The sequence below is a fragment of the Lampris incognitus genome, chromosome 3 (genome assembly GCF_029633865.1).
Source record: "Lampris incognitus isolate fLamInc1 chromosome 3, fLamInc1.hap2, whole genome shotgun sequence".
In the NCBI taxonomy this organism is placed as follows: Eukaryota; Metazoa; Chordata; class Actinopteri; order Lampriformes; family Lampridae; genus Lampris; species Lampris incognitus.
The window spans coordinates 18,254,116-18,326,204 of record NC_079213.1 but is presented as its reverse complement, the minus strand read 5'-3'; the positions used below and the strand labels follow the sequence as shown (position 1 = coordinate 18,326,204).

Genomic DNA, 72,089 nt, shown 5'->3' with positions numbered 1-72,089 from the left:
ACGGCCGATTCACTTCATCTGCATGTCTTTGGACTGTGGGAGGAAACCCACACAGACACGGGGAGGACATGCAAACTCCACACAGAGGACGACCCGGGACGACCCCCAAGGTTGGACAACCCCGGGGTTCGAACCCAGGACCTTGCTGTGAGGCGACCGCGCTAACCACTGCACCACCGTGCCACCCGGAAATACTATAATTGTGATAACCGTACGGGATTTTAAATGATACCATTCTGTATACCACAATATCTGCCTACATATGCAAAAACATCTCATTTGAAAATGCAGCTGAGGTTCACATTTAGTTGTTTGGTAAAAGGAGGTGTCACGTCAAACCCGGAGCTAGTTTTCAAATAACGGCCCTTCAAATATTTACGACCTCACCTTGGTGGGAAATGTTAGGTAACAGATTCTGTTATCATCCGTTTAGATGGCAAAACTGTGGGTCACACTATGAAAATACCTGAATTTCATGGCGGTACAACCCCACTGAAAGACGATAAGCAATAACACTGAATTACTGCCCAGCCCAAAGCAAGGATAATCCTAAACAGGCAAATCTGATGTATAGGCACAGAGTAAAATAGCATTATTTGGATCTACTTTTTGTATCGAAGTGAGGTTTTCTATTCTTGATTTTCCGAACCGGAGCGTGTCAGCGCTGTCGGCTCTTCCACGACTCGAACCCAGGTGCAGTGTGTACACTGCAATAAAAAGACTTTACCAAAGCAAAAGGAAATATCACTTAAACTAGCGTTAGAAATAAAGTTAAACAGACTGAAGTCATGAACCAAAGCCAAATCAAGCCCAGGAACATAATCACAATAAGGTCTCAGAATAAATCAGGTGGTAAAATAGTATTGTGAGCCGCGCCAGATGGCAACCACATGTCCGCCTGCGCTGACCTCAGCGGTCAGACTGAGGTCAAAGAGCAAATCTGTGATCCTCACCCACCTCCCTCTCTCCCTCTCTCAGTCTCTCTCTCTCCCTCTCCGTCTCTCTCTCGTGCTCTCTCTGTCTTGTTTTGTAGCCTCTGCACCCTTTCACCCCTACACCACTTCTTCTCTCGCTCCCTCTTATTCCCCCTTTACTGCCGACTGAGTCACAATTCCTTGCCCTCCTTTTCTCCCCTTCTCTTTTCCCTTTCGCCTTCTCCCACTCTCTTTCTTTGTTTCTCTTTGCTTTGCCCTCTTTCATTTTCTCCCCCACCCCCCATGTCTTTCCTCTATCATCCCTCTCACACTCACTCGCTCGTCTTTCTTTCTTTCTTTCTTCCATTTTTCCCATCAGTGATGAGACCTTTGCTCCCTTTCCCATACAAACCCACTTTTTCGTGATCTCTCCTTCCCTCACCCCCCCCCGTTTGCTTTTTACCTCCAGCACTTGGTCTGCTGAATTGACTCTGCCGCGAGTGTTTGAAATTCCACCTTTACTGTTTAGTTTCAGTGCAAATTTTTTGATGTATTTTATTGGGGGGCATGTTTGAAGCATTTTTGAGCCCATATCAGAGATGACATGTTTTGTGCATATTTTCAAACTCTTTCCCTTTGTAATGCAAATGGTGGTGACTCTGTCAATAAGTGAAAAGGCAGACGTGTGCTGAATGGAAAGCTGATGGCGAGCCTCAAACTTTTCAGTGGAACAGGGTTGGGATTGTTTTGAAGGATTCTAATGTTAACTGCTTGTGATAGGGGGTTGTGTTAGGCCTTCACTGCCTCAGCACACGGTCACACATATGCACACACAAAAAATACACACATACCCACGACTTCACAAACAGACAAGTGCATGTGCATACACACACACACACGCATGCACACATGTACACAAACACACCGCACACAAAATGCTCCAAGGTTTTTGCATTACTCACTTCCATCAGAAAACACAAAGCCACACACACACACAAAAACACACTGTGGACTGTGAAGTTGTTGCATTTCAACTGACCCCCCCCACACACACACTCACATACACATGCACGCACACACACTCCACCCTCCCCCGGCCTGAAGGACCAGCAGCACATCTGTCTGCACCGCGCCTCCTCTTTCAGCCTCCCACTCCTCCCTGCTCCCCTAACCGTGGCCAGGTGTTTGCCCACAGCCACACAACTCTTCATCTCCAGGCCGCCGGACCGACGCTGATGTAATTGCTCTCATCACTGAACCGTGAAAACAGAGAAAGAGAGCAAGAAAGCAAGAAAACAGGAGAAAGAAAGAGAGCGAGCGAGAGAGAGAGAGGGGGGAGAGAGAGTCATGATATAAAGTCAGACATAGTCCATGGGCCAGAGCCCAAAATTTCCTATTTCGGTACACTCAAGGTGGCAAAACTTACTTATAATTTTTGAAAGGATCCATGTCTGTAGATGATATTTTGGTATGATAACCATTCCTGAGTGGCAGCTGTATCACAGTTATCAGCTCATGAAGTTAACCACCCCCTAAAGTAAATTGTATTTTAGACGCTGGTGCATATCCTGGTTTAGCCTCATGGTCAGGACATTTTTCAATGTTCTATAATATTGTCTTTGGTATCATTTTAAAGGGGACCTTCTTAGCTTTCATTCAAGCCCTGTTGTGGATATTTCTCACAAATATAGAGGTCACTTGAGCTCTTCAACCCGTCAATAACACACATCTTTCTGCAATTTTCGCCTAAACTATATACTTTCTTTTAGCCCTGTGGCATCTAGGAATATCAGGGACACAAAACACAAAAACTGGAATACTCACAGGACTGTAAAGATTCAGGAAATGTATAATATACCCATACTATTTCATTGTGTGAGGTGATTGTGAACCTTAAATTAGAAGGGCATTATTACTAAGAAACTAACTAGACCAAAGCCAGTTAGTCCATGGGTCAGACCAGATATCGATATCACCCAAGGTGACACAACTTCACTGGTGCCATTTTATTTGGTACACTAACAGAAGTAAAATAATACATGATAACCTTTCCAAATGAGCAGCTATTTCATTTTTCTTTCAGGAAACCTGTTTCTGTGCCTCTCACGATTGTGTATTTGCCCAGATTTTTACAAATATAGCATTTCAACACCCCTGGTACTGATTAGCCTAGCTTAAACTCTGGGACAGTTCTTAGTTGGCCAACAACCAAGGATAACCAGTACTGTGTACTTCCATTCATTGTGCTAAGCTAGGCTAACGTGCAGCCAGATAGCTTTCTACTAAACACATATAGAGGAAACTGGTATCTATCTTCTTGTCTCACTCTGGAGAAGATTGTAAGCTAATTTCCCATAATGTTAGCATGTTCTTTTAATGTATATGTTAATATGATTAGTTAAAGTGGCTCCGAGGAACTTTCATCTTGTGTTGATTTTAGCGGCCTCATGTGGACAAAATACAGCTGTTGCATAGCAACTAGGTAATGTATCTATTTGTGGCTATGTAAGATAAATAATGGTAATATGACGCTGGTGAAGCAAAGTAAATTTTGTTTTAGTAGTGTTCATACACCTAAGTTACATGTATTTGTTTGTATGTGGCAGGTGAAAACTGACTGAATATGGCCACTGGTGAACAAGCAAGTTTTTACCCAATACCAAAGCGCCCACGGGTGGAGTGCATTATCCACTGTTCTGATGATACAGATAAGCTGGTTTCACTACAAAGTGTCGACTCATGGAGAACTCTGCTCAGGGCAGCTCAGATACGAAATCATGCACCAGTTTTGAAACTGGCAAAAGACATTCCTGAGGGACAGATTCCAGCAATCTACTACCACAGAAAGTGTCGCAGTATCTTCACTATGAAGCAAATTCTTGATGGCCTGCTTGCAAAAGAAAAGAAAAGTTGTGTCTCTGCTGAAGAGAAACAATCTAAGAGAGTAGCTCGACATGCTCCAAGTACATCTAGGACTTATGATGCAGAGTGCATATTTTGTCAGAAAAACAGCAAATATTCCAAGAGACAGAATACGAGAGAAGTACTGGTGCAGTGTCGAGAACTGCGAGCTGATGCAAAGATCAGGAGTGCAGCCACAAAGAAAAGGGACAGCAGAATCCTTGCCATTGTGAGTAGAGACCTTGTAGCAGCTGAAGGGCACTACCACAGGTCATGCTATAGACTTTACACCAAAGAAGAGGTTTCCAAAGGAGAGGTTGCCAGCAATGAAGATGATGATGCTGCAGCCCAGTATGAAGCTGCTGTGAATAAGGCATACAATGAGCTGTTCCTCTTCATCAGGATGGAGCTTTTTGGCAATCCTCAAGTGATGACAATGACTGATCTCTCTTCTAGACTGGTAGCTTCAATGAACTCCCAAGGCATTGCCCAAGTCAAGGAATCAACCAAGAAGCACATAAGGCGAAACCTGGAGAGTGAGTTTGCTGGAGCCTTGCAGATATTCCCTGATGAGAAAGGAAAATTCCTCCTCTATCCCGATAACTTGTCCATGAGGGAACTTGCCAAAGAAAATCAGTCTCTCAAAAGGGAGCTGCAGACCCTGAAAAATGTCAGTGCACAAGATGTTATAGCCAAAGCAGCCATCAAATTGAGAGCAGACATTAAAAGTCAAGATGTTCCTCAAACCTGGCCGCCTGAAGTCAAACCAGAAGCAGAATGTCCTACCATTCCAGAGTCGCTCATTATCTTCCTGTACTCTCTACTCACAGGCTCAAATGATCCTGATCATGCATCCCAGAGAGTGCAGTGCCTTCTGCAGTCATTTGGCCATGACATAGTATATGCAGTGACATGTGGAAATACCAAGCCTTCCAAGCACATTGTTCTGCCATTCAGTGTCAAATCGTTGACAGGAAATGTAGAGTTGATAAACATCCTCAACCGACTTGGTCACAGTGTGTCCTATTCACAGATGGAAGAGATCAACACTGCCCTGTGTCTCCAGAAACTCTCATCATCAGGGAGTGGCATTGCCCTTCCAGCTAACATCCATCCTGGCATATTCACAACTTTAGCCTGGGACAATATCGACCGTCTTGAAGAAACTGTCAGTGGTGAGGGAACATCTCACAGAGTCAATGGGATTGCTGTGCAAGCAAAGCCAGTCAACCCACTTCCTGTCCAACCCATGCCCACTGTTCCCAAAACAAAGAAGAGAAGCATTGATGGACCCCCACCAATGTTACCAACTTACAATGCTGGACAACGGGTAGGGCCACCACAAAGCAAAAAGTCAGATGCCGATACTGCAGCCAATACTAAGCTTGCCAGAGAGAAAAACCTTCTTTGGGTCCTAGCACGCATGTCACAACAAGAAGAACAGTCAGTCAGCAGCTGGACAGGCTTCAACATCCTGACTCGAGGAGAGATGACGGTCATCCCCGACAATATAGGCTATCTGCCTACCATCAATGCTCCAGCGACACAAATGTCTACTGTCAACGAGGTGCTTAACCAGTCACTGAGCATCATGCAGTGCTTAGGCCTGAGGAAGATTGTCTGTGTCTTTGACCAAGCCCTGTATGCGAAGGCTGTCGAGATCACATGGAAACACCATGACAAGTTCCATGATATCATCGTTAGGCTTGGGGTATTCCACACCATCTGCACACTGCTGGCAATAATAGGAAAGCGTTTCCAAGATGCTGGACTCAAAGACCTCTGCATTGAGACTGGCATGATTGCAGAAGGCTCAATTGCTGGTGTTATGGATGGCCGCAAGTACAACAGGGCAGTGCGACTACACAAGCTCCTGTATGAGGCTCTCATGCGACTGACCTTGAATGGTTTCCTGTCCTGGTTGGAAGAAACTCACAGGAATGACATGGTTCACCTGAATGAGACACTGAAGACCATTGACAACCTTGGGAAAGAAGTCTCACAACATGCTTTGAAGGAGGTCCTCGAGAACAGCTCTTGTACACGCATCATGGATCTATTTGAAGTCTACTGTGAGTTCCTTAGAGGTGGAAACGGCAGCCTCTCGAACTTCTGGATGTCCTATTTGGACATGGTTGAAATCTTGTTGGGGCTCATCCGAGCATCCAGAGAGGGAGACTGGATGCTACACTTGGCTAGCATTCGAGCAATGATCCCATGGTGCTTTGCTTATGACAGGATGAATTATGCACGCTACCTCCCCTACTACTACGCCCAGATGTCTGAGCTGCCCATCACACACCCAGATGTGTACACAGAATTCATGGAAGGAGGCTTCTCAGTCCAACTGGGCTCCACCAATCCATTTGGCCGAATCCCTGTTGACAAAGCTATAGAAGAAACGGTGAACAAAGACACCCAAACAGCTGGAGGGACAAAGGGATTCAGCTTGAAGCCAGGAGCTGTGACCAAATATTATCTCACAGCTGAGTATAGAAGCATGTACCTCAGACAGCTGAGAGACCTGACAGGTCAAGGCAGGTGCAAATGGTCTCATCCAGATCTACAGAGTCCAAGGATCAAGAGAGATGAAGCAGATGTCCAGTCTCTCATGGACCTTATGGAGAATAACTGGCTCAATCCTATGTCCCCTGATGAGATTGATTTGGTTAGCCTCTCCACTGGCAACATGGCTCCACCTGATGTGACCATAGATCTCTTGAGAGCTCTTGAGAAAGGAGAAGAGGCCTACCAAGCATTCCAGCAAACAAGGTTAGATGCAGACCCACCACCTGTGAAATTCCACGACAAGATGACCAAGCAAAGTCTGAAAACATTCTCCAATGTCAGCACAAAACAAGCTCATGGAAAGAAAGCACAGGATGTGGTTCTGAAGGCAGATAGAAACCTTTTCAGTCATGATCCTGGTGGCTGAAAGCAGGAAGGTGAATCTGAAGGATGTCCTTGCCTACCCATTGGGCCCACTACCATGGGCACTGGCAAATGCTGATGGGTCCTTACGAAAAACAAACAAGGCTGCACTTGCCAGAGAGCTTGAAAAGAATGTATCTCCTGCAGAAGACATCCCAATCCCATCTACTTCCATCATTGATGGGATGAGCCTGGTCCAAAAAATGAATGGCAACAACAAAACCTTTGCACAGGTGGCAGAGTCAGCCTTGACCCAGGTCCTCCATGAGGGAGCACAGAGTGGGAGGATTGATGTTGTTTTTGATGTCTATCACCAGACTTCGATCAAAGATGCTGAACGACTGAACCGGGGTGGAGACATCACTCTCCAGTACAAGAATCTTGCAGGGGGACACCACGTCCAGCAGTGGAGAAAATTTCTGTGCAGTTCCTCCAACAAGACCAGTCTCATCAAGTTTCTGGTGGAAGAGTGGAAACTCCCATGATACAGAGCTATGCTGCATGGCAAGGTGTTGTACATGACCTGTGAGGAAACCTGCTACAAGTTGACAGAAGATGGGTGTGAGGAAGCAGCAGAACTGCACTCCACACATGAAGAAGCTGACACCCGTCTGCTCCTGCATGCATTGCATGCAGCAAATGCGGGCTCAAAGTCAGTTATCATCACAGCTGAGGACACTGATGTCATGGTGCTTTGTCTTGGCTTCCAGAAGGACATCACCTGTCCCATCTACCAGAAGTGTGGGACTCAGAACCGCACACGGTTTGTCGACATCACCAAACTGGCAAGTTCACTTGGAGACAGCATCTGTGACAGCCTAATTGGCTTACATGCCTTCACAGGCTGCGACACTGTCAGTGCATTCGCTGGTCGAGGGAAGCTGAATGCCCTGAAGATAGTGAGAAAGCACACTTCCTGCCAAGAGACTTTTAGTCAACTGGGACAGACATGGAATGTGAGTGATGAGCTGTTCCAGAAAATTGAGCAGTTCACCTGTCGGATGTATGTTGCTAATAGCAGCACTGCTGAGGTGAACAAACTGCGTTACCAGCTCTTCTGCACCAAAAGGGGAGAGGTTGAGTCCAGCCAGCTGCCACCATGTAGAGACTGTCTCTTTATTCATGTTCAACGAGCCAACTATCAGGCAGCAATATGGAAGTGCTGTCTGCAGGCTAACCCTGTGGTGCCAAGCCCTACTGAGTATGGATGGACAGACGATGAAGGCAAGCTGGCCATTTACTGGATGCGCTCCCCACCTGCACCAGATGTGGTCTTGGAAATGCTAACGTGCAAGTGTGTGCATTCATGCAAAATGCCAAGCTGCATGTGCCTTTCAAATGGACTTCCATGCACAGACATGTGCAGGTTAAAGACCTGCAGTAACCAAAAACAGCAGGATGGTCCAGAACTGGACTTTGAACTTGGGGAGTCAGATGATGAGAGAAACGAGCAGTTTGATGAATGACAGTGTGATGATTCTGATGGTATTACTGTGGTAGTAGTCTATTGACGCACAGGATGTTGATTCTGGACTTGGTTACCCAGAGCTTGATAACAATAATGTAACCATATTCACATATACCCATTACCCTACCCATTACCATTACATATACCCACTAATGATATGGGATTACATGTATCATTGACTAAGTATATGTAAATGTCAATGTTGTTTAAAATATTAAAATAGTTCATTACCTCACTATGGTATTCCTTTTTATCATGTATTTTGATTGTGTATTTAAACAAATGTATAGAGACCAGTTTGTGACCTAACTGGCTTTGGTCTAGTTCTCATTTAAGGCTCACAATCACCTCACACAATGAAATAGTATGGGTATATTATACATTTTCTGAATCTTTACAGTCCTGTGAGTATTCCAGTTTTTGTGTTTTGTGTCCCTGATATTCCTAGATGCCACAGGGCTAAAAGAAAGTATATAGTTTAGACGAAAATTGCAGAAAGATGTGTGTTATTGACGGGTTGAAGAGCTCAAGTGACCTCTATATTTGTGAGAAATATCCACAACAGGGCTTGAATGAAAGCTAAGAAGGTCCCCTTTAAAATGGTACCAAAGACAATATTATAGAACATTGGAAAATGTCCTGACCATGAGGCTAAACCAGGATATGCACCAGCGTCTAAAATGCAATTTAGTTTAGCGGGTGGTTAACTTCATGAGCTGATAACTGTGATACAGCTGCCACTCAGGAATGGTTATCATACCAAAATATCATCTACAGACATGGATCCTTTCAAAAATTATAAGTAAGTTTTGCCACCTTGAGTGTACCGAAATATCGTCTGGCCCATGGACTAACAGTGGCTGGGGTAAGAAACCTTGAATGTCAGAATACGTTAGGGAAGTGTGTGTGTGTGTGTGTGTGTGTGTGTGTGTGTGTGTGTGTGTGTGTGTGTGTGTGTGTGTGTGTGTGTGTGTGTGTGTGTGTGTGTGTGTGTGTGTGTGTGTGTGTGTGTGTGTGTGGGTCCACATTGGATGCTGGATCCATCTGCCTGCCTGTGCCATGCGTTCTCTCCCCAAACAGAGACCAAGTGAGTCCACGGCAGGACCTCGGCGAGCTCTTCGTGATGCAGCGAGAGGACAATGTGAATTGATGCATTCGTCATATGTACGTAATGAAACATATTTAGAAGGCAGTTCACCCATAGGGGGTTGCAACTTCCCCCCAATGTCCCTAATGATATGCAAATGAGTTGTACTATTTTGATCTTTGCCAAGTTCATCAGTGTGTGCTCTGTGGGCTCATTTGGATCAATATGTATATGTTTGTCAAATCTCTGGCTGGGATCGCAAAGCTCTTTGAGATGGGCTTTCAAGTTATGTTCTGCGTCGACGGTTTAGTTATCTTTAGCCGTCACTGTTACCCATAGTGATGATAAAACATGATTACGAGCGGATAGTAGGCCTGTTGTGCGATCCTCGGGGTGGATGCTGCAGAGCTCTGATGAGTTGTGGTAAGTTAGGCAACAAAATCAAAAGCAACATCGTTCCTAATGGCAAAACAAGCTTGCACACAGAAAGGGATGTGTGATTGGATGCACGATGAGTTGTTTCAGGTATTCAACGATCTTCAGAGAAACTCTAATTAAGTGGTTAAAATTAGTTTGCTGAGGTTCATTTGATGTGCAAATGTGCAAAATAGGGGGAGGAAAAACTTCCTACGTGGCGAGTTTCAAAATTGTCCATTTATTCAGTATCAGCATCATATGTATTTGCAGAAACGTTAGTTTAGATGAAACGTCAAAGTCCCGCGCGCCGTCCGCTTTGAACCGCGACACCCATCTTGTTATGGCTGCAGATGCAGCGCAGATTAACGGCCCTGTTCCCCTCTCAGCATCATTACTCATTCATCAAACATTTCCTATTTGTTTCATCCTGCAACAAACAACAAAATTAATTTGATCATCAGAGATCGTAGCACTTAACAGAGAACCCCTAGAGTTTTGAATGAATTGTTAAATTAGATTAATGATTTCCCCCTGCGTGGCTAAACCGCGGCATATTGATGAGACAATCTTCTATCACGTTAGAGAATCAGAGAGGGGAAGAGCATCCCGCTGTTAGCAATCTAATTATCGTAAACACACAAAAAGCAGCTTGATTGTTTTTAATGTCTGCTACTGTAACCCCCCCCCCCACACACACACACACACAGAAACATACACACTCACTGCTATGCAAACCTATTCATTTCTCTGGGCCATGGGAAGAAATCATCACTGCACCCTGCAACATGCAACATACAGCATGCAACGTGTGACATGTAACATGCAGCGTGCAACACGTGACATGCGGCATGCAGCATACCACATGCAACATACACCATACCGCATGCAAACGCAGCATGCGACATGTGCCGTGCAGCACGCGACATGCAGCGTAACAACACACAGCATGCAAAACATGTGATGTGCAGCATGCAAAAAAAGTGCAGCATGAAGCACGCAACATACCACATGCAACGTACATCATACAGCATGCAAATGCAACGTGTGACATGCATCATGCAACATACCACATGCAACGCACAACATACAGCATGCAAACATGCAACATACAGTATGCAACATGGAGCATGCAAACATACAGCATGCAACATACAACATGCGAAATCCACATAGAAGTGGACAGCACTTAACCCAACATCCTCTCGCTCCCAAGGGGTACAGTTGGGACAGCTAAGGCCACCGTGCCCCCTCGAAACAGTTAAACCGATGTAAAGATACTTCATTCATCTTTTTCAGGGGAATTGGTGAAGTTTTTGATTGTAGGACCAATCAATCTATGGTCACTAGGTAGGCATTATGGTACATCGCTAATCTCTCCAATTTATAAGGCCCACTGGTCCCAGTAAGGTTGAGAATGATTTGTTTGATTTCTGTCAGAAATGTTAAAGGACTGCAAGTTATCCTCAGTCCCCCCCTTTTTTAAATACATTTATCGCAATTTAAAATTAATGATTCTATAACTCTAAAATATAGGGTGGTATGGGGGTTAAACATGTTTTGTCAAATGAGGGCTTGAGTATCACGCTAGCCAGTAGGAAGCATCCTAATTTTCTTTTAATTTTGCACCATCCATCATTAAGTAGCGGAAGACGTCACCCGATAAAAAGGGTGCATTTGTCATTTTGCAAAAGAGAAATATTGCTCTTCACTTCCAGTAGCACAAAGTGAATCCGTGCTGATTCAGCAGAAGAAAATATTTATCTTTCTTTTTAACCCCTCAAGTTGATACTTGATATTAATTTGTGTGTTCGCTCTCCAAGTACACCCGTGATTTTAGCCGGCCCCTTTTCTGCGTCTGACTTTAATTAATTAGCGTCACTATTACAAATGGAGGTCCGGTTGATTGGTTTGTTCGCCATTTACTCTCTCCAAACCTCATCCTCTCCAATCGTGACATTTGGAGAATTCTTGATTAGCATAATTAGACAACTTTGATGGGAGATTTGTGAAATCCCCCTTTTCTCTTGCGCCGCCCTGTTTCCATGCGCATCCCCAAAACCTTTGCGTTACCGCCGTGAGTCCGAGGATTAGACGTGACATTTAAAAGGGCGCGCTGAAACACTGAACATATGGGAAATATCCTCGCTTTACATGGGCTGACGTGCAGCTGACGGTGTACTAAAACAGCAATCAGTGCTACGTGGAAAACACACACACACACACACACACACACACACACACACACACACACACACACACACACACACACACACACACACACACACAGGGCTGTATAATAATTCAATATTAGTGTTGCAGCGGTGTTGCATTGGGATGACCTTCTGATGTTGTCAGGTGAAGCACAGTGTTGTTTCATTGAACGGTAATTAAAATCTATTACCAAAGAATTTCTCCAAAAATGGCGTCCGGAGTAATATTTGAAAGGTGGCTCTGGTTTGATATTATACTTTAGACTAACCTCGTTTGGATTCTTAAATATGACAGTTTTGCACATGTAAGTAGAAAGCGTGATGTTTATCAATACCGTGTAAAATCCCCATTGACTCTTGTGATGATAATATTTTCCATATCGGCCAGCACCCCACACACACACGCACGCACGCACGCACGCACACACACACACACACACAATCTTGTGCCTTACTTTGCCAGTGATTTATCATCATGAGCCTGTGTGCTAGTGAGCACACGTGTAGAAGAAAAAAAAAAGAAAGAGAGCAGGAGAGAGAGAGAGAGAGAGAGAGAGAGAGAGAGAGAGAGAGAGAGAGAGAGAGAGAGAGAGAGAGAGAGAGAGAGAGAGAGAGAGAGATGTAAATAGACTATAGCATGCTGTTATTTCTCTATGAAGGAGGCCACGGAGAGCTCTGGTGGTTTATCGATTTTCAGAGCTGCTCGGCTCTCATCGCTCTCCCGGTTGCTGAGCACCGTTCACCGCACACACACACACACACACAAACACACACACACACACACACACACACACACACACACACACACACACACACACACACACACACACACACACACACACACAGCAGCAGCAGCACCTCAGGCTGTGATCCCTGCCAGAGAGACCCCAGCCCTCACAACAGGACCCCTTCCACATCACACGACCCGGATCCATTCATACCCTCTCATGCCTGCGTCTCAATAACTCCCATTGAGGTGGCAGGGAAGGTGGATGGGAAATAATAAGAGGAGACGCCGGCCACAGAGCTCGCAGGCTCGCTCCTGCATCTCTGAAGCCTTTTGTATGAGCGGTGGAAGACGGTGATTGTCCTCTTCTTCCAGGTGAGGGAACAGGGTTGAAATTCTCCAGCGTGTCCTGCAGAGTAAGGGGAGACTATGCTGTTGAGGAGGACACACATAATGATAAATGAAGTGTTAGATTCCAATCAATACGGCATGGTAGTACATCTAGTTGTTTTTTCTGACCAGTCAAGTTTATTTGTATAGCCCAAAATCACGAGGTAGTCCCCAAGGGCTTTACAATCAGTACAATATACAACAATATACAACATACGACCCCCTCTATCCTTGGTCATATAAAGGAATGAGGAGAAATTCCACATGAAAAACCTTATCAGGAAAAAAAATGGGAGAAACCTCAGGGACCGCAACAGAGGAGGGACCCCTCCTTCCAGGACACACGGACATGCGATAGGTGTCAAAATGCACAAAATACCCCCCAAAATAACAAAAATATACTGTATAACAGTGCACACAGAGCGGGGCAATGTAAAATGCACAGAATTTAGCGAATTGAAATGTGTAAATTGAAATGGCCGTCAGTGCTTTTTCTTTCCCCGGCCTTGCAGATGTGGGAAACTCCTATAAGCGCCCTGATTTGGGCTGACCAAATCTGATCGGACGTATGCCGCCATTTCCCTTCTCGACACCCCTCGTGTCTCAGATTTCCTCATCCCCCACCTCGCCACACTACAAATGCTCGCATTTCAACATGGATCACTGTGACGGAGAACTTGACTGCACTCCCCTCGAGGCGGTGTTTGACTCACTCTATCAGCATCTTTGGAGATTTGCAAATAACGTGTCTCAAACACCTAGGTCGTGGAGGCCTTGCCTGTGTGCCAATTGGAGGGTCTGGTTTTCCAACTATGACCTTTCGTCTGTAGGGAGTTAGCTAAGGCATGGCACGTTGCTAGCTCTAATGGGCCCGGTTACGCGGTTCTTCCAAATGTGAAGTATATTGCCGTTTTACGATACTATCGAATAGATCATGCTTGTTCCTTTTGTTTTTGTAGTGACAACCACAACGTTGACAAATGCCGACATTTATTGGTGGTGTTTTGGCAGGACACGTCTCCATTGCTCACCATCCCAAATTACCCCATTCACACACGCAGTCTTTCCCCGAAATGTTCAGGAACACTCCCTGCATGGGGTGATGTGTGAATGGGAGCGGGGATCCATATTTAAGGGATTGTGTACCCCCTCACGATCATGCATCGTTCCAGGGAACATGCCTGTGAGGCGGTGTCGGGGTTGAAAGCTAGAGCATTGCAGGGGAGAGCGGGGTTATGGCCATCTGATGGAAGATGCTCGTGCAGCGAGCGACCCAATCGCCAGACTCCGCCGATGACGTATTTGAATCCGCCATGAATTGACTCACCTCGCGGGTGATCGCATAACAGCTCTTCTTTTCCAAGACTGGCTGGAAACTGGACAGATGCAGTAATAAGGGAGTGCCTCTTAGGCCGTGCAGAGGGTGAAACTGGTATCTGTAAGTGTTGCGTTGCCGCCATCACTTTTAAAAACTTTTTTCTATGGCGTCCGAGTGGCGTGGCGGTCTATTCCGTTGCCTACCAACACAGGGATCGCCGGTTCGAATCCCCGCGTTACCTCCGGCTTGGTCGGGCATCCCTACAGATACAATTGGCCGTGTCTGAGGGTGGGAAGCCGGATGTGGGTATGTGTCCTGGTCGCTGCGCTAGCGCCGCCTCTGGTTGGTCAGGGCGCCTGCTCAAAGTGGAGGGGGAACTGGGGGAAATAGCATGATCCTCCCACGTGCTACGTCCCCCTGGCGAAACTCCTCACTGTCAGGTGAAAAGAAGTGGCTGGTGACTCCACATGTATCGGAGGAGGCATGTGGTAGGCTGCAGCCCTCCCCGGATCGGCAGGGGTGGAGCAGCGACCGGCACGGGCTTCGATTGACCAAATACAATTGGGAGGCAAAAGTGGGGTGAACCCCCCCCCCAAAAAAAACTTGTTTCTATAAAATGGCTTTTAGTTTTGCATTACGCTTTTATTCATTTATTTTTTCATAAGATTTTTATTTCCTTGTCTTTTATCTATGTTTATATTTCTTGAATGCATTCTGGTTTTTTTTCTGTTTTTCTGTTTGTGATGCTTTGTATAAACTTGTTTTTGAAAAGTGCTATGCAAATAAAGTTGATTTATTATTGATTATTTTTAGAAACTTATTTATTATTCATTATATTGTTATCTATTATTATTTACATTATATTTATGGTTAATATTTTATATTATTTATTATATTATAATTATTTAGTGTATATTTGTTTTGATTAGTTTATTTATTTATATTATCTTTATTTATTAGCTGCTGGACGGTCCCTTGCCCCATCTGTTCCGGCATTGCCATGGTGTGTGTGAACAGATTGCATGATGGGAACGTCCTTGAATGTGGCTGCATGTGTGGATGGGGACAGTCACCAGCAGTGCCTGGAAGGTGCTCTCGGTAGTTTACTGGGAACGGTGTGTGAAAAGCACTTATACACGCTACTCGTGATATTCAGGTAGGCGACCACATAAAGGATTTGCCACTCGATGCTGTTTTGGAGGAGCTCAGCCACTTGAGGTCTCCCCACCAGAACAGCAATTGGTGTCTCCAAAACAGGACGACCCCGCCTGCTTCTCTCCGGGGCCGTGCCTATAGTCCCCGGGTCCTATATTCCCCGGGTCCTATGTTCCCCGATCGGGGAACATAGGACCCTTTCGAAAAAAAAGGGTCCCATATTCCCCGTTTTCCCCTAAAAAGGTCCTATAATCCCCGTTGCAATAGACACCGGGGAACATAGAACCCTCTTTCGGAAAAAGGGTCCTATATTCCCCGCTGTTTCCAGGGGAACATAGGACCTTTTTCCAAATAAAGGGTCCTATATTCCCCGCTGTTGCCAATCGAGGAACAAACCGGGGAACTTAGAACCCTTTTTGCAAATTATTTCCTTAACGGGTCCAAAATAATAAAAACGGGTCATGGCTGAGATGTAGGCTACGACAATCTATTCCTCCGCTGATTAAATTAGGCCGTATTACCATTGTTGGCTGTTGTATATCGCAGGCCACCTTGAGTGCGTATCCAAATTCGGCCTATAGAGGAGGCTGTAATTTGCTTTATTGTTATTTCTTACCGATATTTACTGCAGTAGGCCTAGTTAGTTGGCTCTCCGGCTCAGCATGGACAGTCGGCAACCAACGCAAGTTTGTCTTGCAGTAGGCCCGCCTACCAGTATAACCTAGCCATTTCCACCTTCGCTCAAAGTTCAGTTTGCACAGCACTGGACACTTCAGCCACTTTCTTGTTACTTTGCAGTTCGTTTTCCATATTAAATCACTTGGCAGACTTTCTTTCAAAAAGACTTTAATGATGAACTTTTTAGGCAGAGAACTTAGACCAGGACTTGAAATTTAGGACCAGCACAAAGTATCCATCAACGGGGGCCGCCTACCTTACACAATAGGCTAATTGCCTAATAATAATAATATGTGCTTCTAAAAAACTAAAGGCTTGTGGAGGTGCTAAACCAAAAACATGAATCAAAGACGAACATCAAAGGATGTAAGGTAACACTCACCAAATGGTAAGAAAATAACAGAGGCAGTCCTCTATTTCACCATTTTATCGTCTGGCATCAGTCATTAAGGTTTCTGAAGAAGACCACCCGGCCAAGTTAATGACTGATGCCAAACAATGAAATGGTAAAATAGAGAATTGTGTCTTTTTTTTTCATTTGATGAGTGCTACCTTACATCCTTTGATGTTCTTCTTTAATAATAATAATAATAATAATAATAGTAATAATACCAATAATAATAATAAGAAATAATACATAATAATAATAACAGCCTAATAATGATAATAATAATAATAGCCTAATTATAAAAGAGGCCTAATAACAAATAACAATTACAGGCACAATACTATCAATAGTAATGCTGATAATAGGCTATTAATAACAAAATGCTTCTAGTAAAAGCTTGGCTGAAAAAGGGTTGGTCTATGGCAGAAGCCCCCCAGAAAAGGCATGGTCTAAAACAAAAATCTCCAAGGCCTAACTAGCCTAACGTTAAGGCTTTTTTCTTCTTCAAAAAATCAAAATGAGTAGTCCTAGTCCATTAGGCTACTCAACAAAGAGGGGCTAAAACCCTGGATTTGACATTGCCGACGCTGCAGGACCCTTTGCGCATTATAGATCCTTCTTATTGGGACTGTTGGCTCCCTCGCAACTTCTGCAATCACCCCCTGTCGGAATTCTGCACGGTGCACCATTTCTCCGTCAGGGGGATGCACGTGTTCCCCAACATCGTGCACAATAATGTTAGCATCCACGTCCTCCACTTCAAATCTATTTGTGATCAGTGGCACTCTACAGTTCCACCTCCAGCACCTCCATCTAATGGTGTCTTGATTGGTGCGGTGCTTCTGATATCTGAAGTTCTCATGTACCAACACTTTGCCCCCTCGATCACCATCCATAACTATCGCCATTGTTTGTCTTCTTGTAGGCTAGTAAGCACATGACAGTGAGTCCACGAGTTATCACCGATAACAACCGATTGTTGCAAATTGTTGCAAGTTGGCGGGCGGTTTAGACATTGGTGAATTTTGATCATGTGGTTTAGAACGCCAGGAAACTTGCGTGCAGATGACCACACATCCACGACAAGTCTTAAATATTTCCAAACTCGAAATCATGTGTGCATTTGGCTATTTATAAATTATTTTTCGAGCAATATGTGTTTTGTGATTCAGCTTTAGCGTTGTTGATTAGCCTTTCATTCATATTTTGTCAAAAAGGCGTATTCATTAGCCTAGGCCCATGTCCCGTTATTTCTGTAGCATACAGCATCTTAGAATCTTAAGAGACCAGGCAGATATTGTTATTATTTTATTGTTATTACCATGCCTTATTAGCCTACTTTATAATTATAAATATTTCAATTACCCGATTTTTAGCATTTCTAATATAAGGCTATATTGTTATTATTATCCTTATTATTATTATTATCATCATCATCATCATTATTATTACGCTATTATTATTATCATTATTATTGTTCTGATCCGTTATTCCCACCTATATGCTTATTTAGGTGTCATTGATTATAAATGATCAGGCACACCGTTATTACACAATGCCTAACGTGGCTTGCTTTATTCCACCGTATTGCAAGACTGCCCGAACAATATTCCTCGCGCTTCTCCCACGTCAACAGGTGACGTCACATACATACGGGTGCCCTTACATGCAGAACCGGTACATGACAATTATTGTTATTATTATGTTATTATTATTATCATTACAATTATGATGCTTAAAGGGCCTTACTGAGCAGATGGTTTCTATCTAATATCTGTCAGATGCTTTTCCCAATAAGCTGGTGTGGTTATAATGGGAACGACGGCTTTCTAGGGAACATAGAAGAAGTGGGTCGGAATTGGCCTCTTGTCGGTATCAGCCAGCTTTTGCAGGAGTCTATCCCTGGTACAATGCACTAGACCTCTGGGAGATGGACTGCTGAGGACGGAACACAACACCTATCCTCAGCTCCCAGCACTTCTCGCAAAATGTGCTACTCATACGCTGAGTTGGCGGCACCCGGGATCGAACTCACGACCTTGCGATCCATAGACGAGAGCTCTACCGACTGAGCTATGCCCGGGTACAGTTGCTCAAGGAACATAGGCTTACTATATTACATTCAGACACAGACGAGCCAGCTCACCTACTCGGCGAGGCGCATTTTCCTCGGTAAGTGACACATTTCGCGCATAAATATCAGAGAACTACCGCGGTGGGTTATGCGCCCAAATGTAAGCTATAGCCTAATAAATTGAAATTGGTGTAGTGTCTAAAGTTTCCACATACTTTAGCCAACCTGGACTTTGTGAATTCGTTTTTGTGATATAAAAATAGAAATCGTATGATTCATTGTCTTCTTAATAATCTGCCCTAAATAATGCATTATTGAAAATGCACTTTTTGCGCCAAACAGCGTCAAACCTGCTGACCGGGGAACATAGGACCTTTCTTTATAAAAAGGGTCCTATGTTCCCCGGGTGCCCTAGGGGAACATAGGACCCTTTTTTATAAAGAAAGGTCCTATGTTCCCCTGCACATACAAAACGGGGAACATAGGACCCTTTTGGGGAAAAGTGGGGAATATAGGGCCCTCTGTATACAAAAAGGTCCGATAGGGCCCTCTGTATACAAAAAGGTCCGATATTCCCCGGTCTCATACAAAGCGGGGAACATAGGACCCGGGGACTATAGGACCCGGGGAACATAGGGAGGACCCCCTTCTCTCCACTATCCAAGTCTGGAAACGGGTTCAACCAGACTGCGAGCCAACGCTTCTCCTAACCGCTGCTTCTGAACAGGTGGACGTAGTTTGGCTTAAGAGTCCCCCTGACATTAAGCGCGGTTACCCAGCATGCACCGAAACATGCTAACAGGAAATGAAAGGCAAAGGCGTCTCACACGTCGCCCCTTCACCCACCCGGGGCACCAGGCGAACCCTGGACACACAAATGGCACGTTTACACCCTTGTTGTGCTGCCCGCCATTACACAGCCTGTCTAAACCAGACCTTCCACTTGGCAATGTCATGGCCGCTGCCGCCGCCGCTGCTCACCTTTAGCTTGGGTTTGTCTTTAATTATCGTCAGGGAGGAACACACAGACCAGCTCATCAACTGGATAAATATTTGACCGCTGTTCCATAAATTGGCATGGGGGGGGGGGTATTTTAACGACGCATCCTGCCCGCGCCAGACATCATGCGCCGAGAGATGCACACTGGATCGGCACTCCGCAGGTGAGCGCAGCTCGTCTCGGCATGAGGTAAATTAAAACTCCCGTTTCCGCCGGAGAAATGGCGGATTTCCGACACTTCCCGAATTTGCCTTATTTAATTATAACCTATGTCAAAGCCTAAGCTGAGAAGCTTAGACGGGGCATCCAATTAATCAAGAAATAGGTATGTTTGTGGACTGCGTATGAGCATGCGTGTGTGTGTGTGTGTGTGTGTGTGTGTGTGTGTGTGTGTGAGAGAGAGAGAGAGAGAGTACATTTGTGTACATAAAAGTGTGTGTATGTGAGCATGTTTTTATATCTGTATTTGAGTGTGTGTACATTATGTCACCCCTGGGGGTGGGGGTGGGGTGGGGTGGGGGCAGTAACAGGAGTCAGGGGTATGCGAGGTGAGAAAGCCCAAAGCAAGACACACAAGCTATGTGGCGTCACGCCTTAACAAATAGGGGTCCTGCTGTGATTTTTGGCGAGTGGCGCATTATCCAAGCTTATGGTTTTATGCTAATCACAAGCCTGCGCCGGATCCCAGAGATCCAAACTGTCTGGACTGTCTGACTGGCGTCTCATTTCGGACGACGAAGGACGGCGAGGAGGGAAACTTTTGAGCGCGAAAACCTGATGGGGTTTGGGCCTGATAGTCAACAAAACTTTTTTTTTTTGCCATTTATAATTGTTATATTCCTGCATTTAGAGGAAGTCGCACTGGATGGAAGTTAACTCAGTCCTTAAAAAGCCAACCACACACGGGGGTCGCCAGCGTTACCCCCGTCTGGGTCGGGCGTCCCTACAGACACAACTGGCCGTGTCTGCGGGTGGGAGGCCGGATGTGGCTATGTGCCCTGGTCGCTGCACTAGCGCCTCCTCTGGTCGGTCGGGGCGAATGTTCGGGGGAACTGGGGGACGGGGGGATAGCGTGATTCTCCCACGCGCTACGTCCCCCTGGCGAAACTCCTCACTGTCAGATGAAAAGAAGCGGCTGGCGACTCCACATGTATCGGAGGAGGCATGTGGTAGTCTGCAGCCCTCCCCGGATCGGCAGAGGAGGTGGAGCAGCGACCGGGACGGCTCGGAAAATAGGATAATTGGCCAAGTAAAATTTGGGGAGATCTAAAAAAAAAAGAAAGCCAACCTCAAATTAGAGGAGCAACTCACACAGAATCCTCTAATTGTTAAACCACCACCCCTGAGTCCCACAGCTCTACTGCCTGGGCTGTACCTCCAGTGTCTCCTCACACCAACTGCTTGCCTGGAGGCTTATATAATGCACATCATCACTATTCATCAAACCGTCACATCAACCCGTCTGCATTGCAGACTTTTTAAAAATTGCATTAAGAGAAAACACAGTTGCATAAGCTCATGTTGATGAGGATCCCACAATATGGAGCCGGCACGCCGACCCCAGAGGGTCACGGGAGTGGGACGTAGTCACATGCTTCTGCAGTCCAGTGTCTCCAACTGTGTTTTTGTTTCCACATGTTGCATCTGTGAGGGCGGAGGATTTGACGCGAGAGATGGGTAAGGGGGCCGGCTGGAGGCTTGCATGCGTGGGCATTTCCATTCACTCCTAACATCAAGCGGTGCCTGTATTTCGAGCTAGGCTCCGAACCAGATTTCACTTGGTTTCTTGGAGTTCTGGTGATGCGGCGAACCAACAGGACAGCACAGACCTGGACGGTGGAACAAACACCCTCTGTCTCAGTGGCCTTGGCAGAGTGTCAATGGGGGTTAAATGAATCACACGTGGGTGTCAACTTTGATCTCATGTTCCTCTTTTAGGAGCTGGGGATAACCGTTTCGAAGCTGTTCTCAAGCTGCGCTACAGGCGGCCCGCTTCACATGTGGATTTTGAATCGCCTGGCCTAAGTTATCTTGAAAACCCGCCGAGTGGACTCCTTTGTTTTTAAAGTCACTATTAGTCATCAATCACCTGCCATCCCCCCCTTCTCCCCCCCCTCCCCAATATCTAAGGGATACATATTTATGAACTCTCTGGAGCAGCTAAAGGGAACATTTGCTACTGATTACGAGCACTCTTCCCTCGCTCCAAACTTGGCGTCCAGATGTGTACGTAGCTCCATACATATAGAGAGCCATTTCTCAACCGCCGCCGCCCTCGTCCCTTGAGGGAGCGGGTGTTTGTTTGCATTCAAAGCGCTAATCAATTACACGAACAGCTCCCATTGTGATCACAAAGACTAGAGCGAGCTGGTTTTAATGACTCTATCAATTCATGCCCTATTTATGTCATTTCAGGCAGACAGAAACGGCCTCAAACTGGCAAAAACAGAGTCATTCTCCCCTGACAGTTGGACCAATAAAAGGTTGAATGTTTTATGTTTTGATCAGAGAGACTCAAAACGACCTTCACTTCAAAAAAAAAGAGAAAGAAAGGAAAGACGACCATAATGCTATTAATCATGTGAGGGCGTCAGGGTAGAGCCGGAGTGGTGGTCAGCGGTCAGCTTCACTTTGGATTGCCGCTTCAAAAAGGCGAGGAGGCCGCGTCTCCTCGTGCCGCGTGGGGTTTGTGTGCGAAACCTTTAAAGATTTCAAAAGCCGAGTTCAAAGCGACACCTCAACTCTTCTCACGCCGCCATCCGAGTGGACGAGAGCACCAGCACGGGCTAACTTTCCCATTTCAATTCCAATCACATTCAGCTGAGGAACGAGCTCATTAGGGATAATTGTGCATTTTCTATTCTACGGTTTCCCTTTCGCTCCTCACCTCCTCTCCCTGTGGAAAGTTTTACGGCCGTGACAAAAACCAAATGCGTGGACCACAGATGTCGAGCGAAAACCACTTATATAAGGAGGCTTTGTGGGAACGTCTTGGTTAATACTGCAGGTGCTGCGGCAGGCCAAAGGCTCAGACTGCCCAAATTGACTCTTTGACACGCAGCCATTCAGTCAAGTGTCAAACCTGGCTTGTTAAGGCTGTTGTCAGAGCTCTAAAATAACATTATAACTGTTATTCTTTTGCAATCATTTACAAAAGGCATTCAAACCGGGTTCCAAAGCCTTGAGATGATGGAACCACATTGGTTGTGTGTGTGTGTGTGTGTGTGTGTGTGTGTGTGTGTGTGTGTGTGTGTGTGTGTGTGTGTGTGTGTGTGTGTGTGTGTGTGTGTGTCTAAGTCCATCCATCCATTATCCAAACCACTTATCCTGCTCTCAGGGTCGCGGGGATGCTGGGGTCTATCCCAGAAGTCATTGGGCGGCAGGCGGGGAGACACCCTGGATAGGCCGCCAGGCCATCACAGGGCCCACACACACCCACAAACACACACACATTCACACCTAAGGACAATGTAGTGTGTGGAAGTGTTAAGGTCAAAATAAAAATGGATAGGGGAGGTTATTGTGGATTTGAATACATGCAGATGTGTGTGCATGCACCCACGTGTGTGTCTGTCTGTGTATGTGTGGGTATTTTTGTGTGATATTGTTAGGGACAGGGAGAGCAGGAGATGTGCCCGTCTTGTTTGTTTGCGGCACCAAACTCCTTCTCAGCGAAGGAGGATTAGGCCTGTCGGCAGTGTGTGCACCAACTGAGCCACTACACACTTCAGCAATCAGGCAGGCTGCCAAACAAACAGATGAAGTCAACAGAGAGATGTTTCCTTGTGTCTTCTGAGATGTGACTGCAACAGATGCAACGCTGACACCACAGCTTGACACAGTGTGACAGCCTACTGTGTACACAGCCGGCTCCACTTTGACTTATTTTGAAGGGGGGGGGGTATAGAAGACACTACGCACATGATCACACACAAGATAATGTTTGTCAGAAGCAACAGTGGTGTCACTACGTCAGAGAGAGGAGAGACAAAGACAACTGAGGTTGATTTCACGGTGCAGTCATGTCGTGTGTATTGTCACATGTAGTAGTATGATTTCCATAACGGGGGGGGGATGTGGGCCACGGCCATTTTTTTTAGGTGGGGTCTTTGATTTGCACTGTGCAAGATTCAATCTCTGAGGTGAGCCGTGGCCATTACACAGCGAGGTCAAAATCCCATTACTCAAATGTAATTTATCCATGGTATTTCTTACAGGCCCGATCCCTCAAATATATCTCCACGTTGCCACCCAGATAGGCAGTCTGAAAGCATTGCATGCTGGTTAACGGAGTTCTTGGCTTTGAGCGGCTCTCAGGGGAAGAGGTGGGGGTATCTGTATCCAGGTAATTACAGTCTGAGGGGGCAGAGGCCCTCTGTGATTACACATCAGCCCCGTAATGGATTCAACACTTATGGATGGAGAGAGAGAGAGAGGGAGAGAGAGAGAGAGAGAGAGAGAGAGAGAGAGAGAGAGAGAGAGCGAGAGAGAGAGAGAGAGAGAGAGAGAGAGAGAGAGAGAGAGAGAGAGAGAGAGTATGAGTTAGTTGCGAATGCCGCATTCCCCCCCACTCCCCGTTGTAAGTCAAGGGACAGGAGGGCGGGAGGAGACAGGGTGGGGTGGGCTAGGTAGGTATATCTGCAAGATGGATTACATGGGGTTTGCCGAGTTCAACATTGACACAGATTCATCGTAAATCATTATGCCGGGGACCCGGAGTGATTTCTGCATTAGGACCAGAAAATGGAGTTCAGCCAGTCAATGAGGGAGGGCATATTTCACATCAATCACCTCCACACTCTCATACTACCAGGGTTTAAATCTCACTTATACTGTTACCAATAGGGTTCAATGGCTATGATGGCAATCAGCAAGACACTGCACTAACAATAGCCTACTGACTACACTGGGAAGTCTGCATGGGGCTCCCTTGCCATTTATCTAAAGTGAATTATGTATGAATTGAAATGCAGAGATTTAAAAAAAAAAAGAGGGTAACATATCTCATCGGCGATGAGGGATTGGTATTTGGGTTATAGGCCTGTGGTGGTGCCCCTGTGATTGTTCCAAGTTCATTCACAAACTTTCAGAGCCAATCCTAGACGCTGGTTCATTTTCATCCAGACGGATACTAAATTTATCAGACGCATCCCGGCAAATTTAAGGACCCCATTTGTGACACGCGTGAGGCCAGCAATGCTTCACCAAGCCAACCTGCTGATGGCGCAAAATGTAGTTTTTTTTCTTCTTCTAACGAGAGTCATGATTAAAAATGTCTAGTTTCATGAGTCAGAAGAATAGTTTTTCCACCCCAAACAGGAACACCCAATCATATTCAACACACGAATGGCATTTCATTTTGTTCCTCATTCGGTTCATCATCAGCAAGTTTCAAACGCAAAAAATAACGCAGACGGTGAAATATAACAGCGCGTCTTAAGTCTAAACCCTGAAAATGGGCAGTTTTAAGTAAGTGACCGGGAACCAATATAACATACCACTAACTCGTTGCTCATGTTTTAGGGACACACGCCCGACTTTTCCAAACTCCCCCCCCTCTTTTCTTCTTCTACTTTTTTTTCTTCTTCTTCCCTTTTTTCCCCCTCACTGCCAGAAAAGCGAGCGGAGCCGAACAGCGGCTGACTGGCTGAAGGAATCCGGATATGATGAAAATGTTTCAGCCCAACTATCGTCAACAAACTGCCGTTGCCGAGCGTCGAGGACTCGGTGAAGGATTATAGTCAACTTTTATTTATTTATTTTCTTACTAAAAAAAAATCCCCCCCTTGTTGAAACATCTGGAGAGGGGGGAGGGAACGCATCGACAACTTGGTGAAAGCTTTTATTTCAATATCCACGTTTCTCGCTTAGCTACAACCGGAGCTGGTCTCTCCCTCTCTTTTTTTCTTTTTCTTTTTTCCCCCCTTTCCCCGCTAAGTCTCAGCGAAAGCGTTTCATGGTGTAGTAAAAAAAAAAGAAAAAAGGAAAGAAGGATGGGAATAACTCAGCCTTGAAAGCGGGGAGTTGTCATGTTTGAAAGGTAAGCTGCCTTCTAAACACAAACTCGTTTCATCATCTGACACGTTTCGAGAGAGAGACGAACATCTTAGCTTGTCAGCCGGAGTCACTTTCGATAGTTTGATATAAAGTCCGCGAAAGTTTTTAAGCGCCTTGTTAAGTGATTGACGTCACATTCCCCGACGCGTTGAGTAAGCGGACGGTGACCTGCGTGTCGACAGGTTATGGACCTTGGCGTACTCGTCTCTGTACCTACTACACATGGGGTGGAGGTTTGTATTCATGAAGGTACGTTGGTTTTCACAGTGCTGCCGGGTGACTAGAGGATCTTCTTACGCTGTGTGACCCAACAACACGACCTGTCTGATGTCCAAGGAGACCTCCGTCCGACCTCCGGATGGGCCTACGGGGCCGAGCAGGGACCACCATCCAGAAACGAGTCCCCTTCTGTCAAACGGTAGGGCCACATAGCCAGACTTCAGCCACTCGCATGTATAACGGGGTTTCCTAACGCATGGCTTTGTCATGGGATGTTTTCGTGCGTGAAGCCAAACCCATATCTTATTTGCACTGACTGGACTGATTTCCTTTGACCTGCTCCTTCCTCCTTTATGTTTGCCACCCCGACAAGACACTGTCGTTGAAAGATCAGTGCTAAACGGTAGGCACATATACCTTCAAGAAGTGGCATGGTATTTTTGGAAAAGTATGGAGGAGAAAAAATGGGGCCGGTCAACTTTCAGCCAATTTGTGCGTCACATGTCATTCAGGGGGTGGGGGCCTCTGTTTGCCAAGAGAAGTCGACTCCGATACAACAATCAAAAACTTGAATTCCAGTATGTCTCTATTCAATTCTTAAGCCCCATGATGCATGTTAATTTCTTGTTTGGGTTCAAAGGTAATTTATTGGTGCTTAGCCCCCCAACCCCCACCCCAATAATCAGCACCCCGCTTTCATCAGTCCATGTAGAATAACACCATAGCATTCTAAAATTAAACCTATGTGGATTTAACATACGACAATATACATGCCCCAGTGATAGCCACGATAGTACTTTATCCTTTTTTTAATAAAGATTGTAGAAATATCCTGGTGACTGTTAACAGCCACCACAGCCAATTATCGTTTTTAATTAACTCTCTAGTTGCCAGTATTATCACAAGTAAAATAAGCTTGTTTTTTTTCCTGTCAATTTTTTTTAACTTTAAACAACTAATGAACCAATTAACCATCATTTTTATATGCAGCACCAATATGGCGCTGTCAAATAATATAGCAAAGTAGGACAAAGTAAGCAATCACTGCAGCTGCTGGATTGTGAATGGATTTTTTTTTTTTTTGCTGGACCTACAAAGACACTGTAAGTTCAGACTGGATTTCCCCTCTGCCAGGACTGTGGATGCTGGAGTACACCAGTTTTTCTTTAACTGTGATCACTAAATACCACAATGCATCAACACTAATGCCGCCAGAGTAGGCATCGGTGCAGCGTTTCAGCAGTCACACCAGGGCTTGAGATTCACCATGAATTGGCCCTAAATCGAGATTGTGCCAGATCTACATAGAGCTACAGACGTGCATTATTCATTCTTTGCCCTATCCATCATTGCTTGCAAAACGGAGTGCTGCGTCATTGGAACAAACTCATCACTGTGTCCAGTGTTGGGTAAACACAATTGTGAGGTTTCGCTGAATCACGTCGTACAGTTTTTGATTTATCCGTTCCAGAGGACAAGCTGATAAGGTCTTAAAATAACTCAAAGATTCTGTTTACTGAAACCTCGGGCAGCAACTGTGACCAAGTACCTGGCACCCAACCAATAAATTAAGTCATAATGGATGCTTCATTTGCTGAACAAAGCAGCGTTGTGCGGTTTGTAAACAAGAAAGTTAAGTCCTTGTGTCAAGATGTCAAAAGAATTAAGAGGTTAAGAGAAATCGGTGAAACCTTGTCTGTTGCTTTTGCATAGCTATCAGGGTTAGGGCTAGGGCTTTGCCTACATACTTTTTCCAATTTAGATGAATGCTGCCTTTATGCCAGTAAAAGAAGTTTGGCAGGTAGAGCACGCCCGGGAGCAGAAGGAGAGAAAATGAGATCCAGAAACCTGGCAATGCTTTAACCTGAACCGCCCCACTATGTTGTGCAACCATTTGCCAAAGACCTGTGCTTTATCTGGCAAAAAGGCAGTGCGACCTCTGCACCTCTGGCACACCAGTCCCTGTCCCTGGTATTATAGTACGTACACTGAGGTTGACCCTGCGCTCAGAGTTTATGTCTGTTTTTGGAAGAATGGCTGTAATGCACCTTATTATAGAACAGTTGAGCTCTTATTGGGCTGACATTAAAATGAACTACCGAAGCACTTTCTCTTCGTCTCTCTTGCTCTTTAACATGCACACGCACACTGTGCGACATTATGTTTTGCCTCGAAAGTCGTGTGTCAGCCACTTTCTCCTCTTTGTTCATGTTATACACTGCTCCCAATCCTAGATGCCTGCGACAAGCAATCCTCAGGAACTACAAAACCAACCAGAAGGGCACCATCCACTGAAGGAAAAAGTCACGTGACAGAGGAAGATCCTAATTTCTGTGAGCCTGTAAGAAGTAAGTTTTAATGGCCTGGGAAAGCTGTGGGATGAACAGGATGTCGCTGTTTAACTTTCGCGATGTACAACAAAAACAAACAACTCATCTGTACAGAGGAAAGACTGCAAACTTGTATAGGCAGACAATGACAAGCACAGTTACCTCACACAGTCATGCTGCTGAGCTGAATAGTGGTAAATAGCACTTAGCAACATTTTATTCAAACACTTATGTGGTTGAATTTACCACTATGTCATTAACATGCTTCAGCCATTAAGATGTCTACATATTTTGACAGTGATGCAATATATATATATATATAATATATATATAATATAATATATATATATATATGCTCTAACTTGGGATCAGTGAAAGATAAGCTTCAACGTTTTCCAAATACGATAATATCGAGATAGCACCGGAGCCCTGTGGCATGGTCTTGGCAAGTGAGCTGCAACATGCCTGCTTTCTTAATGGACAAGACTTGGCTTGTCTTTCCACTCTGCTTCCATTTCCAACCCTCAGCCCTGTGTTGTGGGAATGAGGAAATCCTGTCATGGTTTTGGCGCTGACTGTCTCAACGCACTGATTGCAGTTCAGCCGCAATGTTTCTCCCCCATACCAAACATTTACCTATTGGAGGAGATGTTTGCCACTTTGTAGGACTGCTTTTCTTTTGAGAGGTGTAGCCCGCAGGGCCATTTGTCTGTTGTTGCAGCTTGACCGACTAAGTTAACATTGCAATGATGAAAGAAGATTGTAAGCAAGAATAAAAGCGTGCTCTATATTTAATATGCCCTTAGACTTTTCTCATATAGATTATTGGGTATGTTGCATCTTGATGAACTTCCCCACCATATCATCGTTGCCTCGTACTGCATCCTGTTGCGTTTTGCATCTGCATCTTGTCCTGTTTTAGCCTTGTGAAATTAATAGGGGAAACTAATTTTTTGATGGGAATGCTCTCACCATTTGCTTTGGAGGGCATGGAAAGTAAGTCGTCATGCCCTTTTTCCACAATCCCTATTGTAACTCTGGCAATAATGAAAACAACCTGTTCTATTTACAATGTTTGGTTAACTCCTGCCAATTACCTCCTGTCATGTTTCCATCCTAACTTGGTTACATAGTTTTTGTTGAATGTCAGTCTGTTGAAACTATGCGCAACAATAATTTTTGGCGTTGAAACTCGTGTGCTTTTTGACCCTTGGAAACAGGTCTTGAGTGTTGTTCAGCAAGTTGATAACGTAGTATATATCAAAGGTCAGAAAAGGTCTGAAGCTCTTGTGTGTGTGTGTGTGTGTTATTGTTCACATGAAGAGTAAGATGTGTCAAGCAAGGCTAATAGCAGCTGATTGCTTCCATCCCCATCCATATACTAAGTGCGTAGTGATAATAAGGATTGTGTTTGCGTCTTTACACAGCAGCTCTGTGGTTGCTAGGTTGTTAACTTTTCTAGGGCTCCTTCCTCCCCCTCCTTACAGTTTCTTTTTTTTTTTTAGTTTGTAATGTAATGAATTGCCAGCGGCTTGTTTACCGAAGCAGCGAGGAAATGAGATTTGGCTGAAGAAAAAAAATTTTCTATCAGGAGGTCTTTCCAGCTTGGCAGGTATGTGGAGTTTTGCACTTCTGTGGCTGCTGGAAAGCCTTTCTTTCATCTCAGCAGATAAGCCCCTGTGACAACAGTTTTGCGTTGTAATTGATGTCACCCCTCCCATTTACACATACACAAACAATCTAGCTGGTGAGGGAATTTGGAAAAATATGGAAGACATGATGCTTCTCCTTTTGAGACCGTTCCAAGAACATGAAGAAATCACTTCGGATGAACGGAAAGCCCCCAAATTTGTGTCACTAAAAGAACGCTTTATGAAGTTTTTATTTATCCATTCATTTTGCATCATGCAGTGTTTGAGGTAGATGAAAGTTGGAAATCCTCTACATCCAGATGGATTTCATTTAGCCTATTTGTGTCAAAGACCAGGCGATCTTACAGTGGATTCATTTGCTGCGATGGCCAATCGGATTGCTTGCTGGCGGGGATAATTGAGAGCCCACTTCAGCACAGAAACAGGAAATCAATAAGAAATCATCTGCCTGCCCGCATCCTTCTACTCGTTCTATTTTTCTTCTGCTCTCCATTGTCAATTTTAAAGCTTGTGTACTCCCGGGAGGTTTCTGAAGAGGACCACTCGTCTCATGTTCAAGTAACATAGTAGTTTTTATCTCTGCAGTCTCCAATGTTGTTTTGACAATATTGGTTTGTCAAGAAACAAGAAAGCTCTCGCAAACAGGCCAGCAAACATGGCAGTCGTGACATCATTGGGATTTGCTGTGATGTGCTGAAAACGGTTCCACTTCACATGGTACACTACATTTGCATGAGAGTGTCAACACAATGACGCCAGGGGAGTAATTAAACCTCAGCACACAGCTGCAAAAAACCCAGCCACTTGAAATTACAATGTGGGATCTAAAATTTTGGTCTGGACTCTGGAGCACACTTGAAGGTCTTTTCCCCTTTTTTTTTTCTCCCCTGAACTTTTGCAGCAGTATTCAGAAATGTCATGGGTATGACATTGTCTTCTTTGGACTGGGGGATAATTTGACATTATCATTTACTGTCTTTCAGTGGTATTGCATTGGGATGACAATCGGATGTTGCCACATTGTGACAAAAATTTTGCACAAAATGAGGTCCGAAATATGAGAGGGAGTGTTATTTGAAAACTAGTTTTGGTTTGATATTATACTTACAGTACCATACAGTTCAACATGATGAGCCTCAGCTGGATTCTTAAAAAATGGTATTTTTGCATACGTAAGCAAATATCGTAACGTGTTGAGACCGTGTAAAATTCACCATGACTGTCGTGGCAATAACATTTCATTATTCAGCGTGACTTCTTTGTTTCCTGTTAGGGCTCCTCAGCATTTAACCTCATAACCGACAACTTTACAAGTAGGTTAGCGACCTTTCTACGGAATTGCTATTCCATCCTGGAACCGATTTGGCTGGTTTAAAAAGAAAAGAGAAATAATATCATGATTAATTTCTGGATCCTCCAGTTACCATTGGTCGTTACATTCCTGCATGCCTTGTAAGGACCTTGTCAGTGAATGGGTTTTCTTTGGCTCCACTATCCTGGAAGAGGAGGGAGAATCTCTTGGGGGGGACAGACATTCCTCAAGAGACCTCTTTTGGTTTTTAAGCAGCTGATATCTCTTGCAAACAGGGCCATGGCTCTCCAAGCCCTGCCTGGAAATAAATTACCACGACCAGATGCCAGTTTTAGCTATTTAATCGTCACATTATTCACCGGATTGTCAAATACTTTTTTTAAGCACCTCCATAGCGGATAAAGATGACCTTACTAGCTGATGAGGAACAAGTTTTCTTTTTTTTTTATGTCTTAGGGAAATTCTGCATAGAGGAAAGAAGGTCAAATAACATAGCTCTGTCTGAAAAGAAAGACATTACACTGGCCTTTGTTTGAATCCCCGATTGGGCTCTTTAGCAACAAGCCTTCAAGGTTATTTACCTGGGTGCAGAATTTACCTTTTTGGAAGTGAATATTTGACACTTGGAAAAATGCACTAAAGATGGATTGTTTAATGTATGAGTTGCACATAATTACCACTCGTCTTACACAAAGATGCCTTGATGGCGCAATGGTTAAAAAAAGATACAGGCAACCGTATGGTGTTATGATATCCTAGCTAGTTTTTATTTATATGAGGGAGTAGCTTGGGATTAGCTACACATACAAACAAAGGCCAAATACGTCGTCACCATCCATCGAAATGCTGTCTGTAGCAAGCAAGTATTGAATCAAACTCCTTAAACTGTCGCACTTTTCCTCATCAATATTCCAAAGTCAGGGTCTTAAAGTGAAATCAGTTTTTCCATCGTGTCTTTTTTTTTCTTCCACCTTTGGGCTGTTTTCTATATTTTTTTCAGGGATAGGAACTGGATGATTGTTGTTATTCAAGATTCATATCTTTATCTTCAGACCCCTGTCTCTGCAGAAAATGTGTCTGAACCACAGATCTACTTTAAACCGAGCCATAATTTTCTAGTGATTACTTACCATTGGGTCACGGAATCAAAAACTGTATAAATAGGGTGAAATGCTCATGCAGGGGTTTATTAAAATGGCCATTGTAATTCTGCCTCTGTTGTAATTATTTTCTCATTGTCTTGGTGCGGATAGATTTCATATGGGAAATTTCAAGAATACTAATTAGCTTATTTTACCTGAAGTGCCTGAGCCTATTCGATATGATTTTTTTTTTTCGTGACGAGATTCAAAATACTTGAGCCAAATATTAGATATGCATACTTCCATTTATGGACTGAACTGTTTGAAGATCATCTGTTGAACGCAAGGCGACATGCATTGATTGATGTTGATTGTGGAGGAAGATAATACCTTTTTTGAGCAGGTGGAGATTTGGGATATTGGAAGTAACCCATCTGGAAAAAAAAACTTGTAATATTTGCCCTTTCTGTCGAGCTTTTTACATTAGTTGCAGTGATGCGCCTAACTTTTTCCAAATAGACACAACAGCATATAATTTAGGTGTAGCCAAAATTTTTCACCACACCTTTTGGCGCTGCAATAATACATTTTTATAATGTATCTGTTGATGATGTTGGGTCTGGGCTGGGCCTTTCGGGGCTGGGGACTGGTGTAACAGGTGATGAAAAAATAATCAATAGTTCTCTTCATTTTGAATTACCGGTATGTTTTAAGGTTGTGATGTTGCTCAAGGAGGAGTACGGGGTGTGGTCTTTCACATGCTCATGCCTTATTTTTGCCACCCGCATTTCGCGAAGACCCGCCCTTCTCTGCCTCTGATTGGCTAGTACTTGCTGCCGTCGTTGGTTAGTTTAGTTGGGTTTAGGCATGAGTAGTGTGATGGTTAGGGTAAGGAGTATGATGCAGTAGGATGTCTTCGCAGAAAGAATGCAGGTGGGAAAAATCAGTCAAGTTGCATTTTATATATGCTCTCTCTCTCTCTCCCTCTCCCCATATATATGGGCAGCCCGGTGGCACAGTGGTTAGCGCGGTCACCTCACAGCAAGAAGGTCCTGGGTTCAAGCCCCAGGGTAGTCCAACCTTGGGGGTCGTCCTCTGTGGAGTTTGCATGTTCCCCCCCTTGTCTGCGTGGGTTTCCTACGGGTTTCCCCCCACAGTCCAAAGAGAAGTAGGTCAGGTGAATTGGCCATACTAAATTGTCCCTAGGTGTGTGTGTGTGTGTGTGTGTGTGTGTGTGTGTGTATGTATGTATATATACACACACAAACTCACAGATTTGCTAAATTGTAGGCGTACTGGTGCGACCAATAAAATGTTTAGTTGCACTTGACAGATATTTGGTCGCATGAGCCCTGAGTTGCAAGTGTGTTTGTCATTTTCTGGAAGTGGCAATGACTTGTTGCAGCATGTGCATTCAGACAGGAAGATCCACCAATTTGCGCTTTACCTAATATAACCTCTCGGCCAAGCACAGATAGGGCAGACCCACAGTGACAGTTTATTGTCTTTGCACTTCCAGTTCCAGCTTCTGCTTTTTGCTTCTGAAACCATCTCCGACCACACACAAGACAGCATTACTGCTTTTCACAAGTCAGAGAGAGAGAAAGAGAAAAATCAGCCACTTCAAATGAGAGCAGCGCAGGGGGGATTACTTGGCCTCTAACTGGGTTTTGGCTCTAACATTAAGGTTAAAACCCTTTTCTATTACTGAGATCTCTGCTGATGTTGCCCCCGCCAGCGCCGACCCCCTAGAGCTTCCAGCTCCGTGCCCCCTTCATGTTTGCAGGTTCAGTGCCTCTCTGCTAGGTCATTCTGTCAGGGCCTCTGATCACTGGAGGATGACCAGGGACCGGGGGCTGGCTCCCATCCAGAAACAGAGACGGCCACAGCTGACACAGGCCCTCCGCTGTTGAGATCCAAGCCCCCTCCCTCCTCTCAGGCGAGAGCTAAAATCGATATGGCCGTCTCCGTGTTTAAAAAGCCACTCAGAGGCAGACGAGCTCCCCTGTCCCAAAGGCTGATCTCCCAGCTTAAGGCCTTGATTGGCACCCCAAAGGCGTGAGGCACTGACCCACAGCTGTCCCATTAGCAGAGGGTTAATGCTGAGATTGATACTGAGCAAATAAAGGAACTAGGTCTGGGGCTATTTTGATAGACTGTCTATCCCCTCTCTGACCCAGAGACAGACTGCAGCTGTATTCCTGCATTCAGGGAGTGGCACTGCTGTCAGATCTTCATCTATGACTCCCAAAGCGACTAGACGGGTCTAACACACAAAACTGGATACACACTGGGGTGTGTTTGTTTGTGTCTCTGGCGTATGTGTCCACGCATGCATCCGTACGTGTACATGCTTTACAAGCGTTCAGCCCTGCATATGCGCATGTGCATGTATGCGCGCTGGCCGTTGGATTTTAGACGAGTAATTTTCCTGTGGAACTTTCACTCCCAACAAAGAGATTTTGAAATCTGCGGAATCTGTGACTCATCGATGTAACTGAAACTGAAAATACACTCGCTCCCCTCTTCCCGCCCTCTCTCTCTCTCTCTCTTTTTCTCCGTCTTCTCCTCCCAATGACTCTGGATGTGTTGCACCAGTTTTTTGTTTGCAGTCGTCAGTGAGCAGAGGGTGGAGCACGTTTTTGGAGTATGTAGCCTGGCAGCTCCCTCAGGCCTGCTCTGAGTCAAGTCATAATTGATCTTTCTAGAATAATGTAGCAGCTAGCTGTGTAAAGCCCAGAACCCATGCAAGGTGTGCAGCTTTTGTTAAGATACTGCAGACTCGTTTTTAGTTATTTTCTTTTTACCACATTTCCTCTCTTCTCCCGGGCGGAAGGAAACGGGTGAGGGGGAAGAAAAGGAGGAATTGACAAGGCTCAACCGGGCTCATGCAAACTTCTCAGACGAAAGAGAGAGGCAGAATATAATACATCATTTGGTGTTGTTCACAGCACCAGTTTGCTGCTACGTGAATGGCCCTTGATGTCTGGCGCACAGCTACATTAGGACCACTCAAATTAGCCTGGCGCCAAATTCCACACAGTCGTGGAGAGGCGAGAGAAAGTGAGACCTCAACCACCCAAGCTCTGGGGGGGCATTGGTGGCACACTGTCACAATGTGAATGACTTCCGCTCAACGTGATTCATATTAGAGAAAATGGCATCTCATTTGGAGTTTTTAACGATTCAGATAGCAGTGAGACATTAATCTGGGAAAATGTTCCATTTTGGAAATCGAAGCGTAATTGACGACAGGGGCCCCTCCAAACCCACCTCCCGTGCCACATGCGATGAAAGGTTCAGGTCGTCAAATTGAGCGCCGGTCTTTCAGGTGGCCTCCTCCACTGTAAAATGTAATTAAGCCGAGTAAGGTTCGCCCTCAATAAGCAGCGAAATTGACAGATGTGTAATTGATAAATGCTGGATTTTTCTCGGTGATCTTGTCGTTTGTGATGGGGGTGTGTGAAGTGTGCAGAGTGTGCATTGGGTTTTTCTAAAACATTCTCTTTGAAGATGTTTGAGGAGCAGGTTTGAGGAGTCAAATTCAGCAGTGACAAAGAAAATAATAACCATCACCCTGAAAAAAAAAAAACAAAGTAAAAAAAAAAAAGAAAACTACCAAGAAACAGCCGAGCTACACTGATTGGCTATTCGTCACTCATGTATCATCAAAACCTGGTATGGGAGGGGTTTCTGGAGTGCATAGGAAAATGAGACATGAAGGAAGGTGTGCTGTTTCCCCCTGAAATGAAATGCATTATGATTAGCAGGGCCGGATGATGGCAGCTAATAGAGTTGACTTGGCGTGTCACTGCCGCTGATGGGCCACCACTATGACACACATACACCTGCACACTTACACACACACAGATACATGTACCACATGTCATCGCTGCTGACAGGGTATATCTCTCACACGCATACACACACACACACACACACACACACAGGTGCGCGTGCACGCACAATGCATGTCACTCTTGTTGATAGAGCTCTCACATCAAGGCAGGTAATTTAGCTCTCCATCATCATCATCATCATCTGCCTTGGGTAGATACAACTCCGTGTGTGTGTGTGTGTTTGCGTGTGAGTGGGAAGGGTTACTTAAGTCGTGAGTGGTCTGACACAGCGAGGATTGCCCATTGAATATTCAGAGTAATCAGTTCTTTCACTTCTGTTGGGGCAAGTGACATTTCCGTTAGCCTTTGCCAGGTGGCCATCCAACCCCGCTTATGTGTCCAAGGCAAGGCCACGTTCCAGTTCTCACACGCATCTTTACATCGAGAGGTTCTAGTGTCTCTAATCAGTGCTCATTCTTGATATTCAGTGGTCTTGGTCCATTCACTCATTTCTCGCTGTAGAAACCTGCATTACATTGATACTAATCACAAGTGTGTGTGTGTGTGTGTGTGTGCGCATATGTGGTTGGGGGGTTGTTGTGGTGGGGAAAGTTGAATGATGAGCCCCGCGTCGCTCGTCCATTCCTTGCAACACGTCCTTCCAGACAATAAAGAAAGTCCTTGTCCCGGAGTTGGGAAGGTCAAATGGTAAACGGGGCTTTGATATGCCCAAGGAAAATTTTAATCAGAGCCCTTTGTAATAACATTCATTGTGCTTTCTCTCTTTCTCTCTCTCTCTCTCTCCTCTCTCTCTCTCTCTCTCTCTCTCTCTCTCTCTCTCTCTCTCTCTCTCTCTCTCTCTCTCTCGCGCAGTACTGCAGTGTAATTCCCCTGGTTTTGCGTCTATAAATATAGTCAGGGAAGATGTATAATTTCTAATGAGAAAATATATCCCTTTGGATTGAAAGGCAGAGGCTGTTCTGTTCCAACCACTGCTGTTTGTTAGGAGGAGAGACTATACCTCGGGCTGTTTAGGTGTGTGTGTGTGTGTGTGGGTGGGGGGTGGGGGGGGGTGGTGGAGGGTGATGTGAGCCCGGCTAGGTCATTGCACATTTACAAATTAGCATTTCAATCAGGCAGGTACATGGCCAGCCGAGCAGAAAATATACATGTTTTTCTAATATGAGGCACAAAAGATAAACAAAACACTGACTGTGTTTGCAGAATTAGCATTTCAGAGCTAACTGCCACTGCATATTTTTGCCCATTGCTGTTTATGATTCAGAACTGAGATTGGGTTTTTTTTCTTTTTTCTGGCCTATATTCCATTCACTGTGGTTTAACCCACAAAGTCGTAGCATCGTGTAATAGCGGTTATTAGAAGACGAGTACAAGATCCAGATTGGGGTGTTTATTTGGCTGACATGATGTGACATTTGAATAACTGTATGCTCCCCATGATGGGCATGCTAATAGGCCTAGGTAAATATCCTTCATGTCTCTCTCTCCCTCTTTCTGTCTCTCTCCCTTTCCGTCTCGGGGGCATTAATATTAAAAAGGGCTGAGCCGTAGAAACAGAAAAGCTCGTGGTTGCCTTACCTGTGACTCTCAGCGTGGCAATATGCAAATGAGACTCTCCACACTGCCCTGTTTGACCCCCGTGTTATATTTTCATGTTCCAGACTTTATTTTAAAATTCTTATTTATACGGCTCTGCTTCAGGTTGACGTACATGAATACATATTTCACCCAGTTATTCTACCGATGTGTGGTTTTTTTTTTGTTTTTTTTTTTGTATATGTGTATGGAAAATACACACATACGCCCCTCTCGCCTGTGTGTGTCTTTGGGGTGCAATTTCCAGTTCCCTCCTGTAGGACCTATTTTCCGTGACAAAAAGCGCCGGTGTTTATATACTCAGTTTTACATACAGAGTGATCCCCCATGCAGCCCTGCAGATCTCCAGGCACTGCGCCGCCCGGTCCCTGTGTGGCGCAGCCGCTGAGGACTCGGTGACAAATGGCAATTATATTTGTGTGTTCTTCATGAATCCATCAAACACTGGCCTTTTAAAAATGCTCCCCAGATATTTGAGGCTGTCAGCTACCAGTAGCGGGGACCAAATTGGGATGCTGCTTAGACAGTCAGGAAGCACTCACCCCCTAGTTTCCCTTGTGATGTGTGTGACAGCGTGTGTAGGGGAAAACCATGTATTATTCAACTACAAATGTACACTCTCAACAGTTGTTGATGTGCTAGAAATAGGGCGGTTACAAGTCCAATTTGAAGTGTATTTGTGTGTGTGTGTGTGTGTGTGTGTGTGTGTGTGTGTGTGTGTGTGTGTGTGTGCGCACGCTCCTCTCTCTAAAACATGGTGTTTCAATGCAACCTGTCAGGCAGTGTGCATTCAGTTATGTCAGGATACCTACCCGGCACTACATGCTTGTGATAAACCGCACAACTCCTCAATTTTAATTGCTCATGATTTTTTCAAACTTGTTGGGAGTTGTTCACATCAAATTTTGATGCAGGCTTGACTAAGAGCATCTGTGTTGCTCAACTATGGTAGCTAGCCTATATCGTTTGTATTCTTGCATCAGCTCGAGCCGTTGTATGTGGGCGAATTGGCAAAGTTTTCCCAACTCATTATCAACAGACATAATGTTCAGCCTGTTCGTAAAGTTGTTAGGAAGTTTGTAGAGGAGGAATTGCACTTTTTGCTGACGTTTATAACTACATCACAACTAGATTGAATAATGAGAGCCAAAGCACACTCGCTGTTAAAAACATGTTGAAGTGGACTGAGAGTGCTACTATGCAGGCTTCAGCTATCTGGTCAGGGTTTGGATGAGCTTTATGAAAACAAAATTTTCCAAGCTTTCTTTATACTTTGCTTACAAACATCATGCCGGCTGGCTGTTTCCAGCTAAGTATTTTTTTGGAACAGTAACCCAAGTCCCCCCTCCCCTTTTTTCCCCTCCCCAATTGTACCTGGCTAATTACCCCACTCTTCCGAGCCGTCCGGGTCGCTGCTCCACCCCCTCTTGCCAATCCGGGGAGGGCCGCAGACTGCCACATGCCTCCTCCGATACATGTGGAGTCGCCAGCTGCTTCTTTTCACCTGACAGTGATGAGTTTCACCCGGGGGATGTAGCACATGGAAGGCTCACGCTATTCCCCCCAGTCCCCCCCCCCCGAACAGGAGCCCCAACCGACCAAAGGAGGCGCTAGTGCAGCGCCCAGGACACATAACCACATCCGGCTGCCCACCTGCAGACACGGCCAATTGTGTCTGTAGGGACACCCGACCGAGCCGGAGGTAACACGGGGATTTGAACCCGCCGATCCCTGTGTTGGTAGGCAGCGGAATAGACCGCCGCGCCACCTGGACGCCCCCAGTAACCCAAGTCAATATGTACTTTCAAATAATCTTGAGGAGGTACCTGGACCGTGCAGCAGATTCTTCTCTTTTACTGCACCACAGAGCCGCGCTACTTATTGATGCCCAAATGTGACCTTTTCTAACACGATTCCAACAACGCCCATTGTATTTTTGCTTCATCCCATTATGTCTCCATTTGTCTCGTGGGGGCTGTGTGCGTCCGTCATCGCCATCTGTGACAGTATCATCATTATGGTGATCAATGATTATGAATATCACTCCTCTCTGTCCATTCATCTCAGTCACCGTGTTCATTGGGATAAAAATAGAGACTGTGTCTGATGGTCTGTGTCCAGGAACCTGTTCCTGGAGCATGGCTCTCTGCAGAATAGCATTTGGACAATGTTTGAGGCCCCGCAGTGTGTCGGAAACCCGAGTTGCCACTTATTTGCTCTAAGTTTTTACATGGCGGTTTTTTAATAACTGTATACTTTGGTGAATTGAAAGCTTGAGATTCTACAAAGGAGTGGTAATTATGCTTCCCAGACTACTCTGGCCTTGTCGAGTGTGTGTGCGTGCGTGCGTGCGTGCGTGCTTGCATGCATGTGTTGTGTGGGAGTGCATGAGTCGGCTACTTGAACCTAAATGACAAAATGGACTTTCCTTATCATGCAAGCTGCTATGGGCAATTGATTTTGTGAGTTGCTGTCATCTTAAAGGCAAGAGTTTGGCGCCTAAAAGCCCTGCATGTTCTGTATTTGATCCCCCCCCCTTTTTTTTCTCCCCAATTGTATCCGGCCAATCACCCCACTCTTCCGAGCCTTCCTGATCTCTGCTTCACCCCTTCTGCCAATCCGGGGAGGGCTGCAGACTACCACATGCCTCCTCCGATACATGTGGAGTTACCAGCCGCTTCTTTTCACCTGACAGTGAGGAGTTACACCAGCGGGACGTAGCATGTGGGAGGATCACGCTATTCCCTCCAGTTGCCCCTCCCCCCCGAACTGGCACCCCAACCGACCAGAGGAGGTGCTAGTGCAGCGACCAGGACACATACCCACATCCGGCTCCCCACCCAAAGACACAGCCAATCGTGTCTGCAGGGACGCCCGACCAAGCTGGAGGTAACACGGGGATTCAAACCGGCGATCCCCGTGTTGGTAGGCAATGGAATTAGATCACCACGCTACTCGGGACGCCCATGTTCTGTGTTTGATTAAATTAATACTGACTGTAGTAGGAGAGCTGTCAGTGCTGAGGTGTGTGTACATGTGTAAAACTAAACTTTCAGCCTTCCTCCATCAGGACTTCTTTCTTTCCTTTTCTTATAATTGATCTGGTGTCGAATTTTGCCAAGCGCAAAATAATGCAAAGATGTAAAAATGCAGGGATTAGAGAGACGAGAGATTAGACAATAGCTGTCTAGTCCGTTGTAGCTATCAAGGGTAAAAGTGGAAAACAAAAACAAAAGTAGCCTGATCTGAGCCTCCTTGTTAGAAATCCTCAGTCTTCCCCCGCAGTGTCACGGGCAGACTTGCGAGGCTTTGTGTTTGGGAGCGGACGATCCATCAACCTGGACTCAAATCACTGCATAATGAATTCTCGCTTGTGCGGCCCAGTTGTCTAATTCAAACTGCACGTATTTCTGATCCCTAAAGTCTATATTTGTTTATCGAAGCAGCGTGTAGACCCCTGAACAAAAAGAAGGCAAAGCCTAGTGCCTGCTTTTAATTGCTGTTGTTTTACATCCACATTCGCATCCGGCCTCTCCCAGGGTGATGTGTTGTTAAAAAGCACAAGGGCCCGATTCCCACACTCTCTCTCCCTCTCTTGTTAACTGTAATTGTGCTTGTTGGTGTGCTGACAGAAACAGATAGTAAAAGAAAATACCAGCATCATATTCTGTACTACTTTGGAGAGTTCGGTGGATCTTGGACAGCTGCACAACATGTTTATCAATGATCCCCCCCCCCCCCCAACCTTCCATCTCTGACAACTATTGTAGAAGCACACAGCTATTTCTCATCGCTGACTTACGGATGTAACTCGAGAAAATGTTCCTTGTTTCGCAGGAAAGATGTATTTAATTTGTGTATAGAATGTGTAGAATCGACAAAATGAATAGGTGCAGTTTGCACAGACAAGGCTCAAAAAGAGATGAATAATTCACAGAATGTCAATCTCTAAAAAAGTCAACCTTTTGCATGCCTGTGCGTACACACACACACACACACACACACACACACACACACACGTATGCAGGCTGTGATGTGCAAGGAAGTTAGTCGTAAGTCCCAGTAGAGCTGAATTTGCAGGTGTTACTCTCAGGAAAATGCCACCTCTGTTGCTCAGTCACATCCTTCTCTTTCTTATCAGTCAGGTCGTTGTCTCCTGACTTCTTGTGGCTGTCACGCGTACACTTAGAAGGACTATTTGAGGCCATCTCAGAGCTTTGAGAGGAAAAGGAAGTCATTACTGCTGCAGAGGCAGCAGGTATTTTGTATATGCACAGTATCGTCGGCTCTTTCTCTCTCTCTCTCTCTCTCTCTCTCTCTCTCTCTCTCTCTCTCTCTCTCTCTCTCTCTCTCTTTTTTTTTTTTTTGCCTTAATCTATCTTTTACTTCCTCTCACTCTTTCTTAACCCACCTGGGTACTGCTCCCATCAAACACCTCTCTGCCTGCAGCAGTGGCTTTTGTGATCCTGTCACATGTAAGGCTCCTGTGCTCTCCTGCTGCTCTCTGTCATTTCTGTTTCCAACATTTGCCATAAGATCGATATTATGATATGAGAACATGGTGCCAAGGTGTGATTTAGCTTCGAGATTTGCAGGCGCGTTCATTTTGGCTGAGGAAAAAAAAGTACGTCTCCATTAGTGTACCCGGTATGTAAAAATCGACCATCGCGAGCTGCATTTGTTGTGAATAAGGAAAAAAAAAACACCGTCGAGTGCTGCGCAGACCAATTTCTCTTTGCAAGCAAGTTATAGTTAGGTTATCATATGAGGATCATATTAAGTTATTGCCACCTCACTTGGAGGTCCAAAGAAGAGGGAAGAATTCCTAAATGCATCTACACAATCATAGATACCCTGATGCAATGTTTCTTTTGGCAAAAGTCATGCATCCAAAATTATATCATTCCAAAAAACAACGTCCATGTACTCTACTGAAGTAAAGCAGCGGTTCTATTTAATAATCTTATGTAAGTGTTTATCATTCTGTTCTCTTGCCTTAACTCTTAAAGTTAATGTCGAAATGAACAGGTGGACCCTTTATAGCCTATTTGATTGCTTCATTTTATTTTATTGCATTTGGGACCTGAAAAACGGCAAATTCATGAACTTTAGATTTTGTTTATTTAAGGCTTTTTTTTCTTGCATCAGCTACATGTGGGATATCCTCTAAATTTTAGTTGCTGAAGTACTTCAAATGCATTTGTGTTTACGGTGTTTTAATTACTGCACACCCCCCCCCCCACACACACATTGTTCATGCTTCAAAGAGAAGTGAGAGAGAGAGAGAGACCTGTTTTTAATAATAATCTATTCCCTCATCTCTTCCCTCTCTCAGCTCAGCCTCAGCCAGCGGTCTCGGAGCCCAGCGAGGGGAATGCTGCCAGAGACCAATATAGCCCCAGCCACAATAGCGCTGGCACTGCCCCACTGAGTAACGGCAACGGAATCCACCACGGCGTCGGTGGGGTCGGGGTCCCGCACACATGCACGTGCTCCTGCGGGGCCAGCATCGGTGCCAGTGCCATGGTTGGAACGAGCCTGTCTGGAAAACAGACGGCGACCACGACGGAGCAGCCCAGGAAGCAGCCGTCCATGCCTGTCTCGCAGAAGATGCAGAGGAAGCTGAGGTCCAGCCTGTCCGTTAACAGTGACAGCAGCCGTCGCAGCAAAGGCAGTTCCACTGGCTCTCAGAAACCGCCCTTACCAGAGGGTGAGTATCCATACGGGAAGATCTCATGGAGAGCAGCATCATATACAGGCGTGTGTATGTATATGCATATATTTGTGATTGCGCTAGACACAATCACAAATGCACAGGTGTCCTAACCAATGCTCATTTGCTTGCTGACATCCCGCCATCCACTCTTTCTACTTCTGGGAATAGATTTACTCCAGGCACAATCACAGAAGGGTTTTTCCCTGCTTAAGCGATATTCCAGAAATAACATAATTCGATATAAAAGACATCGACAGTAAATCCTCCCCTTCTCTCACTTTTTAATGATTGGACTTCATTACCTTTCATATAACTCACTCTTGTCGCATGAATTATTTCCTATCTGGCTCATGTGGCTTTTATTTTAATAAACAGCAACCCAGAGAGTCCCTTTGCCATGCAGGGAGACCATCGCTTTTGTCAGGTGCAAGGCCGAGGTGAGTCCGGTAATGAAGGCGATCGGTTGGTCTATTAACTTTCAGGCAGATAGGTGTGACCCTCTAACAAGCCCTAGGGGCGCGGGGGGCCATTAATTGTCATGGCCAGCCCGCTATGCAGCCCACACGGTCCCTCACACCTCTCCGGGCTCTCTCCCGCTGTCCCATCAATATCACCCCGGCCGTCATTAACAGTGCAGCATTGCATGCCTCCTCTCATAACTGCAACGTATGTGTGTCTGCGTGTTTATTTCTGTCTGTGTCCGTTAACTTTTTGGGTATATATATATTTTTTTTTATTTCAGAGATTAAGGCCTTTACCTATTAAATCACTCCACCTGAGGCCTCTGATGCGCTTCATAGGCTTTCACTTCAAGGTTAGGCAGCAAAATAAGATGTGAATGACGTGTATTATTGAGAAATTTACACCTGGCAGGCTGAGCGAGTCCGACATAAAAGAGAAAAGAAGTATTAAATTTGGTGGAGGCTTGTTGGAAATGTGCAACAGTTAGTTGCAGGCTAACAAGACAGGTTGGGCAGATGCTTTCATCTTAGCTTGGGATTAAAGGTGGGATGCAACCACCCGAGATATTCAACAGGCGTCTCTTGTTTCCAACATCTTAACTGGCAAGAGAAGAGGATAGAAACACACACACACACACACACACACACACACACACACACACACACACCAGCAGAGCAAGTCTGTCTCATTATGGCTTTTGTGTTGCTTATTTACAGACGAGAGCTCTCCGAATCAATATGTTCACTCTCAAGTATTTATTTCCCCCCGGAAAACGGCCAAGCTGTTGTGTTTTAATGTTTACATGGATTAACATAATCTGTTTGCCTGTGAAATTAGCCTCTTAAACAGCCCCTTGAACACAGGAAATAAAAGGCACTAGCTGGTAAGGGGCTAGCTCTGGGGATTCTGCCGATCCCAGTGTTTCTTGGCACATGATGTTGGCACCGCAACCAGCCTGTGATAACTCTCCAGCTTCTGAGGAGTCATTTACAACGTTGCTTTTGTTCAGGAAGGGGGGGGGTGGTCGCCTTGGCCCTGTGGTGATTCAGTTTGTTTATTTTTTATTTTTTCCCCCCCTTGGCTGTGTGTAATCAATTAAGGCCTCTGATCTCCTGTAGCCTCATTTAGAGACTGTTAGGGCCAAGGCCATGGTTGCTTCGAAATGCTCCTCTGCTCCACACAAGCTTTAAAGCCTGTGTGTGTGCCTGTGTGTTATGCCTGTGTGTTGGTCAAGGATCTAGTTCTCTGGCATGAAGCTTTCTCTGTCATGCATTATATACTGACTTGCTGTAAACTGCATGTGGACCTCAACAGACTTGCCCTCATCCTCTCCTCTTTTTACCCATGTGAACCCTCTGTGTATTCCCAATGCCTGCGCTCTCTATCATGCTCTCGCTCGCTCTCTTTCTCTTACTTTTCCCTCGCTGGGAGTTTGAATGTTTTTGCACAGCTCGCTGCTCTGAGGCCCATCCAGCTTGTTTTGTGTCATGCCACTCCCTTTTTTTTGATGTTCGCTTTCCACTTGTCTCAAACTGTTTTCTCAGGGGCACTGGACGCTGTTTCTTGGCCCTGCGCATTCTGACTGTTCTCTGACATTAAACAGGAGCGTCTGCTCGCTTGCGGAGTTGACTTAAACGTGTGTTTGTACTCCACTGTGTCTGTTAGGGAATATATATGGTTAACTGCAGAAACACAGTTCATCTGGCCCGTATGGGGAAGAAGACGCGCAGAAAAACATAAGCACTCCCACTTTGTGATTGTTTTCAACTGGTCTACTGGGCCACATGATTGGCTATGTGGCCTCGTTGCAAAGCGTTTCCTTTTTCCCCCCGATTTGCGCTTGTTTACATTGTCGATCATCTCGTCGCAAAACTGCTGCAAGTGCACAGACATTTGCATGGAGTGGTTTTTGTTGGCGGTGGTTTTGTTTTAATTTCTGCAGAAATAAAAAAAAAAAATCAGGATGCGCATGGTGTCCAGCTCTCCTGTGTATGTTACGTGACTCCTCTTGTCCCCTTCTTCCTCACCAGGCCCTCAAGGATTCAGACTAATCACTGGTGCTGAATTTTACATCTGAGTGAAGAGCTGAGATGGCTGGGTGCTGGTTAATGCCAGTGTATTGTGTTTATATTCTAGTCACACTCGGCCATTGTGTCCTGATCGCTGGTCTAGCCAGAACCCTGCAAGTCCTTCAAAGTATTTTCTACAGTGAACTTTGAGGATTTGTTCTTTTTTTTGGTTAAATTTTGCATCAACTGGCCATGCAGCTCTTAATTTATAGCAGTATTTCCATCGTTTTGTGCACTATTGTTGTTTAGTACACTATACTGCAAGTTTAAGATTTGTCATATACTCTGTGTTTTATGAACAGACCAGAAACAGGCCTCAATAATCTGCTAAAAAGCAATTTACAACCTAATCAAGTCAAACGCTGGAGTAGCAAAGATTTTATTTCTCCTGCATCCCCATCTTGCTGCCAGTGTTATAGCCTCAGATAAGGATAATACGATGCGTTCAAACTTGTGCCAGACACACACAGACACACACACCAACACGGACATAAGCGCGTGCACACTTGGTTGTTTCATGTTCCCCTCTCTATTTTGTTTGTATCACAGTCAGCTAGTGCTTCTGGTCAGCTCTGCAGCCCTGAGCGCTAAAAGAAAAGAAAAAAGGGGAAAAAACCGCTCTCTGCTTTGATTAATCAAACATGAGCATCCAGCGGTCTTCTGCCTGCCCTCCCATGCCATCCTCCACACTCTCCTCCTCTCGCCTTCCCCTCAACCCAATCAGTAACGGCCCCATCTGACAGCTCAAGACGGGCTGATGAAAGTTATGCAAATGTGCCCTGTTTGTAATGCTATTTTGCTGCATCCATCCACATCGTTTCTTTTCAACACACCAAAGTGGTGACGCCGCGCTGGCCTCAGTCCAAAAAGCAGGTAGCTGCAAGGAGGCTGTGTCCTCACCGAGCATGACCGGGTACAATGCAGTAATTTTGATAGTTTCCCCGGCTCTGGCGCAGCGAGGCTCGTCGGCGGCTAGAGAAACCGTATGAACAGATTCACATCTGCAGAAATTCTCCCTCGCTTTGCCTGTCACTGTTTTGAGCTTTAACATGCGTGCACAATCAGGAGTTCTTACTAACGCTTGTATGGTGTTGTGTACTCACAATTTATGCATTTTTTTGTGCTTTAATGCATTCTGCACCAGGCTATGGCATTGCTGTGTCATTTCAACCACTAAAAACTGACTTGTTGATGCCATAAGGCGCACCTACACTAAATGCATACATATGATTTACTGTAGTGATCTACGATGCCAGTTGATAAGATGAGAATTTATCTGCCAATTGCTGACTCCCTTGTAAGTCACTTTAGATAAAAGTGTGGGCTGAATGAGTTGATGTAAAAACATAACACAAACAAAAATCAAATTATTGATTTTACATTCAAGGAATACCTGGTACTCTTCGAGTGCAGGCATCTTGAAATCCTAACACTTTTTTACAGAGTGAACACAGTATTTGGGGATATAACCATATTCTGCACCTTCATAGAAATAGGAATATATGTTTGCCTTTGGATGGTTTCAAGTTTAAATATGAAAAAAGGAGATATTTTCCCATTCATCTACCCAGGCAGAGCGTGTGGTATATTTAATGCCGTTTAACTAATCATTAGAAATTCATCCACACAGAAACATTTAAGTGGTTAATGTGCCAATTGGTAATTTAAAGGGTGACTCTTCTTAGGTGTGAAACAACAAGCTCAAGCTTGCCACCAGTCACATACGAGGGTCTAGAAGGAGGTTAAATGTTAATCAGTGATGTGAGCATTGCTTGCGTTAGTGCACCAATTTTCTAGAGAGAGGTCGTTTGGACTTGGCTACCTTGATCACCTTCACGTGATCAAGCCGGTGAGTTTGCATGATAATGCCACAATTATTTAACAGTCTGTTAATCAAAACTGCAGGAGAGGAATTCGTTTCTTTGAATTCCTTGATTCCCTTTTGCCCCCGTTTGGAGAGCCCTCACCCTTTCCTGCCACATGGCCAGTCTATTCCACCTGTATCAACCTGCCGTGCATGCAAGAACACAAACTCTGTCTGTCTGTCTGTCTGTCTGTCTGTCTGTCTCTCTGTCATTCCTTTGTGTATACCCGAATAGACTTGTTAATGATTATTCAGTTTTAACTTTTTAATTTAAAATTTTTGGTACCACTTTACAATAAGACTACCCTTATAATTACGTTATTAATTGGATTGTAAACATTGTGACATTGTGATCTGTAGCGACAGTAGGGTGCAGGTTGAGGAGAGCCTGGAGAGGTGGAGGTATGCACTGGAGAGAAGAGGAATGAAAGTCAGTAGGAGCAAGACGGAATACCTATGCGTGAATGAGAGGGAGGAAAGTGGAATGGTGAGGATGCAAGGAGTAGAGGTGACGAAGGCGTACGAGTTTAAATACTTGGGGTCAACTGTCCAAAGTAACAGGGAGTGCAGAAGAGAGGTGAAGAAGAGAGTGCAAGCAGGATGGAGTGGGTGGAGAAGAGTGTCAGGAGTGATTTGGACAGAAGGCTACCAGCAGGGAAGGTTTATAAGATGGTTTTGAGACCAGCTGTTATATGGTTTGGAGACAGTGGCACTGACGAAAAGACAGGAGGCGAAGCTGGAGGTGAAAGAGCTGAAGATGCTAAGATTTTCATTGGATGTGATGAAGGAGGACAGGATTAGGAATAATTATATGCTGAATATGGAGCTGCCAGGGAAGAGGAAAAGAGGAAGGCCAAAGAGGGGGTTTATGGGTGTGGGGAGGGAGTACATGCAGGTGGCTGGTGTGACAGGAAGATGCAGAGGACAGGAAGAGATGGAAATGGATGATCCGCTGCGGCAATCCCTAACGGGAGCAGCCGAAAGTAGTAGTAGTAGTAATAATTAGGTCATAAACACGTTATAAATCATTAAAAAACAATTATAAACAAGTTTTCATACATTGATGTGGGCTCACTATTTGGCAAGAGCAAGTTACTATTGCGATTTTTTTATCCTTCTAGTCCTAAATCTCAGATCTTGCTAGTTGCTAGCAGATCTTGCTAGCTAAGTTACCAGTGAGATCTTAGGCTTAACAGTACAGATAAATGTCGGCTCACTATTTGGCAAACAAGACGTTATGGTTGCCCTTTTTATCTAATGTGTTATAACAGCTTATTAATGATTTTCAAAATATTTGCAACCTAATTAATAAACTAATTATAAACCATTCATAAACCCTTTATAAGGGTAATCTTATTGTAAAGTGGTACCATTATTATTATTATTATTTTTAATACACAACAAGAAAATCATTTTTGGTTAAGTAGACATTTTGGTTAGTGACCAGAAGCTTAAATTGTGCATAATGGGAAAAAAAATTAAAATTGTGCTTCATCACATTTGACAATCTACGAGTTCTCTTGCCACCAGTACTCTTGCAATAAATACTAGTGCCCATATACAGCAATCATCTCTGCTCTGTTTTTAGACTGAGAAACTGCCTGAGCTATAAACTTACAGCACAACATAAAAGATTAACCAAGTCCTATATTTTATCAACTATTTTCATGGAGCATAACTTACCACTGCTCTTTTCACTGGGATCTTTCTCTCTTTCGCTCACCATTTCTTTCCATCCTCACCATACTGTGCACGTCAAGACAACCACAACACTGTGTTTTGTGTAAATGATTCCTCATTTGTTTATGCACACCACATGTATTTTATGGTTTTCCTTTATTTTTCTTTTCACAACTCAACCACTGGGGCTGGTTTGGGGTGGGCTCCAGACTGCTGCGTCCACTGCATCCTGGCCTGTCTGTTCTGTGAGTTCCTGTCACTCTGCAACATGGTGGTGGCACAAGCCTCATGCGGCATTTGCACGTCAGAGGCTTGCTGCTGCTGCTGCTGCGCTGACGACATGGGCGACGACTGCAACTGCCCCTGCGACATGGACTGTGGCATCATGGATGCCTGCTGTGAGTCCTCCGACTGCCTGGAGATCTGCATGGAGTGCTGCGGCATCTGCTTCCCGACCTAAATAGGCCCCCTGCTGGGGGGGCTCTGCAGGGGGAGGGGACTAGACCTCAGATGGAAGGACGACAATATGGACACAAGACTGCTGCCGCCATCAGCTGTCCACCAGCAAGCAGACTGAAAGGGAGAAGCAATATGTGTTCAGGGGTCAACATGGGTGATAGTGAATGTGTTTAGAAAGTGTGTGTGTGTGTGTATGCAGAAACCCTACTTGGAAAATTCTATTCAGACACTGGGCCTCTCCACCACAGCTGGCGAAGCTGGAAATAGAAACTCTAGATACAATAAAATGCCGCAGTTGTAAACCGCATAGCATCAACATGTTATATATGTATGAATATGCCATTTAGGTGTTAGTTTTTTACATTGACAAATATTTTAGCCAATGCTTTAATAGTATTATCACAGATTGCCTTAGAGATGACTTTATAATGCCATTTCAGGTTTACCGTCTATCGACCTTTGCCTTATCTGTATCTTTCTGATGTGTTGCATTGACCAAACAATCATTCCAGTTTGCCTTTTGGAATTGTTACCATAGTTGTCTCATTGATGGTAAAAAAAAAAAAAAATTTTTTTTTTTTTGCATTTTAGTACTGTTTGACACTGTAAAAGGTCTGTGTGAGAATTGATATTTACTTAGTTTATACTGTGTAGTTCAGCGACACATTTTTACTAATTGTCATGCACGCATAATCTACTGTAGTTTTTTTTAGAACAGTTGAAACATTTTGTGAAACAGCAAATATTAATCAGGACTCAACACTTGATACTTCATGAAACAAAACATGTTTTGCATGGGGGAGTTTCTGGTTTGTCGACACAGTGTTGTTGACTTTTTCTCCCCAGTGGGCTTTTGGAAGTCAAGCGGCTTTTATCTTGCACCAAACTGCACAAAAATTGCCGATAAGCTGATCATTATTTGCAGTGGTAGGTTTTTGTTGATAAGTGCGAGAAACGTCTGAACAGACCTCAGTCTCATCTCTTAAGTCCATGTATTGGCAGTATTATGAAACTTTGGATTTACTGGAAACACAGTGGGGATACTTAGTTTAGTTGAATTTGCATTTGGTTTGAAGCGACTCGCTGCACAGTCCTCGACCGTGTCAAGAAATAAAATGCATCAAGCTTATGTCTTCAGTTTTATGACGGTCCTCCTCCGCCGTCAACATGTAATGATTGGGTTTTGGTATTTACGTGTGGTACTAGTCTTCTCTGTTGGCGCCGTTTGGCGGCGTACAACGCATCTCCTGAATATTTCAAGGGTGACTTGTCAAACTGCACTCTCTCAAGAAGGCCTTGATAAGGAATTAAAGTATCGTGACCCTGGATGCCATATAAGCGGATTTTGGGTATCAAACCCAATGACTCCCTATACAAAAAGGAACCGTTAACTGCCATATTGAAATGATAAACTAATGCAGGGTAAAGGCAGTTTTCTTCTCCTTTTTTTTTTCTTTTTTTCTCCATTTCTTAAGTCTTTGTATCTCGAGATGAGGTTGTGAATCACCAGGCCCGGATGGAGTCTCGGAGACTCGGCTTTGATGTTTTTTAAGTGATGATACTTAATACTGGCCCTCATTAGCACTCTGCTTGCTAAATGGTAACAAAAAAACGTCGGCACGTTGATATGATAATATGCCATCAAGCCCGGCTCCTCTCATTGTGTGTAAAGAAGTTGGATAGGCACTCCTGCAGCAGATAGTGGGCAAGAAATTAAACTTGCCCTCGTGTTTTTTACGAACAACTCCAGCCATTTTGTCACGGGCCATTAAAGGCAAACATCGTATAGATAATGTGAAGAATTAACCTACAAGAAATAGCATTTACATGTTGCTAGTTTTCTTTGTATACTGTACTGTTGTGTGTTTTCTATACTGTCCACTATACTTGACCTGGTTTGTCTTGTTCCTCTCTCATGATGTGTCATGCTTTCTCTCCAAATGCAGAACCTGTTTTAGCAGTTGTTTTCCAGTGCATTATGTCTACTCTGCAAACATAATTTTCCACTCTTTTTTTTGTTTGTTCTTTTGTTTGTTTTGAAAAATAAAGCTGTACCAAGTAAGCATTGAGGATTATTTTGTTTTGCAGCCGGTGTTATTTTCATCTCTAATTTGAGCCACTTTCCGCCAAATATAGCCTCCACATGAGCTTGTCTGTGAATGTTCTTATTCATCCAGGTCATGGTTATCCAAAGGAGTTGAATCAAGTGCAACTGGACTTGGTATATATCCGTGAAGATTCAACTACTTTGGATATCCATATGAGCTTCTTTTCAACTACAAGGGATGGGATTCAATCCGTAGGCCTTACTCTTAGAAAGGCAGTTCCCTATGGGCTGGTTGCACCAGTTAGATGTACACCCGGTCATTAGACCAGGTTGGACGTAAAATGCATCTTAAAACATGCATAGAATCACTACCTGTTGCACCGTCTAGACGTAGTGCTGCGTCTGGCACCAAGTCTTCCGCCTACTCAAAGGCAGGTGTACAGTCGAGGCTTGACTAGTTTTCCAAGGTGACGATCAAAACATTGACGCAAGGGCGCGTCTAATATACAGGCTACAGGATCGGCTCAGCAGGCTTTGAGCAGGCTCGAGTCTCTCCTGGCTGCCTGAAGGTCTTTCCATCTTTTCTTCACTTCGTCGACTGTCCCAACTTCCTAATCCGCCCTCTGCCTCGTTGACTGCTGCCAGGCCAGGCGGCTTGTTTTCTTCTCATTAGGTTTGATATTGTTTTGTTTGCCTACGAAAATATGCATGTTCTTATGTACACTTAAGTAATTTTTCATTTTTTTTTCTATGGAATTTTTCCTCCTTTTTCTCCCCATTGTATCCGGCCAATTATCCCACTCTTCCGAGCCGTCCTGGTCGCTGCTCCACCTCCTCTGCCGGTCCAGGGAGGGCTGCAGACTACCACATGCCTCCTCTGATACATGTGGAGTCGCCAGGCGCTTCTTTTCACCTGACAGTGAGGAGTTTCACCAGGGGAACGTAGCGCGTGGGAGGATCACGCTATTCCCCCCAGTTCCCCCTCCCCCCTCAAGAGGCGCCCTGACTGATCAGAGGCGGCGCTAGTGTAACAGCCAGGACACATACCCACATCCGGCTTCCCATCCGCAGACATGGCCAATTGTGTCTGTAGGGATGGCCGATCCCCGTGTTGGTGGCTACCCGGATGCCTTGTTTCACAATCTGAGTAGTTTAATTGTCGTTTCTTCGCCTCAGCAGTCATTTTTTAATCTATTCCTTGACGCCAGTAAATGTAAGTTTGTAACCATAGCAACGTGAATGGCGTGGCAACTACAATGTGCTAGTGCATTGCTGCGCCTAGTCGTAATGTTTAGATGGCGCAACAGGTGTAAATATTTACCACAAGACTGGACGTAGCTAAACCCGGCGTAGGGCTCACCACCCAACCTTGTTTACGTCCAGCTGGTGAAGCCGGAGGTTAAAGGACTCGTTAAAAATCCAAACCTCTTCTGAAACGTTTCATCTTTAAAAGTGATGTAGGACTACATTCTCAATGACCTGCTGCCTTGTGGGTTGATGCCTCTTTAGGGCAAAGGCGAGGAGAAGGTAACTCTGAATTCAAATCCCCGAGCACAGTCCACCCAGCTGCCAGTACCCGGAAAGGGTAAACCATGGCGGCTCCGCTCAGTCAACTCGGCAGCGGTTCTGGCAAAAATCAACAGGATTCCTCTGCGGCCGTCACAGCTACGCTGCGCCACCGAACAACAGAGGATCTTGCCAAGGGACACTATGGAGCACCAAGTGGTGTCGTCATCTAGGGTGCAGCCTGTGAGGCTGCTAGGGTGCAGCCTCACATGTGCCCCTGACCAAGGCGATGGGAGGAAGTGGCTGGAGGTGGTCCCCGGGCGCTGCACGGCGGCTGCCCACTGCTCCTGGCTACACAGCTAGGATGGGTTAAATGCAGGGAGTAAATTTCGTTTGTATATATGTACAAAATGACCAATAAAGAATATTCTAGTCTGTATTCTATGAAAATGATATTTACTTGTGCAGTATTAAAGCCAGGGTGATGCTTAATGGCTGTTTGAGTTATTTGGCAGGAATTGGTGGTTGCTTTGCTCCTGCTCTGTGAATTACAAATAATAATAATAATAATAAATCTATAACTGGCTTAGTTAGAAAAAAAATGGTGGGGGTGGGGGTAAAACTGACACATTGGTGAGGGCTTTTGAAAAGATGTTTTCATCAAGCTTTTATAATAAGTAATTCTTGCACCCTCCATTTTCTACCCTTTATTTTAGCAGGAGCTACTGCCGTAGCTCACGTAGACACTTCCATCTTGCACCCATCATTAGTGGTGCAGTGACCGGTGTGGCCGATCCATCTTTGAATGTTACACCACACAACAGAACCTCCCAGGACTGCTCACCAGACGAGTCCTGCTGTTGGCTGTTCACCGTCCACGTTTTCCAGACGCCCCCTCTTAGGTGGAGTAAGCGCTTATGGAAACGGTACCACAGTAGTGGGTCTATAAAAGAAAGAGCGTTATTTTTACCAATGGCAACATCTGACGTTTCTTTCTGTTTGCACCTCCTCAGTTTTGCGCTCCCCATCCTCCACCTTTTTTTTCCTCTTCAAACTAGAGAAGGTGCTCAATCACCAAGAAGCAGTGGCTTCAACATGGAGACGTGGCCGCCAACACTGTGAGGCCATCAAGTGAGCATGGACTTCCCGCTGGCTGGAACAGTGGCCTGACCTTCAACTGACACCACCCCCTGTTAACCCCTTAATTAACCCCCACCCCCCCACCCCTGCAGGAGGATGAGCGAAGAAGAGACCACACACACATACACACGAACACTTTTTGTCAGCTTCTGCCCGGATACACCCTGGCCTCAGGAAATTACCATCTTATGTCACTAATGCGATCAGAAAAATATCACCGTCCCCAAACTCCCTAATCACGTAGGAGTTCTTGCTTCTTCTCCCCCCCCTCGTCTTTCACTTCCTCCCCTCACTTTTATTGTGGAGGCGGAGGGCTTGGAAATGTTAAAACTCCAGGTAAAGTGTGCGATGACCTTTTCAGAAAGTCGTCCCCCCTTTCCAACTCCTCTAATCAATCCCTCTCTGTTCGCCGGCTGTGCGCCGGGTTGTAATGCCGCCATTAGAACGGCTCCATTGTTTCTGTTTGCCGTTTGGGGAGAAACCCGGCGATTCTCTGATCTCTAGGTCATTTCCCTTACAATATTAAATAAGCCATTAGAGTGTGGCTGTAACCACCTCCGCCACCCATCTATCTGTTCCATCCGTCCCGCCGTTTATCCACCCATTCGCCTTCAGCACCTTTTCCCGCCCAAACATGCTCAGCTGGTGGAGACAAAACTCCCAATTTCTGTTTTTTTTTTTTTGAAAATGAACATTTTGTGTCTTTGGCCACAAGGGAAAATTAGAGCTTTTACTTCTGATTTACAAGCGCAGCGTCTCTGTATATTTGCCCCTTTTGTTAGTGTTTTAGTTGCCTAGTCAGAGGTAGGTACCACATTAGCGGGAGCCCTGATAAGATTATAACCACACTATAATTATATCTAATATGAGTAATTATACATTACAAGAGATGATGGCGGTATTATTATGTGATGGCTTCTTAATACGCTGTCTGTTTTGATTCAAATGAAACGTCGGTGCTTTGTCAGTGTGGCAGAAAGGCGAACAAAATGTCTTTTGGACCTTTAGGATTTATAATAGCCACCATTACATGACGATTAGCATTCGGGTGGCTCATGTGCTTTTCATACTTTAGGCTGTTCTTGAAGTGCACTGAGAGCAGCTGTGTATGGCCGGTATTTGTGTGCCATACTAACATGAAACCCACGTCAGAAAATAGAACTCGCGTTATTTTATTGGGGGGTTTTTTCTTTCTTTTTTTTTTAGTTTGTATTTTTCTCCCTAATTGTACCCGGTCAGTTACCCCACTCTTCCGAGCCGTCCCGGTCGCTGCTCCACCCCCTCTGACGATTCGGGGAGGGCTGCAGACTTACCACATGTCTCCTCCGATACATGTGGTGTCACCAGCCGCTTCTTTTCACCTGACAGTGAGGAGATTCACCAGGGGGACGTAGCGCGTGGGAGGATCACGCTATTCCCCCCAGCCCCCCCCCCCGAACAGGTGCCCCCGACTAACCAGAGAAGGCGCTAGTGCAGCAACCAGGACGCATATTCACATCCGGCTTCCCACCTGTAGGGACGCCCAACCAAGCCGGAGGTAACACGGGGATTCGAATCAGCGATCCCGGTGTTGATAGGCAACGGAATAGACCGCCACGCCACCTGGACGCATTATTGTGTTTTTTATAGTGGCCTCTCAAGCTGAGATGAGCTCGTTGTGTAAGGTTGGTATTAGCCGAGCAGTTTCCTCAGGAATGTGTTCCACTGTAACAGTGCAGCCTGGCGTTTAACGTGCATGCAGTACCGTGTAATGCCCTGCAGGGCCTTATTGGAAACATGTCATCTCTTCTTTATTTGTTTTTGAACAGTGTAGCAGAGCCGAGCAAGGGGGGGGGGGGACAGCGTCGCTGCCAAGGTGGTACATAATTTCCTTTCTTCTTCTCACTTGTGTCAAAGTTTGAAAAGTCATTGACCTCTCTGTTTAGATTTGTGGCGGGGGGCATTAAATGAGATGAGGCAATCTTTCAGAGGACCCCACTGCCGGGACTAAAAAAAGAAAGTGGAGGGTTCGAGTAATGTCACTTTCAATTTATCTCTTCAGGTAGTGGCCCCATTAGCCCGCGCAGACGTGGGCCTGGTTTACAATGCAAATAGGGTCATTACCTGCGGACTATAATTAACTTTGACAAGAGGCCGGGTAAGCCTCCCTACTACTTGCACCGGGTGTTGTTTGTTTGCATATTATTCCTCTTGAAATTGGGAGCGAAGTGTGCCAACATTAAAATCCTAACGAGGATTAAAGTGGGGGGTGTCGTGCTAACTGTGACGGAATGCTAATGAGATGTTTGTGAATCTGTTTTTCTTCTTCTTCGGTGAACTAGTCTGTTTATTTCCCTGCTACATGAGGAAGGGGGATGTTAAACTTGTGTACTGTATTTGGTATTAATCATGTGCGAGTGTTTCTGTGTTTTTCCTTATGCGGCATCACCTCATAAAGATATCACCCTCACACTCAAAACCCTTTGTTTTCCGGTACCAAAGGAAAATGCTCAAAAACCACATCAATGTGAGGAGAGACGCGCACAGCAGTGAAATGTAAATGATTTGCAGGTGAAAGATTTGTATTCTTTGTTCCTCGCTCTTCTTAGAGCAACAACGCCTCATTGTACTCATACCTTAAATATTTAAAGACCCCCTTTTGCTAAAGCTTTACCGCGGTACAAGGGGGGGGGGGGGCGGCCCTCCGACTGCGTCTAATCTCCTTGTTACCTGGAGGCGTCGCCACGGCGACGCAAAGACAGCGCGCGGCGGCTGGCGAAACCGCGAGACGGGGATGCCCCGGAAAACCCTGGAACGGGGCGCGGGAAAGTTCAAAGCTTTCCGCAGCGCATTGTGCCGCGAGAGCACGACACTGACAACACCCGCCCGAGAGCAAGGGAGAGAGAGGGAGGGATGAAAAAGAGAGGAGGCAGACACTGAGGTGCTTTAGCATAATTTCCTTACCCCGTCACCCCACTTGCTCACACACATGCAAACACACACACACACACACACACACACAGCTTTTGACTTGTGGAGAAAACATGGATGTGACCAAACAACCCCACTCGGAGTGAGTTGTAGCTAAAGGGTGTGAATGAAGAATAGATGGTGTTGAGGTATGTGGCTTCGCTTTCCTCAGGGTCTTGTTCCCCTGCAGCTTTATGTGTTGGCCATGCATGTGTGTGTGTGTCTCTTAGGCAACAGTTAACTGAGGCAGGGTTCAGGGGTCTCTGAATAAGACATCAGCCTAAAGTTGCATCCTTCCAACGTTTCAATATTACCCGCCCTGCTCTCCTCCGCCTGGAAGGCAGTGGACCATGGGAGAGGCAAATGGAGAGGGACGTGAGGACCAGGGATTCCTGTTTATTTGCTTGTACGTGCTCCTTGAGCTATAAATTAGATGTCACCATGGTTACATGTCATGTGCTGATGTGGACGCCTTGTGGTCTCCCGAGCAGCGCTTTTGATTGTTTGCTCTCAACATTACTTAAATGAACAAGTGCCCCGCCGGCCTCCGCTCATCTGAATCAGATCTGGGATTGGCAGGTTGTTTGGCATCCATGCTTGTTCTGCTCTTGTAAATCTGAGCGGTTAGGACCACACACTAGCCAGCTAAGGATGCAAAATAATATCAAATAGCAGTCACTGTTTTTTTTTTTTTTTTGTGAGTGCTTTATTCTTGAGTCAGGCAGTGGTGATGTGAGTTGCACCAGTTTGCTGCTCACTTTTATTTCACTTAAGCATTTCAAAACGCCGCCCTCTGGGGAAGAAATGGCGGCTTCTTTTGATTTTGACGTTTAAATTGTTTGTATTTTAACATTAATAAACCAACAGACGCCATAGCAATCAACACAACATGGTGAGCGGCACGGTGGCGCAGTGGTTAGCGCGGTCGCCTCACACCAAGAAGGTCCTGGGTTCGAGCCCCGGGGTAGTCCAACCTCGGGGGGTCGTCATGGGGTCATCCTCTGTGTGGAGTTGGCATGTTCTCCCCGTGTCTGTGTGGGTTTCCTCCGGGTGCTGCGGTTTCCTCCCACAGTCCAGAGACATGTAGGTCAGGTGACTCGGCCATACTAAATTGTGCCTAGGTGGGAATGTGTGTGTGTGGGCCCTGTGATGGCCTGGCGGCCTGCCCAGGGCGTCTCCCCCGCCTGCTGCACAGTGACTGCTGGGATAGGCTCCAGCATCCCCACGACCCTGAGTAGGATAAGTGGTTTGGCTAATGGATGGATGGATGGATGGAAACAAACATACACACACACATATATTAATTATTGTGCAACACTAGTACAGGTGTCCAGCACAGACTTTGGGGAACAGCAATACAGCTTGATTGCTCTGTTCTTTCTTTTTTTTGTGTACCAACCTGCTCATATTCTTCAGAATACCCCCTGTGTGAATGACACTGCCCCCTCCCCCCACAGATCCGAAAGACAAACTGTCTAGAGTCTAGACGAGGCCCAGCACTAACACCATCACCAACCTCGGCTGTTTCAAAATAAAGGCGCATGAGCGGTGCCAATATCATGTGCCTATGGAGGGACACATGCAGCTGTGTTTGTAGCCCTCCCCACCCAAAGCCGAACCTTCTCAGAGTAAGCTACCCGAGCTCATCCAGCCAGAGTGGGGGGTGGGGTGGGGGGTGGGGGGGACACAGTAGTGCCCAGTAGCTTACCTCCCTCCATGCAGAAAGAAAACAAGGGTGGCTGGAGGTCTTAATAACACCAGCCACTGGGGCAGATATATAGGACTCAACTTTCTGCTTGGAGCGGCCTCTTCACATTGAGTTAACATGACTGACAGACAAAGCCTCATACACACACACACACACACACACACACATCCGTACAAACACGTGCAAACAATGAGGGGCAATGCACGCACAAACACACCGACACAAACATACTTGCAACTGCAAACACACACGCATACATACCCACACCAACACATATATACACGTGCAAACACAGCAGTATTTTCACATCAGCTGTACAGCAGATCAAAACATCTCATCCGGCTTTTATCTATAATAAGAAACAACCAAAGAATTCTGTTTTTTCATATGCATTTGATTGTTTTTCTGCCATATGTCTCTCCTTTATGGTCTTTTGTGTTTTTTGTTGCATGGCTTGTCTCTACAAGGCATTCCTCTGGAATAGAAGACAGCCGTAAATCTGTCATACCACCACAAGCGTCGCCTCGACATGTTTGTTTGCCTGTCACGCTGCACCCCTAATTGTTTCATCCGCTGTGAATAAACACGTCTCCTGTTGCATCTTTGTTTACCCGAGCCGCAACCGTGGCGACAGTTTGTTTGTGACGATGCGCCACAAACACTGAAGGATACCAACCCGGAGTGGGGCCTTGCATGGTGCGCGTGCCACGGGGGGGATCTTCTTGATGTGGGTAAAGTTTACAGGTGTGCGTCGACAACACCTGCTTGCATCCTCACCTGGGAGAGGGCGCCATACAGCGTTAATTAACATACTATAATTGAGGGTTGACTTGTACTACAGCTGTCGCACTGTCAGATGTTGTGTTTATGTGGCATATGTGGTATTGGTGACACCTTTTTTGATGCTGCTCAACTTTTTTTTTTTGGAGTTTCTGTTACTTTTACGGCAGGGGTCGCCGAAAAAAAGGGATCTGACGTTTCACAGCACGTCGCAGACCTCGACGCGGCAGCGATACTGATCAGAAATGGATAGATAGATGGATAGATAATGCAAAGTGTGAGCCTGCAGGAAAATTCAAATTCAAATGGCTTCATCGGCTTCTACTGTATAATCTACAGCACATCCAAGTGTGCAGAAGCAACACACACTGTACCTTCCAGGAACAACATGATGCGTTTTTGTGATGATTGAAAGAGCAGAATGTGGTTTTGGAGGTAAGCGACACTGAAGCTAGCCTTTTTTTGTTTTTTTTTACATGCTCAATCCATCCACCCATCCATTCTCCAAACTGCTTGTCCTGTTCTCAGGGTCGCGGAGATGCTGGAGCCTATCCCAGCAATCACTGGGCGGCAGGCGGGGAGACACCCTGGACAGGCCACTGTAGGCCATCACTGGGCCGACACACATGTTCACACCTAGGAACAGTTTATTACGGCCGATTCACCTGACCTATGTGTCTTTGGACTGTGGGAGGAAACCGGAGCACCCGGAGGAAACCCACGCAGACACGGGGAGAACATGCAAACTCCACACAGAGGATGACCCGGGACAACCCCCAAGGTTGGATGACCCCATCTGAGAGGCATATAGAAAGAGGGCCAGCCTGTGATTTCTGACGCCTTCCCCAACGTTCACTTCATGGTTTGACTGCTGGGCTGCTGTGCTAAAGGACAAGTGACAGGGCTAGATGTTGGGTATTGTTGCTGCAGAGCTGTAACAGTATTTCATGACTTATTCTGCATTTATCACTTTTTTTGCTGAAAATTTGAATAATGTACCCCAAAAGTTGCCCACTATCCCCCTTATTGCTAAGCACGGATTTACTTTTACATAGCCCGTAATGCTCGTGTCTCAGAGTACACCGTGTTACATATTCCATTTATTGTTTTGAAGGCAAATATGAATAGTTTATTGGCTCCTATTAATACTGTATGGATGCCCTTCTTGAACAGGAAGGTCCTAGGGAGCCATCTAAACAAGGTGGCACCCTATATTTGAAGCCATCTCTCAAACACAGTCAAAAGTGCCTCTTTGAGGGAGGGAGGGAGGGAGGGAGAGAGAGCGAGAGCACCAGGCTGAGAACGGTGAAGAGGAGGAGGTTTCAGATGGAAGATGCCACAGTTCATATGTTGCAAGGTGATGAAGTGCTGATATCTGCCCTTAAAGAATATGTGCCCTGCAGACGTGCACGGGATTTATGTGTCTTTCTCCCTTTTGTCTCCACCTCATCCTTCAAAATTCAAACGTGCCGCAACAAAAAAAAGGGGGGGCTTGAAATATTTCTCAGCCCCCAAAAGAATATTCATGGCAATTCGGCTCGCAGGTTAAAAATGTATATGCAAATGCGAGCTACATTAGAGCATGCACAGGTTGTTAATAAATTAACACGTGGCAGAAATAATTCAGTTTAGCGTGATGATTCTTGGGGTGTGAGCTGTCAGCTGTCACATTGTTCCGGATGGAACGTGATGCTGAGATGGCAACAAGAGCAGTGAACTGTGATGTTTCAGTGTACCTTGCTGCTCACTCCCGGCGCTGCCACGCAGCAACCGCCTTGCGCTTTCTCTTTTCTTTTCTTTTTTTTTTCAATTCCAGAAGAACAAAAGGTTTAATTAAGGATGGCTTTTTAAAAAGGGGGGTTGACACCTTACTTGTGTGTTTGCATGCACATAACGCGTGCAAGCATCTCAGAGAGGGGTTGCATCACATGTGGCCAGGAGCGAATTATTAATTCAGATACTGCATTTTTTACACACAGCGTCCATCTCCGGCGTTACATACTCTGCTGTCTCTGGGTGAGTATCTCCAACTGCCCCCCCCCCCCCCACTCAGAACGCCTCCCAAGACATTGGGAATCACAATTTAGAAGAACTAAGAGACGAGAGTGACACAGATGCGGAGGGAGGCAAGTGGTGTTTTTTTTCTTTTCTCCCCCTCCATGATTTGCTGTGGTTGCTAATCCCTCGCTTGTAGGAAGGCGTCTTGACGTTCCGGGCAGGGACGTTTTGTGTGACGCGCGGCGGCACTTCTTCTTCGCCGTCTTCGCCTCATCCGCCAGATTTGCATAGCGGGAAGCCGAGGGAGCTGACGCGCTCCTGTTTACGTAGCTCAAGGTGCGGCGGATGTATGCGAGGTGTCAAGTGACTCAGTCAAGTTTTTTTTTCAATAAGTGCCATTTGTTCAATCTGTTGTTTAAACATCGCCGTCTCCTCCGCGCGCACCCTTAAAGACCCGCTCACCGCGCTATCTTTTAATTAAGTCCCTGGCTAATGTGCCACTTAATTGACTTAATCGGAAAGATTTTGTTTTCTCTGATTTACTTGGGGAAAAACTGTCGCCGGCTAAGCTTTTTAAAATGGGGGGCCGTGAGGATGGATGCTTCAAGCGGATGCCTCAGAAGTGTGTGGGGAGGGGGGCAGGGGAGTTTTCTGACAGGAAGAGAAACAAAGTACTGTTAACTCCTCCTAATTCCTTCTCGCCCTGACAGAAAGCTGATCGCCGAGCAGGCCGCCATGCCATTCTTGTGCATCTTGTTTCTAACTGTACTGGCGTGCGAGTCTCTCCGGAGGGACGGGCGGAAACCGCGCGCGGGGAACGTGGCTCGCTAGCTGCTAATTTAGCTCTCTCGCCCTCAGAGCCATTCTCGTGTCACTTTCACAGGTTGAGTTTGTGTGGAGTTTTAGGTGTTTCGGCAGCAGGTTAGGGGGAGGGAGAGGCCCATTCTTCTGCTACGGGCTGGTGAGACAAAAGGCGAATTCAACAGTAGATTTTTCCTGCAGCTTTGCCAAACACTCTGGCAACCGGCAGCGATGGCCCGAGATTCCATCCACTAGTCCAATAGGATGGGTATATGTGTGTGTGTGTGTGTGTGTATGTGCATGATTTTGAGTTATATATGATAATATTATATAATTCTGATAGTTGACACTCAAATGAAGGGAATGCGAAGCAACCCCCCCCCCCACACACACACACACCCCATACTCACTTGCTATAATGACTGCTACCTCTGCTCAGTTTCACAAACGGGGTTTATTTGGCGTTTTAATATCTTGTGGTGTATATATTTTTTTCAAGTTTGAGTCCTCTTTTCGTGTCAGCTGTACTCACTAAAGATGGGAAGCGGCTTGCTGAGCGATTTTAGGGAACAAGGGCTGCAGGAAACGGCATAGAGAGGAAGTGTGCAGCGGCTTTTTTTTGTGTCAGGTCACCGCCACATGCCAAACCTGTGATTGAATGGAAAAGTAGTGTCAGAGGGGGGTGATAGGACAGCGCAGTTGAGGCCCTGTAAACAATGACTCACCCTGCTAGCCTGCTAGCTAGGAAGGGGAGTGAGAGGAAGGAAAGGAAGGGCATGCAGACAAATCTAGTCTGTTTTTCGGTGCATGTGTGTGTGCGTGCATGTGTGTGTGTGTGTGTGTGTGTGTGTGTGTGTATTCATTTGTTCTTGTACTGTCTGTGCAGCCGCAGAAAATAAGGCCTGTCAGAAAGTCCCAGCAGACGTAGGACTTTTTGACACAAGCGCATACACACAGACACCCAGGCACATTTGCATGCACACACAGATGCATATAAACTCATTTATTTCACACAGTGTCCACAAGCAGTGTCTTGCCCTGCTCATATACACAACATCATATGCAAACACAATAACAACTCTGACACACACACACAAATGCACACTGAAATCCAATAAATAATTAAACCTCCAGTGGCTGCCCTCAGAACTACATTGATAGATTAATTGGGCAAAATTAGCATGAATTAAAGCAAATAAGTGTAACATGTAATTTATTACTTATCAAGCGGAGTTTAGTGGAGGAAGGCTCCGATTTCCCCCAAGATTGCTTTAACTGCTATAATGCATTTCTTAATTTACTCTGTGGAAAATCAATTTTTTTTCAGAGTTCATTAGGCACCAATATGTTACAATGCAGCTCCCCTGAGCACCCCAGCTACGCAAAAAAACATTATGCAAATTCCTACCAGCGAGTTTCGTCTGTATGTAAATAGCAGCCGGGGCCAGAGTCAATTCTCGGTGGGAAGCTTTGTTAGCAGGTCCTTTGTTCCAGTGCCCGAGCCTCCTTCATGATAGTCTGGAAATTGGGAAAGGGATGCGCGTCACCGGCGCAAATAAACAATCGCCCGAATCCTCCGCTCCCTGGCCTCACCTGAGACGGAAGACTTTTTTTTCTATACTTGACCAGAGTTTATTTGTAAATCTGGCCCGTCCGCCGTGGGTTTATTCCCCTGTATGTTTTTGTGGTGCGTCACATTGTGCTTTTCCAGCTGACATGCTGTCATCAAGGCGTGTTGCGAGTAGTGAATGGGCTGCCTTTTTATACGGCTGGCTCATGGGGCAGACAGCAGGGTGGAGGGAAAGTCGTGAACTGAGTGCGTCGCTCTGCCTCCACCCGAGGCCGAGCCATGCTGTGATCCGCACAAACTCCCACGTAAAAGTGGGAAGCGTGCATCGTAAAGCCTTCATGGAAGCCACAAAATAAGTCCACTGAGCTTCCAGTCAATCATCGGTTTACACTCAAATATGCTCTTTTCCATTCCCAAGCTGTAATGGTGAGGTACCCTCGAGGGACAGTAAGGCCTCAAAGTCCAATTTGAATTTCTTAGCAGAGGCCATGCACTGACTGTTGTTCACAAATGCAGTTTTTAACCCGTGTGAAGCCAGTTAATTTGACAGCACACAGTCTGGAGAGCGCGGTGATCAAGCTTGTAGCAGTTTCCAATAGAAAGGCAGCTGTGAGTCGTCGTGGGAGATGAGAGGGTTTGTATACCGTGGATGGTCACACATTTGGCAGACGCCTAGTGCCGCCACACCATCACTGCTGGGCGAAAACCGCGACTGCAAACGCCCTAACTTTACAGGAAGTGAAAAAAAACATCATCACAATATCGCCATTTTATAACCAAACACGGCGTTTTCACAGGCTTCGTGAAACACGTTTCATTTGAAGAAGAACGCCACTTTATTTTTGTCACTGTACAGGTTACAGTGATAATTTTTTCTCTACATTTAACCCATCCTGTTGTATAGCAGCAGAGGGCAGCTGCAGCACCCGGGGACCAACTCCAGTTCTTCTTTCCTATTGCCTTGCTCAGGGGCATAGGCAGGAGTATTAACCCTAACATGCATGTCTTTTTGATGGTGGGAGGAACCCCACACAGACACGGGGGAGAACATGCAAACTTCACACGGAAAGGACTTGGGACGGCCTGGGGTTCAAACCCAGGACCTTCTTGCTGTGAGGCAACAGTGCTAACCACTGGGCCGCCATGCTGCCCAGTTTGTCTAGGAGCATTACAGAGATACTTGCATCAAAATCCGACTTTTCCTGTTGTTAATCCATGTAAGGGATGTGGATGTGATCGATGAGACAAATGGTAGCCCTAAAATCACATTTATGGCCAGACGAGCGATACCGGCGGTCGAGTAACTGATTTCCAGTTGGCGAAAACGTGGTAACTTGCTGCGTCACGACTTAGCATTAGCAGAGAGGGCGCGTCTGTAACAGGACACTACGAAAGCGGAGATGCACCATTTTGACTCGAAGGAATACGGCTGTATTGGCTGAGCAGCATATTCGTGAGGCGAGTAGTCAACTTCCACTGGGAAAGAGGAATCGTCTCCCACTTCCACATCCTTAACCTCAAAGCTGCTGTCGGTGGTCTTGTCGCTCACCAATTTTTGTTTTTTTTTGTAAAGTGACGACAGAGCAGGAAGGGGGCTGTCACCAGTGTATTTCTCGTTTTTCCACGGCAAGCAGCAAGCGGTTTAGCCCTGGTATTCAGCCCACCCAGCCACACCCGCACGACCACCCTGAATTTCAGTAGCCAATAGCTATGAAATCATAAAACCACACCTACCTTCCGGTTGTAATTCAAACCACCCGTGTTAAAAATGTGCTCGGAAACAGCATGAAAGTATCTCTTTAAGGTGAACGTAACATAAAGAAGATCACCAGATTTTCCACCATTTAGACGCCGAACAAACCTCAGCTGAGTGGGTTTACAGTGGGTTTAAAGGCACTTTGGGAGTTGAATAAGAGGTGGTTGGGATTAGTGCTGAGCTACAACAGTGTCACTTCATCTTTGTAGTAGTTAATTCACAGTTGTCAAGAAATGAAAAGCCTGATACTGGGAATCACAGGCAACAGTACACTGGAATCTGCAGTATTGTCATGATGCGGGGTTACCTGGAGCAGACTTTTATTACTTTTTGTCTTGACCCCTGGATGCCAGGGCTGCAACCATAGCGAAAGATAAATTTGAAACCATAAACCAAATGCAGGGGTGTCCGGGTAGCGTGGCGGTCTATTCCGTTGCCTACCAACATGGGGATCACCTGTTTGAATCCCCGTGTTACCTCCGGCTTGGTCGGGCATCCCTACAGATACAATTGGCCGTGTCTGCGGGTGTGAAAACGGATGTGGGTATGTGTCCTGCTCGCTGCACTAGCGCCTCCTCTGGTTGATCGGAGTGCCTGTTCAGGGGGGAGGGGGAACTGGGGGGAATAGCATGATCCTCCCATGCGCTACATCCCCCTGGTGAAACTCCTCACTGTCAGGTGAAAAGACGCAGCTGGCGACTCCACATGTATCGGAGGAGGCATGTGGTAGTCTGCAGCCCTCCCCGGATCGGCAGAGGGGGTGGAGCAGTGACTGGGACAGCTCCGGAGAGCGGGGTGATTGGCCAGATACAATTGGGGAGAAAAAAAGGGGGGGGCATAAACCAAGCTTTTGGGCTGCTGCTCATAAATGTATTCCAGCACCAGCCACATTGGCAGGTAAACCACATACCGGCTGGTTTCTAGAAAATGGAGCAGTTGGCCTGTTCCAGTCTCCTAGAAAGAACAACGGAGTCAGGTCTGCACACTGAGATGCTCCCAGTACTTAGTTATTCGGCAATGTTTCGATCTATCAGATCTTCCTCAGGATCGAAATGCTTTGCAGTTTTTATCTGACACCTAAATATTTGTTCTGGACGTGCGCATACTTCTGTTTCAGTCTCCCGCCATGTCAGCTCAAGGATGTTAGTATGCTGTGATAAAAGGGTTGGTTGTATTGCTACAGCTTGCTCTAGCTGAGTGCTGAATTGGGCCCTGCCCTGTCAGCAAAATATTTGTATGGCGCTGTTGTTGTCTTGACTTTGTGTCACCAGCATCCTGTAGTTACACATGCCAAGTCACATGTTTCCCTTGGCTACAAGCGGAGTGGATGATGTTGCGCAATTTTGGCTCCCTATGTCTGCTTCTGTGTGTTCGTGTACTTCCCGTCATCCTTTACACCCATTCCCGATCTCCCCCCCATATACAAAAATATGCACACACACACACACACTCTCTGTCTCTCTCTTCCTTTGCCCCCATACTTGACAACACATAGGATGTAATTCACTGATAGAAATGGGACCCCCCCCCAAAAAAAAAGAAAAGAAAAGAAAGAAAAAGCTCCACCGCCTCAGTACAGCCAAAACATAAACTCACCTGCTTGAACAGCTCGAACTTTTTCCATGAAATACGGTTATTCACTTAAACCCCATAGGCCATGCTGGCCATATGGCACTACACGGTGTAGATGGATTGTACAGATTGCACATTCCTCATACATACATTATACTGCTCACTACATACATATATCCACAAGATAGTGTCTCGAAGGGAAACTAATTAGTGCAATCTCTGATCCTACCATTTAGTCTGAATTTCGATGACTGGGGTTACATTTTGGAGAAGGGAGGTAAAAAGGAGAGAACATAGTGGAAGTAGGGAAACGATAATTTTTCCCCCCCTCTTTCTCCCCAGTTGTACTTGGCCAATTACCCTATTTTTCGAGCCGTCCTGGTCGCTGCTCCACCCCCTCTGCTGATCCGGGGAGGGCTGCAGACTACCACAGGCCTCCTTCGACATGTGGAGTCGCCAGTTGCTTCATTTCACCTGACAGTGAGGAGTTTCGCCAGGGAGATGTAATGCGTGGGAGGATCACGCTCCCCCCCCCCCCCCAGTTCCCCCGCTCCCTTGAACAAGCGCCCCGATCGACCAGAGGAGGCATTAGTGCAGCAACCAGCACACATACCCACATCCGGCTTCCCACTCGTACACACGGCCAATTGTGTCTGTAGGGACGCCCGAGCAAGCCGGAGGTCACGTGGGGATTTGAACTGGCGATCCCTGGGAAAAGATTATTTTTATGAATGCATGTCGTCGGCAGCGATGTTTTCATTTTGTTTTGACAAAAATAAGGATGGGCTTTATTAGCTCCGGCTCTATCGTCAGGTTGGTGCACATTCATTACGTGTATGCATGTTTTTATGTTGTGCATGTTACACATTTTAAGCACTGACCTCGGAGCGCCTCTGCTCTGTTGACTCTGTCTTGAATGAAGCACCGTCTTCGGTACTTCATGTCTATTTTTTACCCTTTTTTGAGTTGGATTGTCCCGTGTTGCTCCAACACAAATTGCATGCCCATTATCGGTTGTTTATTAGAGGTTATTGAAATTTTTCAAGTTGAGTGTGTCATTTACCTCGCTGGAATTTAATTTCAGTTTTGTAAGTGGTGCCATTGCCAAGTCCTGCCCCCTAGCAAACACACACACACACACGCACACAGATTCTGGCCTAGCTTGCACGCCCAACTTGCAGCCATCCTTTTTCATATTCAGAACAAGAAGCTGTTTTATGTGCCAGGTAAGTTTTTTGTTTTTTCATGTCACACCAGGCCTGTGACTTGATGTGTCGCTTTACGCAAAGACAATTTGACAACTCACTGACTCACAAAAGTTACAGGAACTCTCTGTATGTATTAAAAATGTACAAATCTTTAAATGTCGTACTTCTAGAGGCGTTAGATAGTGTCACCAGAAGTGATGTGGCGTGTGTAGTGTAAGTGTTCGTATGTCAAGATTACAACCAGTCATAGGAACACCTGCTTTATGAAGTCGGGCTGTGATCATACACGTTAAGTTCAGGAAAATGAGACGGGAAAACCAGCGAACACTCACACACACGCCAGCGTTTCGACTGCACTTACAGACGCACACACGCATCCTTCCTCCAGTTTGTCTCTGTGACACCCTGAAAGAACCAGGAAGTGTTACTTCAGGTTTAGCCTCAATTCCTTTATTCCCTTATGTTTGCGGCTCATATCAATGGCTGTGGGAGAAAGAAAAAAAAGCATTGTACGGCGACAGCGCTAACTTTCAAGTAGCGCGCTAACGCGGTGCAGTAAAACAAATATTAAAAACCTTCAGATGTGCAATGAAAGGCGCGTTTAAGAAACACGATAGAGGCCTAATTTCGAGCTCTTGTGCTCAGTATGCCGGTTATGTGCATCCCCCGCAATGTCGCCGGCGACGAACTCAAAAATCTTTTTCCTGCCTGGTGTCCCCACAGGGCCCCCCCCACCCCACCCCATCGCATCCCACACAACTAAGTACAGCATGCCTGTTTGTGTTTAGCAGCATTGGTGTATTGCAGCTCTTTGTTTGAATTAGAGGCATTCACAACTGTCCCCGCTGGGGAACATCAAGCACTAAATGCCATTCCCCGGCATGCTTGTTTGGATAATTTACGCTCAAACGAATGTCATTTCTTGTCTCCAGGTGGTCGTCTCTGCCAAGTCTCTGTGTACAAGTCGACACAGCTTTTGATGGCTACACCTGAGAGATTTGCCCAAATGTGTAATTTTTTTTACCCCCCCCCCCACACACACACACACACAGTGTGTGTGGTTCATAAGCGCTTCCGCTCTGGGCTTGTTTACCACTCAATGTTTTTGTGATTCCCTCAAGCAACACGAGTATTTTTCTTTTCACCTTTCTCCCCCCCCCCCCCTTACAAGGAAAACTGATTTTTTTTTCTTCTTCTTCTTTTTAGTTGCTTTTCTTACTCTCCCCTCTCCAGAATGGTTAGGCGAGCTCTCGGTAAACAAAGTCTACTTCCCATTAACCTCCATTTCCCTCTGAGAAATCCACAACCAGCGCAAGTGCAGGAACGACCTCAAACAAAACTGTAAACAGGCTCCTATACACGCACGCACACACACACACACACACACACACACACACATGGACATGCACTCACACTTGCAATGACACATACACACACACTCATGTCCTGGAAAACAATATGGAAATCAGTGTCTTTCCTCCCTTCCCATGCTTAGCCCTGGTGCTCCAGCCGTCTGTTTTGCCTAATTGCTTTAACACTAGCCTGGCATGCTAATTGCACTGGGCCCCCTGTCACCACATCATTTACATGGCCTGCTTGATTTGAAATTTAATCTGCTTGAAGGGTTTGTGTTTCATGCTCACTTTAAATCTTAATGCTCTGTGGGATTGCAGGCGGTTTGCATTATTGGGACTGTAGAAAAAAAAACCAACAACTGTTTGTTTGGAGAAGCTCACAAGAAAGTTTCTTTTGTCTCAGCCGCCGCAATTTATAGTCGGTTACATGAAGAGGACTTTATCAGATTTGATCTTCACAATCCAGACCCTCACACTCTCCTCTTTCGTTTCACTTCTACAACTTATCCTGTTGCCAAACAAAACTTGGTATTGCCACTTTGGGCTCACTCAATGATGAAATCAAAGAGGAAAATTGATGAGATGGTGGGCAGCGCCGTGTCTGGACGCCGGGCAGAAGAAACTCTCGGACGAGATGGGATCACATGGTACGTTGGCTCGGCCTTTCTACTGCAGATGGCCTTTTTGATGTGGAGCTGAAAGAGAGACGGATAGAGACACACGGAGGGTTGATATAGTGGGCGAGCTCACATGGTGCAATTCAATCAAAGGCCAAAAGCCATTTCAACTTCTGAGAGGTTGGGCAGATTCCAGTTCAGCACCGCTACGGTGTTTTCTCTTCACCTGTCCTCCGCTCAACCATAGCGGATCTTTTACGAGTGGCATGTAGGGGGACACTTTGATAGTCTGGATCGACAGTAGTTTCGGTGGCCTCTTTAATTGAACATGACCTTTGAGTTGTGAAACAGGCCATGTATAGTAGTAATGTGTGTGTCAAACAGGAAAGATAATTGGCAAGTCAGATCAAGTCGGCCGTATAAACATACAGAAAAGCCAAAGAGACATGGCAGCATCTGTCAGTGCCCAAATTCTTCACCACCACTTTCCTCATCCTTCCTTGCTCCTCTCCCACCTTTCCTCCATCCTCTCTTCTCTATTACCTTTCCTTTCAATTCAATTACTTTGCTTTACTCTCCTTTGCTTGTTCTCCTTCCACGCTGTTTTCTCCTTACTCCCCTTACTTGTGTTTTTCCTCGTCCAAATTGAGGGTCAAGAATGGCCTTACGTTGTTATTTACTGTATTTACCTGTTTTTGGAGAATACATTATGAATATAAAGCCCTCTACATTCTTAACTGTGATTTTGGTTTATACAAATAACCTGGTACTGCTTTACTGTGAGAGAGAAATTATAAAATGTTTATGATTTTTAAATAGTCAATAGCTCATCTATGTATGTGTTATAAGTCGGTAGTTAGCTATTATAAAGACATTTTGTGTTGGCAGGTTGGAAGCCTACGTCGAGAGTCTCACAGACATTTTCTCGGAAAGAAGGTGATTCAATGCTAAGACAAACCTTTTTATGGCAACCCCACCACTACCTGACCTTAACCCTAAACTTAACCACTACCTGACCTTAACCCTAACTTAACTAGTACCTAAACTTAACCAGTACCTAAACTTA

At 45.5% G+C, this 72,089-nt stretch overlaps 1 protein-coding gene and 1 long non-coding RNA gene across 2 annotated transcripts; one reads left to right on the top strand and one right to left on the bottom strand.

The window, feature by feature from the left end:
• The first annotated feature begins 25,291 nt into the window (after window positions 1–25,291).
• mdfic (MyoD family inhibitor domain containing) lies at window positions 25,292–50,206 on the top strand. Its single transcript, XM_056276665.1, has 5 exons — window positions 25,292–25,698; window positions 25,983–26,133; window positions 28,169–28,282; window positions 43,102–43,476; window positions 49,767–50,206. The coding sequence occupies exons 2-5, from the start codon at window positions 26,043–26,045 to the stop codon at window positions 50,015–50,017; spliced, it is 831 nt and encodes a 276-aa protein (XP_056132640.1). The 5' UTR covers window positions 25,292–25,698; window positions 25,983–26,042; the 3' UTR covers window positions 50,018–50,206.
• Window positions 49,993–64,420, bottom strand: LOC130109665 (uncharacterized). The gene is made up of 3 exons (XR_008810020.1): window positions 64,354–64,420; window positions 54,414–54,512; window positions 49,993–50,130 (listed from the first exon to the last, which is right to left on the bottom strand). It is a non-coding gene; the product is annotated as an uncharacterized LOC130109665 (long non-coding RNA).
• Between the last annotated feature and the right edge of the window lie 7,669 nt (window positions 64,421–72,089).

What these genes read in the sequence shown, in the direction of transcription:
- mdfic (XM_056276665.1), top strand. Translation starts at nt 26,043, where the DNA reads ATGTCCAAGGAGACCTCCGTCCGACCTCCGGATGGGCCTACGGGGCCG. An exon ending in TTTCTGTGAGCCTGTAAGAA is followed by an intron (nt 28,283 to 43,101) that starts GTAAGTTTTAAT and finishes TCCCTCTCTCAG; the next exon opens with CTCAGCCTCAGCCAGCGGTC. An exon ending in GAAACCGCCCTTACCAGAGG is followed by an intron (nt 43,477 to 49,766) that starts GTGAGTATCCAT and finishes GGTGGGCTCCAG; the next exon opens with ACTGCTGCGTCCACTGCATC.